Source organism: Martes martes (assembly GCF_963455335.1).
Source record: "Martes martes genome assembly, chromosome: 14".
In the NCBI taxonomy this organism is placed as follows: domain Eukaryota; kingdom Metazoa; phylum Chordata; class Mammalia; order Carnivora; family Mustelidae; genus Martes; species Martes martes.
This window is the reverse complement of record NC_137902.1, coordinates 47,467,967-47,528,914: the sequence shown is the minus strand read 5'-3', so window position 1 is coordinate 47,528,914 and position 60,948 is coordinate 47,467,967. Positions and strand designations below refer to the sequence as shown.

At 45.1% G+C, this 60,948-nt stretch overlaps 2 protein-coding genes across 3 annotated transcripts; both read right to left on the bottom strand.

Annotated features, from left to right (window-relative positions):
* Nucleotides 1-12,586: 12,586 nt before the first annotated feature.
* On the bottom strand, nucleotides 12,587-25,813 carry PLAC9 (placenta associated 9). The gene is made up of 4 exons (XM_080823508.1): nucleotides 25,549-25,813; nucleotides 15,310-15,407; nucleotides 14,043-14,166; nucleotides 12,587-13,565 (listed from the first exon to the last, which is right to left on the bottom strand). The coding sequence occupies exons 1-4, from the start codon at nucleotides 25,598-25,600 to the stop codon at nucleotides 13,519-13,521; spliced, it is 321 nt and encodes a 106-aa protein (XP_080679634.1). The 5' UTR covers nucleotides 25,601-25,813; the 3' UTR covers nucleotides 12,587-13,518.
* Nucleotides 25,814-50,160: 24,347 nt separating this feature from the next.
* On the bottom strand, nucleotides 50,161-57,134 carry TMEM254 (transmembrane protein 254). Of its 2 annotated transcripts, none has more exons than XM_080822369.1 (4): nucleotides 57,003-57,134; nucleotides 55,363-55,466; nucleotides 55,116-55,175; nucleotides 50,161-52,098 (listed from the first exon to the last, which is right to left on the bottom strand). In XM_080822369.1, the coding sequence occupies exons 1-4, from the start codon at nucleotides 57,090-57,092 to the stop codon at nucleotides 51,978-51,980; spliced, it is 375 nt and encodes a 124-aa protein (XP_080678495.1). In that variant the 5' UTR covers nucleotides 57,093-57,134; the 3' UTR covers nucleotides 50,161-51,977. The 2 variants fall into 2 exon arrangements, with proteins under 2 accessions (XP_080678495.1, XP_080678494.1); XM_080822368.1 differs by lacking the exon at nucleotides 57,003-57,134 and adding an exon at nucleotides 56,619-56,788.
* Between the last annotated feature and the right edge of the window lie 3,814 nt (nucleotides 57,135-60,948).

The following is a 60,948-nucleotide window of genomic DNA, read 5'->3' as shown; positions in this document are numbered from 1 at the left end:
AACATCCCACAGTCCCTGCATGGGTTCTTAGCACTGGAGGGAATAAAATGGATCTTGTTCTCAAGAACTTTGGGTATTTTGATCTGTCTGGTTGCTCCCTGAAAGACTGGCTCAGATGACTTGCTTTCATTTCACCTAATTTGGAACTCTCCTCAGGTGGAGGTGGCAGCATTGGTGGACATTTGAAGGCAAATATATTAGCCACTGATGCCTGGAGGAGGGGATAACAGTTGGGGCAAACAGGAGATAAATTGAAAAGTTTGGGGAAGAGAGGCTGGCAATAAGATACTTTGGGGAATAATGGTTTTGGAGAGGTCCCACAAATCCTGGCGATCTAGAAGGCCACCACACGCATGCCCAGGGTTGAGTGCATGCTTAGAAAAGACCTGAGAAGGCTCTTGAGTGCTCACCTCTGGCTGACCGGCTCCACACCACTGGGAAGTGAAGGCTAAGGCAGAGTCAGAGACTGCTTGGCTCCAACACACACAAAACACATCGGCAAGGGCTGGGAGATTTTGGGGTGGAGGGCGGGGAGTTGGTTCCAGGTTCTTAAGGAAATTTGTTGAATTACCAGTGACCACTAAGCTAACTGAACGTAGAGACTTCAATGGCCGCATCTCACAAAGAAAATAAACTTCAAAAAACTAATCCCAAAATTAATAATAAAAAAATAAAACTTAACTCAGAAAACTCACTAAACTACAACTAATACAGCAAGCAGCAACAATAAATTCTGGGGAAGGAGAAGACTGTGGTTTCCAGAATTGTCACATTATAATGTACAAAGTGCCCAGTTTTCAACAAAAATTATGAGGCATGCGGGGAGGAGTCAAGATGGCAGAGAAGTAGCAGGCTGAGATGAGGAGATCAGCTAGATAGCTCATCAAACAATTCCGAATACCTACAAATCCAACAGGAGTTCAAAGAGAAGAAGAGCAGCAATTCTAGAAACAGAAAATCGACCACTTTCTGAAAGGTAGGACCGGGAGAGAAGTGAATCCAAAGCGACCGGAAGACAGACTGCAGGGGTAGGGGCCGGCTCCCGGCAAGCGGCAGAGCAACGGAGCACAAAGTCAGAACTTTTAAAAGTCTGCTCCACTGAGAGACATCACTCCAGAGGCTAAGCCGCGGTGAAGCCCACGTGGGGACAGTGTGGTCTCAGGTCCCACGGGGTCACAGAAGGATCGGGGGTGTCTGAGAGTTGCAGAGCTCACAGGTATTAGAGTGGGGAAGCCGGCTACAGAGACAGAGCCGAGGAGTGAGCTCTCAACTCGGGGCTACCTTAAATTGTGATCCATGGCACAGGCCACTGCTCTGTGAGCAGAGACCCCACAAGATCTGGGGGACCTCCCTGGAAGAGCGCAGAGATCTGCGAGGTTTGGAGACTCCAGGCGGGGCTGTGTGCCAGAGACAGAGATGCTTGGTCACAGGCTGGGTGAGCTCAGAGCGCAGCCAGAGGCCAGGGAGATGGGAGTGATTGAGCGCTTTTCTCCGAGGGTGCACTGAGGAGTGGGGCCCCGAGCTCTCGGCAACTCCAGGCCAGAGATTGGGAGGCCGCCATTATCATTCCCATCCTCCGGAACTCTATGGAAAGCGTTCAGGGAACAAAAGCTCCCGAAAGTGAACCCAAGCCCCTGCCCCTGGTAAGGGCGGTGCAATTCTACCTCGGGAAAAGACACTTGAGACTCACTACAACAGGCGCCTCCCCCAGAAGATCAACAGGAAATCCAACCAAGACCAAGTTCATGTACCAAGGAGAACAGCAGAATTCCAGAGGAGTAGAAAGCAAAGCATGGAATTCATGGCTTTCTCCCCATGATTCTCTGGTCTTGCAAAGTTAATTTTATTTTATTTTATTTTATTCCGCTAAATTTATTTTTTATTTTTTACTTTTACCCTTTCCTCTTTTAACATTTTTAACTAGTTTATCTTAATATCTTTCATTTTAAAAAAAAGAATCTTTTTTGAACCTTCATTATTATAGTCATATTTTATCCTTCATTGTCTCTAACTTTATTTTTTGTATACACATAGGGTTTTTTCTTCTAAAAAGTTTGGGGCACAACTTCTTCTTATAGATCAAAATACACCCTAAATCTAACACCAGCCCTGTTCTAGTCTCCAGCCCAAGCAAACTCTCTCCATTTTCTTTTTCTTTATTCTCCCAACCAACTTATCAACTCCTTTTTTAGAAGTTAAAAAAAATTTTCATCTTTATAGTCATATTCCATCCCTTTGTTGTGTTTACCCTTATATATATTTTTCATTCTTAAAATTTGGGGAGGTAGTTTCTTCTAAGAGACCAAAATACTCCCAAAACTAAGTGGGTGACCCTGTTCTATTCACCAGTCTAATATATATTTTTTTTCTTTAAAAAAAATTTTTTTTTCTGAACTTCTTTTTACCCCCCTTCTCCCTCCCACGATTTGGGGTCTCTTCTGAATTGGTTAAAGCACATTTTACTGGGGTCTTTGCCACCCTTTTAGTATTGTATTGGCTCCTTCATATATTCTTATGTGGAGAAAATGACATGGTGGAAAAACTCGCCACAACAAAAAGGACAAGAGACAGTACCGAAGGCTAGGGACTTCATCAATACGGACATTGGTAATATGTCAGATCTAGAGTTCAGAATGATGATTCTCAAGGTGCTAGCTGGGCTCAAAAAAGGCATGGAAGATATTAGAGAAACCCTGTCTGCAGAAATAAAAGCCTTTTCGGGAGAAATAAAAGAACTAAAATCTAACCAAGTTGAAATCAAAAAAGCTATTAATGAGGTGCAATTAAAAATGGAGGCTTTTACTGCTAGGATAAATGAAGCAGAAGAGAGAATTAGTGATATAGAAGACCAAATGACAGAGAATAAAGAAGCTGAGCAAAGGAGAGACAACTACTGGACCATGAGGGGAGAATTTGAGAGAAGTGATACCATAAAATGAAACAACATTAGAATAATTGGGATTCCAGAAGAAGAAGAAAGAGAGAGGGGAGCAGAAGGTATATTGGAGAGAATTATTGTAGAGAATTTCCCTAATATGGCAAAGGGAACAAGCATCAAAATCCAGGAGGCACAAAGAACCCCCCTCAAAATCAATAACAATAGGTCCACACCCCATCATCTAATAGTAAAATTTACAAGTCTTAATGACAAAGAGAAAATCCTGAAAGCAACCCGGGACAAGAAGTCTGTAACATACAATGGTAAAAATATTAGATTGGCACCAGAATTACCCACAGAGACCTGGCAGGCCAGGAAGAACTGGCATGATATATTCAGAGCACTAAATGAGAAAAACATGCAGCCAAGAATACTATATCCAGCTAGGCTATCATAGAAAATAGAAGGAGAGATAAAAAGCTTCCAGGACAAACAAAAACAAAGAATTTGTAAACACCAAACCAGATCTACAGGAAATATTGAAAGGGGTCCTCTAAGCAAAGAGAGAGCCTAAAAGTAGTAGATCAGAAAGAAACAGAGACAATATACAGTAACAACAGTCACCTTACTGGCAATACAATGGCACTAAATTCATATCTCTCAATAGTTACCCTGAATGTAAATGAGCTAAATGCCCCAATCAAAAGACACGGGGTACCAGAATGGATAAAAAAACAAAACCCATCAATATGCTGTCTACAAGAAACTCATTTTAGACCCAAAGACACCTTCAGATTTAAAGTGAGGGGGTGAAAAACAATTTACCATGCTAATGGACATCAGAAGAAAGCTGGGGTGGCAATCCTTATATCAGATCAATTAGATTTTAAGCCAAAGACTATAATAAGAGATGAGGAAGGATACTATATCATACTCAAAGGGACTGTCCAACAAGAAGATCTAACAATTTTAAATATCTATGCCCCTAACATGGGAGCGCCCAACTATATAAACCAATTAATAACAAAAAGAAACACATTGACAATAATACAATAATAGTAGGGGACTTTAACACTCCCCTCACTGAAAGGGACAGATGATCCAAGCAAAAGATCAACAAGGAAATAAAGGCCTTAAATGACACACTGGACCAGATGGACATCACAGATATATTCAGAACATTCCATCCCAAAGCAACAGAATCCACATTCTTCTCTAGTGCACACGGAATATTCTCCAGAATAGATCACATCCTGAGTCATAAATCAGGTCTCAACCGGTATCAAAGGCTGGGATCATTCCCTGCATATTTTCAGACCACAATGCTCTGAAGCTAGAACTCAATCACAAGAGGAAATTTGGAAAGAACCCAAATACATGGAGACTAAAGAGCATCCTTCTAAAGAATGAATGGGTCAACCAGGAAATTAAAGAAGAATTGAAAAAATTCATGGAAACAATAATGAAAACACAACGGTTCAAAATCTGTGGGACACAGCAAAGGCAGTCCTGAGAGGAAAATATATAGTGATACAAGCCTTTCTCAAGAAACAAGAAAGGTCTCAAATACACAACCTAACCCTACACCTAAAGGAGCTGGAGAAAGAACAACAAAGAAAGCCTAAACCCAGCAGGAGAAGAGAAATAATAAAGATCAGAGCAGAAATCAATGAAATAGAAACCAAAAAAACAATAGAACAAATCAACAAAACTAGGAGCTGGTTCTTTGAAAGAATTAATAAGATTGATAAGCCCCTGGCCAGACTGATCAAAAAGAAAAGAGGAAGGACCCAAATAAGTAAAATCATGAATGAAAGAGGAAAGCTCACAACCAACACCAAAGAAATATAATTATAAGAACATATTATGAGCAACTATACGCCAGCAAATTTGACAATCTGGAAGAAATGGATGCATTTCTAGAGACATATAAACTACCACAACTGAACCGGGAAGAGATAGAAAACCTGAACAGACCCATAACCAGTAAGGAAATTGAAGCAGTCATCAAAAATCTCCCATCAAAAAAGAGTCCAGGGCCAGACGGCTTTCCAGGGGAATTCTACCAAATATTTAAAGAAGAATTAATTCCTATTCTCCTGAAACTGTTCCAAAAAATAGAAGTGGAAGGAAAACTTCCAAACTTATTTTATGAGGCCAACATTACCTTGATCCCCAAACCAGACAAGGATCCCATCAAAAAAGAGAATTACAGACCAATATCCTTGATGAACACAGATGTGAAAATTCTCACCAAAATACTAGCCAATAGGATCCAACAGTACATTAAAAGGATTATTTCCCACGACCAAGTGGGATTTATTCCAGGACTGCAAGTTTGGTTCAACATCCGCAAATCAATCAATGTGATACAATACAGTAATAAAAGAAAGAACAAGAACCATATGATATTCTCAATAGATGCTGAAAAAGCATTTGACAAAGTACAGAATCGTTTCCTGATCAAAACTCTTCAAAGTGTAGGGATAGAGGACACATACCTCAATATCATCAAAGCCATCTCTGAAAAACCCACCACAAATATCATTCTCAATGGAGAAAAACAGAGCTTTTCCGCTAAGGTCAGGAACACGGCAGGAATGTCCATTATCACCACTGCTATTCAGCATAGTTCTAGAAGTCCTAGCGTCAGCAATCAGACAACAAAAAGAAATTAAAGGCATCCAAATCAGCAAAGAAGAAGACAAACTATTACTCTTGCAGATGATATGATACTATATGTGGAAAACCCAAAAGACTCCACTCCAAATCTGCTAGAACTTGTACAGGAATTCAGTAAAGTGTAAGGATATAAAATCAGTGCACAGAAATCAGTTGCATTTCTTTACACCAACAACAAGACAGAAGAAAGAGAAATTAAGGAGTCAGTCCCATTTACAATTGAACCCAAAACCATAAGATACCTAGGAATAAACCTAACCAGAGAGACAAAGAATCTATACGCAGAAAACTATAAAGTACTCATGAAAAACTGAAGAAGAAACAAAGAAATGGAAAAATGTTCCATGCTCATGGATTGGAAGAACGAATATTGTGAAAATGTCTATGCTACCTAAAGCAATCTACACATTTAATGCAATCCTTATCAAAATCCCACCCATTTTTTCCAAAGAAATGGAACAAATAATCCTAAAATTTATATGGAACAAGAAAAGACCTCGAATAGTCAAAGGAATATTGAAAAAGAAAGCCAAAGTTGGTGGCATCACGATTCCAGACTTCAAGCTCTATTACAAAGTTGTCATCATCAAGACAGTATGGTACTGGCACAAAAACAGACACAGAGATCAGTGGAACAGAATAGAGAGCCCAGAAATAGACCCTCAACTCTATGGTCAACTAATCTTCGACAAAGCAGGAAAGAATGTCCAATGGAAAAAAAACAGTTTCTTCAACAAATGGTGTTGGGAAAATTGGACAGCCACAAGGAGAAAAATGAAACTCGACCATTTCCTTACACCACATATAAAAATAGACTCCAAATGGATGAAGGACCTCAATGTGAGAAAGGAATCCATCAAAATACTTGAGGAGAACACAGGCAGCAACCTCTTCGACCTCAGCCACAGCAACTCCTTCCTAGGAACATCGCCAAAGGCAAGGGAAGCAAGGGCAAAATGAACTATTGGGACTTCAAGATCAAAAGCTTTTGCACAGCAAAAGAAACAGTTAACAAAACGAAAAGACAACTGACAGAATGGGAGAAAATATTTGCAAATGACATATCAGATAAAGGACTAGTATCCAAAATCTATAAAGAGCTTGTCAAACTCAACACCCAAAGAACAAATAATCCAATCAAGAAATGGGAAGAGGACATGAACAGACATTTCTGCAAAGAAGACATCCAGATGGCTAACAGACACATGAAAAATTGCTCCACATCACTCAGCATCAGGGAAATACAAATCAAAACCATAATGAGATACCACCTCACACCAGTCAGAATGGCTAAAATTAACAAGTCAGGAAATGACAGATGCTGGTGAGGACGTGGAGAAAGGGGAACTGCCCTACACTGTTGGTGGGAATGCAAGCTGGTGCAACCACTCTGGAAAACAGCATGGCGGTTCCTCAAAAAGTTGAAAATAGAGCTACCCTACAACCCAGCAATCACACTACTGGGTATTTACCCTAAAGATACAAATGTAGTGATCTGAAGGGGCACGTGCACCTGAATGTTTATAGCAGCAATGTCCACAATAGCCAAACTATGGAAAGAACCAAGATGTCCATCAACAGATGAATGGCTAAAGAAGAAGTGGTATATATATACAATGGAATACCATGCAGCCATCAAAAGAAATGAAATCTTGCCATTTGCGATGACGTGGACGGAACTAGAGGGTGTTATGCTTAACGAAATAAGTCAATCGGAGAAACACAGCTATCATATGATCTCCCTGATATGAGGAGGGGGAGATGTGAGGAGGGGGAGATGCAACGTGGGAGGTTTGGGGGTAGGAAAAGAATAAGTGAAACAAGATGGGATAGGGAGGGAGACAAACCATAAGAGACTCTTAATCTCACAAAACAAACTGATGGTTGCTGGGGGAGGTAGGGAGAGGGTGGTGGGGTTATGGACATTGGGGAGGGTATGTGCTATGGTGAGCACTGTGAAGTGTGTAAACCTGGCGAACCACAGACCTGTACCCCTGGGGCTAATACTACATTATATGTTAATAAAAAGTTAAAAAATTAAAAAAAATAAGGGAGCTTAGAGCAGACTTCAAAAAAAAATTATGAGGCATGCAAACAAGAAAGTATGATTCATACAGAGGAACACAAGAAATCTATGAATAGAAACAGGAAAACCCAGATATTGGACTTACAGATGAAGACTTTTTAAACGAAATGTCTTTAAAATGCAAATTTCCATTTAGCTCCTTTTTGTAATTCCACAAAAGAAATAAAATCTATAAGAACAGAAGAGATAAAAATTTCTGTTACTATAAAAAGGAACCAGATAGAAAATTCTGGAGTTGAAAAGTAAAATAAAATTCACTAGAGGGGTTCAAGAGGAAATTGGAGAAGGCGGAAAACATCAACAAACTTCAAGATAGACCAGTTGATATTTCCCAATCTGAGAAGCAAAAGAAAAACAATGAAGCAAAATTAACAGAACCTAAGAGACCTGTGAGACACCATGAAGTATGCCCACATGCATGTAATGGGAGTCAGGGAGAAGAGAGATAGCAGAAATATCAGAAGGAACAATGGCTGAAAACTTAAAAATTTGATGGACGAATTTAATCTACACATCCATGAATCAAATTGTCAAAAGACAAAGAATTCTGAAACCAATAGAGAACCAACTTGTCACATATAAAGGATCTTCAATAAAATTAACATTCTGACTTCCTGTCAGAAACCACACAGGACAGAAGGCAGTGGGATGATGTATTCGTTTTGCTGAAAGAAAAAAAAATAGTGTCAACCAGAATCCTACATCTGGCAAAATATTCTTGAAGGATGAAGGAGACATGAGGACATTTCTGGATAAAAAAGGTAAATGGTTTGCTACTAGTAGACCTGCCCTATAAGAAACACTAAAGAAAGTCCTTCAAGCTGAAATGAAAGATACCCAGCAATAACTCAAATCCACATGAAGAAAGAAAAGATGTGGGTAAAGGTAACTATATATGTAAACATAAACATTAATATTAATATGTTTTTTTGATTTGTAGCTCTTTTTTTTTCCTGTATGACAACATACAGGACAACACCAAACAGTAATTAAAGACAACACCGAACAATAATTATAACTGTTGATGGGCACAAAATATATAAATATGTAATTTGTGATAATAACAACGTAAAGGAAGGTGGTAGAGCTATGTAGGAGCAAAGTTGCTATATGCTCCTGAAATTTGGTATTAATTTATAATGGATTGTTTTAAATTAAGATGTTATGGACACCTGGGTGGCTCAGTCAGTTAAGCATCCAACTCCTGACTTTGGCTCAGGTCATGATCTCAGGGTCATGGGATTGAGCCCCGTATCCGGCTCCATGCTTAATGCAGAGTCTGCTTAAGATTCTCTGCCCCTCCCTCTGCCCATGCTTGCTCTGTAAATAAATAAGTTAATAAATAAAATCTTTTAAAAAATTGAGATGTTAATTTAATCCAAGGAGATAACTAAAACAGTAAAAGAACTGAGAAGGAAATCAAAATGGTACAGTTGAAACCATCTGCCTCACACAAAATATGGCAATAATGGAATTAAGGAGCCAAAAAGTAAATAGCATAGAATACAAAAAGCAAAATGGCACAAGCCTTTACTTATCAGTAATTGCTTTAAATATAAATGGCATAAACTCTCACAGACAAATGACGTTATATCCTGATAAAAAGGTTAATCCATCAAGATACAACAATTATAAACATATATGCACCTAGCAGTAGAGTCCCAGAAAATTTGAAACAAAACCTCAGAGATTTGAAGGGAGAATAGTTACTATTAGTTGGAGACTTCCAACATCTCACTTTCCTGTTGGATAGAAAAAAATTGATAAAACAGGGAAGGAGAACACTCCAACAACACTGTTAACCAGCAAGACCTAACAGACATAAATAGAACAGTCAGCCCAACAACAGAATATATATTCTTCTCAATTGTGCATGGAAGATTCTCCCCATAGACAAATTTTAGAGTACTGAAATTATACAGACTATTTTCAATGACTATAGTGGGATGTAATTAGAAATAAATAACTGGAGGAAATCTGGAATATTTACAAATATGTGAAAACTGAACAACATACTTTTAAAAAAAAGTGCTCAGGGGGAAGTATATGGCTATAAATGAGTACATTAAAAAAGAAAAAAGATTTTAGATCAATAGCCTAACCTTCCACTTTAAGGAATTAGAAAAAGAAGAACAAGGAAAACCCAAAGCAACCAGAGAGAGGAAATAATAAAGGTTAGAACAGCGAAACAATAAGATCAAGAACACAAAAAAGTAGTTCTTTGGAAAGATGAACAAAATTGACAGACCTTTGGACTGATGATTGACTGACAGAAAGAGGAGACTCAGTTTCTGAAATGCAAATGGGAACATGACTGACAACCTTACAGAACTAAAATTTTATTTAAATTTATCTATTATAAAATTATAAGAAAATACTGTTAACAGTTGTATGTCAACATATTAGATAACCTAGATAAAATGGGAAAATTCCTAGAAACACACAAATTACCAAATCTGACTCAAGAAGAAATAGAAAATCTGAATAGACCTGTGACAAGAAATTAAATCAGTAATAAAAACTTCTCGACAAAGAAAAAGCCAGGGCCAGGAGGCTTCATGGTGAATTCAGTCAAGCCTTTAAAGAAATAACAATCCTGCTCAAATTCTTCCCAAAACACAGAGGAGAGAATACTTCCTAACTCACTGTATGAGACCAGTGTTACCCTGACACCAAAGCAAAGAGATCACAGAAATGTGCAGAAATCCTTAATGAAATAGCAGCAAAATGAATCTAGCAGTGTATTTAAAGGATTAACCACCATGACCAGGTGAGATTTGTCAAAGGAACACAAGGATCATTCAATATGCAAAAATCAATCCATGTAATAAACCCTATTAATAGAATGAAGGGGGGTTTCTGGTTGGCTCAGTTGGTTAAGCATCTGCCTTCAGCTCAGGTCATGATCCCAGTTTCCTGGGATCAAGTCCTGCATCGGGCTCCCTGCTCACAAGGAGCCTGCTTCTCCCTCTCCCTCTGCCTGCCGCTCCCCCTGCTTGTGCTCTCTCTCCATCAAATAAGTAAATAAAACCTTTTTTAATTAAACAAAAATAGAATGAAGAGGGATTAAAAACCAATTGATGCAGAAAAAGCATCTGAGAAACCCCAACACCTTTGGATGATCAAAAACAAACAAAAATGAAAGAAACTAAGAAGGAATAGTTATCACCCTATATAAAGGGCAGCTTTGAAAAGCCACAGCTGACATACTTAATGGTGAAAAAGTAAAAGCTTTCACCTACAATCAGAAATCCAACAAAGATGTTTGCTCTTGCCACTACTAGTCAACATTGTTTTGAAAACTCTAGCCAGAGCAATTAGGCAAGAAAAGGAAAAAGCATCCAGATTGGAAGTAAGTAAAACTTTCGTTCACAGATGACATGATCTTATGTAGAAAATTATAAATCATATCCACACAAAAACTAGTAGAGCTAATAAATGAATTTGGCAGAGTTGCAGGATATAGGATACATGATCAAAATACAGAAATCAGTTGTGTTTCTATAGTGGCAGTGAACAATCTGAAAGTGAAATTAAGATTCTATTTATAGGGCGCCTGGGTGGCTCAGTTGGTTAAGTGTCTGCCTTGGGCTCAGGTCATGATCTCAGGGTCCTGGGATCAAGCCCCACATTAGGCTCCCTACTCAGTGGGGAGTCTGCTTCTCTCTCTCCCCCTCCCTTCCCACTCCTGCTTATGCTCTCTTTCTCTTTCAAACAAATAAAATCTTTTAAAAAGAGCCTATTTATAATAATTTCAAAAAGAACAAAAGAATTAAGGATAAATTTAAGTTGGTATAAGACTTGTACACTGAGAGAAAATACAAACAGCCTGTGCTCACAGATTAGAAGACTCAGTATTATTGATGTGGCATATACTCTACAAACTGATCTACAGATTCAGTTTAATCCCTATAAAAATTCTAGCTACCTTTTTGCAGACTTGGGAAATCTGGTCCTAAAATGCATATGGAATTGCAAGGGACTGGTCCCCAAATAGACAAAGAAAAAAAGGTCTTGGAAAAGAAGAACAAAGTCAGGGATCTCAGACTTCTTAATTTCAAAACTTAAGCCACAATACAAAGCTATAGTAATTCAAACTGTGATGCTGTCATAAAGATAGACATATGGATAGGATAGAATTAGACATCTAAACATCTGTGCTTAATTGATGTTTGACAAGGGTGCCAGAACCATTTCATGGCAAAGGAATATTCTCTTCAACAAATTATGCGGGGACAACTGAATATCCACGAGCCTAAGATTGAAGTTGGAACCCCACCTCACACCATATACAAAAAGTAATTCAACATAGATCATAGAACTAAATGGAACAGCTAATGCTATAAAATCTTAGAAGAAAAATATTCATGACCTTGGATTTGACAAATGGAGTCTTAGATATGACACTAAAAGCATAAGCAACAACAAAAAAAATAGGTAAATTGGACTTCATCAAAATTACACCTTTCATATTTCAGGAGATACTCAATAAAATAAAAAGACAACCTACAGAATGAGAGAATATTTGTAAATCACGTATCTGATAAAAGCTTAATATCCACAATATGTATAGAACTCTTACCACTCAGTGACAGAAAGAATGCAATTTTAAAAAATGGGCAAAGGACTTGAATAGACATTTCTCTAAAAAAGACAAATGGCCAAGAAACACAGAAACGCTGCTCCTCCTCATTAGGCAAATGCCACTTAAAACCACGATGAGTTACCACTTCATACCTAGTACGATGGTTATAATAACAATGTGGAAAAATTGAAACCTTCATATACACACTGTTAGTGGGAGTAAAAAATGGTACAGCTGCTGTGCAAAAACCGTTTGGTGGTTCTTCAGAAATTTAAACAAAGAGTCACTATTTGACTCAGCAATTCCATCCCTAGTCAGAGACCCAAGAGAAATGAAAGCGTCTATACAAAAATTTGTACATAAATATTCATAGCATTATTCATAATAGCCAGAACGTGCAAACAATCCAGACGTCCATCAACTGATGCATGAGTAAGAGGGGGGCACCCATACAATGGAGTGTTACTCAGCGGTGAGAGGGAACGGAGTACTGATACAGGCTACAGTCTGGACGAAACCTGAAAACACGGTGCTCAGTGGGAAAAAACTTGGACACAAAGGCTACACATAGAATGATTCCATTTATGTGAAATGTCCAGAATAGGCAAGTCCATAGAGAGAGAAATATGAGTGGCTTCCGAGGGATGGTAGGAGGAGGAATGGGAAGTGACTGCTTACAGGTACGGGGTTTCTTTGGGGGATGATGAAAATCTTCTGGAATTAGCATAGAGCCGTGTGAAGCCACTGAATTTGTACAATTCAAAAATGATTAAAAATTTGTAATTTATGTTGTGCACATTTTACCTCAGTAGAAAACTTTTTAAAATCGCACACAAATTTGCACACATATCCTCTGGGGATCTTTCGCTGACATGTAGATTCTGATGTGGGAGGTCTGGCTGGGCCCCAAATCCTGCATTTCTGACAGGCTCCCAGGTGATCTCACTGCTCCTCGTCTCTGTCCGCGTTTTGAGTGGGGAGGCTGCTCGGAGGGCCCCTGCACTATTCTGGGCCTCCGGTGCTTCATCTCTGAACCAATTCCTGCCCTGTCTGGCCCTATAAGTAAGGAGGGCAGGAGCACTGACCGCCCAAGGTCTCCCCGGTCTGAGTCCGCAGGAGAACATGGGCCCTAGGGCCTGGGAGTAGATGGAGAAGGGGCCGTGGCTATAGGGGTCACTCTCAGCAGACACAGGGGAGACCAAGGGAGGAGCTTTTATTTTGCACCAAGCTGACAAAGGCAGGCCAGTGGCACAGCTCTGTTCTCAGAGGAGAGCTGCCACACACGTGTCACTTCCAGCTGCTGGGCAGCTCAGGCTCAGGGGCTCCAAAGTGATCTGAAAGAGAGGGGGCAGCTGAGGAGTGCTGCAGGCCCCCTGCCCTGCCCTCCCCTCCCCTCCCTTCCCAGTCCCCGGAACTCCTATGCCAGGGAACACAGGGCACAGGGAAGGAGCAGGGGGCAACCCCCTCTGACACCCCATCGGAGGGGTCTGTGGTGACCCAGGATGGGGGCCTTGCATGGCACCTGAGAGGAGTGCAGGAACTTTGAGCCCAGCGAATGGCCCGGGGAGGAGGGAGGAACTCTGCGTCCAGGGCAGTGCTCCGTGGGCCCCACGTGAACTGCGCCAGCTCTTCCAAAAGCCCTGACCAAGGTGCCAGGCTGCAATGCCCCCAGGCAGGACTGAGGGCAGAGAACAGGCAGGGAGAGTTGGGGGATACCTCCCCACTCCGCTGCAGAAGGCGCCAAGCCCTCTCCCAGCTTGTCGAGGTGGCATCCCCAGCCCAAGCTGTCCTCTGCCACCCCAGCCACTCACCATCTCCGAGGAGGTCGGGGGTAGGGCCAGAGGGCCCCGGGGGAAGGTTCCAGGCCAGCTCCTCCAGCTGGCCCAGCAAGCCTTTCAGTTCTGTCTCCAGGTGCTCCACCGTCTTCTCCACCGTCTAGAACAAGAGAGATGGCAGCGGGGCGTGCAGGGAGCACAAGAGTGGTGCCAAGCCTTTCTTCTTTGGCCACATCCTAAGGGACACCTGGCAGCCTAGTGGGGCACAGCAGGGAGAGAACTGAGTGCCAGGGGGACCTAAGTCTTCCTTGTTCAGGCTCTGGCCCTGGGGGCCTCTCAGTTCCCCAGATGTTAGAATCCTAGGGCTTCACTCTCTAAGGCGGCTCCTGGCCCTGGCAGGAGTCAATGCACTCAATCACACAGGTTTGGCGCGGAGCAACCCTGGGATTCCTCTTTCCCTTTCTGGACTTTACGGGGAGAGCACATTCTTTTTGTCGCCCCGCCCTCTGGTGGCCACTCTGCCAAATGACAGGTTTGGGATTTTGAAACGTTCTTTAGTCAGGGTTCCTAACTTCTTCCTGAATGAACCCCATTAGCAGTCTGGTGAAACCTACAGACCCCTTCTCAGAAAAACACTTTAATTGAAAAAAATAAAGCATGTAGGATTTCCAAGGACACCAATTGCATTAAAACCTTATTCAAGTACTAAAAGTTAAATCTTTGATGTAAAAATATATGTATTTATTAACTCATGAAATAACATCTAACATCAGGTCTCACAACTACTGTAATTTTGACATACAGACTAGGATGAATAATAAATACGTTGATATATTCACAACTATAATGGGATGAAATTATCTGTGATTTCTATTGAGAACAAAGTCACCGTGCTGGTAAATACATTTACGGTTTGTTGTCTGCTCTTATAATGAATGGAATGCTAAATTTCAGTTAAAGGTTTGTGAAAATAAAGTGTAGATCTTTTCCCACACAAGTTATAGACCCGGTGTTACAGACCATGGCTGAGTGACAAAACACGGTGACTGAATGTCCACCAGCTCATTGTGTAAGAACATGATCTTGAGCTTGGTGGAAGCAAGACCCGTGGGGAGGCAGGGTCTGTAAAGGGCTGGTGAGCCAACAGCCCAGGGAGGGAGGGAGTTGCTTTACATGGAGGCCAGGGAGCAGGACTGGCCTGGATTTCCCCCATTTTCCAAAACAAGATTCTCCGAGCCCTAGAAAGCTACCAGTCTGGCAGGCAGTCCCGAAACTGCCAGTCCTCCCGAACCACCCTGGTTACCTCCTCTATGACGTCTAAACGGTCGTGGACAGCCATGTGTCTGTCACACCCTGTGTTCCAGGCCGGTTCTCCACGGGAGGGCACAAAGGGCTCAGCAGCTGTGGGAAAACAAGCCTCATCACCATATCCTAGAACACCAGAGACCCCTGCCAAGCACTGGGCCCCACGAGGTGGGTCCTGAAAACAGTCACAAAGAGAAGCAAAGGAAGCCTGAGTGTGGGTCAGGGTATGTGGATGGGGTGCCCCAATCACTTACTTGTCTCTATGGCCCTGGTCCCCTCCCACCCCCAGGTGGGCTTCTTGAAGGAGGTGCTGCCTGGACTCTGTAGGGAAGGGAGGGAGGAAAGGTCCCAGCCACACAGAATGGCTTGTGCAAAGAGAGAAAGTCATAAAATGGCACAGTTTCGTGCCCAAACCCTCAGGGGGCTGGAGTGGCTGGAAAGTACAGGGTGAACGGGAGGAGAGAGAGAGCATGGACACAAAGCCAGATGATGATGATGATGATGATGATGATGATGATTGTTTATGCCCCAATAAACAAACCATGATGCTTATTTGGGGTTTATTTCAACAGAAGAGTCACACGGTCATATATGAATTTTATAAATACAGAGAATGGATGGGAAGGATTTGCCTTTGAAGGCAGAGAGTTACTGCAGTAGTCAGTGTGAGAAGTGAGGAAGCGAGACAGGGCAGTAGGAATAGAGAGGATGAGGGATATTTTAGCCATCGCCTTAACATTGGTGATTAGTCAGTCACATTGAACATTTGATGAGTAGTTACCGTGGACCGCATAGTACGCTAAACCAATGTGCGAACTCAACCGAACTTCACAACAACCTAGTTATGATCCCCAGCTGATGCACAGAGGGGTGCAACGCCATGGGCAACGTCACACAGCAAGTCTGGAAAACCTGAGGTTCATCCTGTTCGCCTCTTGGTTCATCCCTTTTCTCCCCTACATTGGTTCCTCCTTGGTTCTTCTGGCACCAACGAGCCCTCACACCAGAAGTCTCAGGGTCTGGGTTCTGGGCTCAGGTTTCAGTGTTGGTGGCCCCAAGATGGCTATGGGGCATCAGAGTTGGCTGGAACCTTGGAGAACCCTGACGCTCTGGAAGGAGGCCACTGTCTCCAAAACGTAGCGAAGCGAAGAGTTTCACTGAGGACGAGGTGGTCAGCCAGGGCGGAAGCAGCAGGGAAGTCTAGTGAGGTAAGGATGGAAAGACAGAGCGAGGAGATAATCACTGCTAAATCCCACCCCGGCATTGTTCACAGAGCAGCGGAGGCAAAGCAAAGTCTAGATGCCGTAGGATCGGGAGGGAAAGAGAGGTCCAAGGGCAGAAACTTGGATCCTGGGAAACGTTTCCCTGAAGCTTTTCTGTGAAGGAAGGGAGATCAGATCACACGGTGTACAGAATGTTTCTTGCTGTTTCTGTTCTTTGAAGAAACCACCACGCTGATAGCCTGAAGGGCGGGAGCGCTGAGGAGCGGACAGGCTGGGAGCCCAGTGGCGGGGGTGGAGGGGGGTCGGTGCTTGGAGGGGGTGAGGGGGCCCACAGAAGTGGTAAAGGCAGACCTCAAAGGGCCAAGACGCAGACTGAGTTCTCACCGGTTCCCTTCTCTCTAGTCTGTGAAGTGAGAAGGGAACCGTCTGTTGGAAATTCACGTTGGCTTATGAAAGAGGAAGCTAGTTGTGACGTTTTCAGGAATTCTGTGAGGGGGCTATTAAACACAGCCGTGAAAATGGGAGGCACGGTGAGAGGATTTACATCATGGAAACCGGCAAATGACTTCTTTTTGTCTTTGTCTTTGTTTCCACGAGCCACTTTATCAGCAGACCACTGGGGAGGGGGCTCGAACACAGAGAGGGCTTCAAAAGGAGGCGAGGAGGAGGAGGAAGCCCGTGCCAAAGGACCCCACTCCAGGGGGATATTTGGAAAGACCAAACCCCCAGCGGGCCGCCCTGGGTACAGAGTGGCCGGGACGGGGGGTGCTGGATGGAGCAGGAGCCAGGGGTCTGCAGAGATAATGTGGGGAGATCGAGGGAGCAAAGGATTGAGGATTTTGCCAGCAAGGAGTTAAGGGGATGAGCTCTGGAGTCTAGCTTGGATCATGAAGGAAAGGGGGCCAACAAGAAGGCCCATAAACTGAGAGAAATGGAGCAGCTGACAGGACTGGAGGTCTTGGTAGGATGATGGAGTAACAGAGGGAATGAGTGGTGACAGACGTTGCAGTTTCAGCTCTGAGAAGTGGAACACCTTCCTAGTGACAATACGAAGGTTGTGGTCATGGATGTGGGCATCTGAGGCAGAGTGGGGGCAAGGGTTATTGGACTTAATCTATCTAAGTGCAAAACTGTTGTAACTGTAAGACCCTGGTGTTGGCTGGGCTGCCCAAGGGGACATACAGAATCACCCAGAAGGCTAGCAGTTCTTGAGGGAGGGACAATGACGGTGAGCCATTTTGCTGGTGATGAACACGTAACTCTGGGAGGTTGAATGAACTGTCCAAGGCCACACGGTCAGCAAATGACTGGACCCCAAGCTCCCTGGCCCTGTCCTGACCCCACCTCAGCAAGCTGGCCTCCAGAGCTCTGCCATGCCACCCCCATGCCATCCTGAGATGTTCCAACTCTATCTGGATCCCAGGTCTTCCACGAAGGGGAGTGAACCAAGAGCAGAGACCAAACGTCCTCCCACTCTGAGCATCTTTGATGGAGATCAATTTGTTTCTACAGTTTCCTTTTCATTATTTCCTTCCACTAAATTTCAAAAAGCCTCTTCAAAAAGACAAATGATCTTGTTGACTTTGGGGAGGGGGATGGACATGATATGGTACTTTGGTTATTTTTTTCATCTATGTGTGGCTGGAGTGAGCACTGATGGTTTTTTGTTTTTTTTTTTAAAGGAGTCTTTTAGATATCCATACAGAAGTTTCTAGAGATGAAATCCTAGCATATCTTGGAGTCACTTCAAAGTACTCCAGCCTGGGAGTGGGAGGAGACATGGGTGGCCACACAAGATTGGCCAAGATTGATAACTGTTGAAACTGAGTGATAGGGACATAAGAGTTCACTCCACTCCTCTCTCTACTCTTGTATATCTGGATTGAAATGTTCCATAATAAAAGCCAGTTGTCTGGTGGGGTTGTTAGCAAAAAGCACAAGCCATCGTGGGCTGCATGCGTGGATGGGAAAGTTCAGGATGAGGGCGGGGGTGGCCTGAGGGGCCCCACCTGGAGGGTTGTGCTCCGTTCTGGGCCTTGGAGAGGCCGAAGCAGGGCTAGAGGCAGCCGTGATGAAGGCACAAAGAAGCTTGACTCATGTGTCTCAGCTGGAGAACCGGGGAGCCCAGCCAAGAGAGGAGGGACTTCCTAGGGGCTAGAGGAGCTGCTCTCGCCCACAAGGAGGGCTGTCCGTGAAAAGGGGGTCTGCCCATTGGGGGTCTGGGTCCACAGACGCCCTCCACAGGCTCTGCCCATGGGCCCCTGGCCACATCTATCCCCGGAGCCTCGCCTGCCCTCTCCCAGACCCAGCTCAGGCCGGGAGGAAGCAGTCTGACCTGGCTGGCCAAGTGCGAGGCTCTGCCAGCCCTGTAAGTCATGGACAACATGAGTCTACTCCCCTCCGTTGGCCTAAAACATCCTGTTTTCTACATGTCGGCAATGAGGTCTAACTTGGCTCCAACACCCCTCCAGGGAGAAGGATTGGCCGAGGCTTCTCTCCACATCACACAGCGCTAATCCCTCACATCTGGACAGAGCTGCGGCCTGGGCCCCGCCGCACAAGTGTCCGTGAGCTCATCGGTGAGAGAAAGCTGGACCGGGGCCCTCCCTGCAAGGCCGCGCTGTGGCTCCCTCAGCCATGCCGGCCCTCACCCCACCACTGACCTCACTGTGCGAGGGCCGCAAACTCCCTGGGGGACCCTGTTCTCACCCTGCTCGGCCCGAATTGGCGTGGGCCTGTGGGAAACTTTCCTCTCCTCCCGGAGCCTTTGCTGCCTCCTTCCTAACCCGGGGTGGGGAGGCCCAAGGCCCTCCCTCCTGCCCCCTGTGGTTCACTCGGGCTGTGGTTCTATCTTTCAGGGTCTGCTGAGAGGCCTCATAAATTAGCTACAAGGACAGAACGGGCGTGAGTCAAGGACAAGTTCTTTCTTGGACCAGAAGTTCCCACAAGTCATGAGCTGGATGTTCCATGTCTTTGAGAGCCTCAGTGGGAAGGGGCCCCGGGGAATGCCTGCTTCACGGGGTTGTTGGATGCTCATGAGCAGGGAAGGCTGCAGGGTGGCGGTGATCCTGCTTGAACAGCCAAGCTGTGGTTCCCCGTGTTCCCTTCCTTCCTGGGCTCCCGCCGGCCCTGCCCCGGCCCGTCGGGAAAGGGACCTTCTTGGAGGCCGGGTTGTTTTCCCTGGCCTGGCTCCCACTCGAGGCCTATGTGCACCCTGGATGGTGGCCATGGGTGGAACACAGAGCTCTGGTGAGAGCAGGCTGCGGTGGAGGCCAGAGGCCCCGCGAGGCGCCGGGTTCACTTCGCCAGTTAAAGAGACACGGCCACCGGGTCCCCATCCTCTGAGGCGGGAAGTATGGCCTCTTCCACACACAGCGTAGGAGACCTTTTGTGTCCAGGACTTAAACACAAAGAAAGCACGTACAACTCAGATGACTTCTGTGATGACACGTAATTTCTCAGAAGCAACCCCGAACGTTGCCGTAGCTCCTGAGTCATTGAAGACATACTCTGCTTTGACCAGCAATGTTTGTCACTCAGGGTTAACTGTATTTGGCCACATTCAATGTAATAGAATAATAAAATTCACCACATCAATATTTGTATCAAAATTTATGATTCATTTAAAACCATTGGTGGTTTTTAAACTTTTTTTTTTTTTTTTTTTTTAAGCAGAATACTACTTGCAAACAATTACATGAAGAACTCCAGCAATGTGCAACTGCTCTGGCTAAGCCAAGAGAGAGAACCTCGAGCCCCCCAGCAAAGAGCTCAGATTCTGGGGCACATCTGGGTTTGGTTTGGGGAGAGACACGTCCTCCTGTCCTCCTTGGATCTGAGTCTTGCTGGTCCCTTTGAGAGCACATCAGTGTCATTCCAGTACATTTAGTATCTGATTACGGCAGGCAAGCTGGGCTACTATCCCAAAGGGCCCCCTGAACTTTACATGAGTTTTTTTTTTTTTTTTCTCATGTACAAGTTCAGAGGTAAACTGCAAAAGCCCACAAGGCAGAGAAGGTCTAAGAAGCCATCCAGAATAAAGCTCTCTCTGCACACTGTGAAAAGCGCACCAAGGCTGGGTGTCAGAGACACAGTCCAACTCTGGGCTTACTGACAGGTCTCTTTGCCTCCCCTGCAGAGAGCGAGGGATCTGCCCTGCCAGGTCTACTTTGCAGGATTGCTGTGTTGATTCAAGGGAATCGTGCACTTAAGATGCCTTGCAATTGCCAAGTGACATGCAAAGGCCCTGGGGGGCATCCACCAGGGTAGCAGAAGATGGAGCAAGGCAGGGATTTGTTCCCTAGGACTCTGCCTCTCCACATGCAGCCAACGCTCTGCTGGATCACTTCGACCAGCTCTCATGATGGAAAGGCATCTATTCTAGGACTAAACCTCTACAAGGATCCCAGGGATGTTTGGGAGGAATTCTCCAACAAGGACGCAGAGGGCTCAGCGCTGACCTGGCTCTCTGAGCTCTGTTAGAAGCCAGTCCCACTCACCGGACTCTGTTTCTTCACCTTTACAACGGGCAGAACCATACTTCATACTGAAAGTTACTCTGGATTAGTGATCGCTCATGATGCACCAAGCTTTCTGCTGAGTGCTTATGTACATTATCTCATCGGATTCTGTCAAGAGCTTCGAACTCTTACCTCCCTTTTTCACAGATTAGAAAACCAAAGATCAACGAGACTGAATAACATGCTGGAGGTTACATAGCTAGTAAGCAGGAGGGACAGGATTTGTATCTTACCTGCCTGGCTCGGTCTATACTGTGCACTGGCAGTGATGTGAGCTTTTGTAAGTTAAGGGCCTCCTATCTTGGGGTCTCAGCTGCCTCCTCCGCAACAGGGAGAAACTGAGCATGTCTGACTCCACATTGCGTCTATTTCCCTGCCGCTGTGACCTACAGCTTGGAAACTTCTGCTTCGCCCTGTTAGTCATTAAAAGAATTTTGCTACAACCGAGATTTACAAAAGTTGCTTTCTTACCCGAAACCTATCTCGCTGGAGGAGGTACAGAAGTGCATACAGAGTTGACTATGTTAAGATTTACAGGAAGGACACAACCAGATTCCTACACGCAAAGATCAACTGAGCAGGGACAAAGAAGTTACACGACCTTTTCCTTTTCTTTTCTTTTTTTCTTTTTTTGGGGGGTGGGGTGGGTAAGGTTTATTTATTTATTTTAGATAGAGGGAGAGAGTTGGTGGGGAGGGGCAGAGGGCGTGAGAGAAAGAATCTCAAGCAAATTCCCTGCTGAGTGCAGAGCTCAACCCCAGGACCCCGAGATCACTACCTGAGTCGAAATCAAGAGTCAGACGCTAAACCGACTGAGCCACCCACGCGCCCCAACATGACCTTTTCCAGTGTCTATAGACATCAGTCATCTTATGACTCCAATCCCCTCCCACTTCCCCCTGTTCCTAACATAAAAGAAGCTCGACTCGGGTGCTCGGAGAGGTGGTTCTCCGGGACAATCGATAGTCCACTGTCTCCTCGGCTTGCTGGCTTTCCAAATAAAGTCGCTTTCCTACCCCAACTTCTTGCCTCTCAACTTACTGGCCTGTCATTCAGCGAGCAAACAAACTTGGACACTGTTACAAACTTGGACACTGCACAGGTATGGGGCAAAGGGGACCTGTTCATATGACACCTTTGCAGCTGCCTTGGGGCCCCACCAGAGCCCAAATGCGTGCCTCTGACCGAACTGTCTTTGAGTGGTTTGCTCCCACAATATCCATTTGTGTAAAAAGAAATGCTACGATTCTCACAACAGCCCTTTAGCATCTTCCTCTTTTGCTCAAAGCAGAAAGCAGAATTCCAATGGAAGACAGATGGCCATGGGGGCTTGGGGCAGGGGTGGACAGTGAGAGCGTGCCCAAAGGGCCTCAAGGCATGGGTGACAATTAGTGAAAGGACCAGGCTCTAGGACCTTAGATTCCTCTGATGGGAAAACAAGAAAGGAACTCAGCAGAAACCTTAAAAGGGCTCTATAAGTATCACAAGCAATGTGTTTCCATCAGTACAGAAAGAGTTTTTACAGATCAATATGAAAAACCCCAGTACCACAACTGAGAAGCCTAAGACAATTCACAAGAATTATAGAAATGACCAATGCATTTAAAGAAAAAGTCCAACCTCAGTAGTAATCAAAGAAGTGCAAGTTAAAGCAATAAACCATCTTAATATATTCTTGCATAACAGCAGATGTTTCTAGATCTAACTACCATTTTATAGACAATACAGGGGAAAGAAGAACATTTAGAGGACTCCTGGCAGATACACTCAGCTGAAATCTAATGTGGAGAACTTTATAGGACAAACAACCCAGTTGTTTCCATAAATACATTTTGAGGAAAAGAGGGGGAAGAGAACTTACCTATTAAAAGAAACTAACTGACATATCAGCCAAAAGCAATGTGTGTACCTTATTTGGATAAAACAAAACCAAATGTAACAACATGACACAATTAGGGACATTTAAACACGGATCAGATATTTGATGATATAAGAAATTATTGTCCAGGGGAACCTGGTGGCTTAGTCAGTTGAGCGTCTGACTCTTAATTTCGGTTTAGGTCGTGGTCTCAGGGTCGCAGGATCGAGCCCTGCATCAGGCTCTGTGCTCAGTGCACATCTGCTTGAGATTCTCTCCCTCTCCCTCTGCCCCCCCCCCCGCTCGCTCTCAAATAAATGAATAAATCTTTAAAAAAAGAAATTATCGGGGCGCCTGGGTGGGGTCAGTCTTTAAGCCTCTGTCTTCAGCTCAGGTCATGATTCCAGGGTCCTGGGATCAAGCCCCGCATCGGGCTCTCTGCTCAGCAGGGAGCCTGCTTCCTCCCCTCTCACTCCCCCTGCTTGTGTTCCCTCTCTTGCCATGTCTCTCTCACTGTCAAATAAATAAATCTCGGGGAAAAAAAGAAATTATCGTCCATTTTTTAGGGTGTGATAATGGTATTGCAGTTATGTTTGTGAAAAGATTACTTATCTTTGGGATGCCTGGCAGAGTCGGTTTGGAGAGCATCTGACTCTCGATCTTGGGGTTGTGAGTTTGAGCCCCACACAGGTATACAGATTACTTAAATAAATAAAACTTAGAAGAAAAAGATTACTCAAGGAAATATTTAAAAGATAACTTAAGGAAAGAGATACTTAAGGAAATATTTATGGATGAAAATATATGATGCCTGGAATTTCCTTTAAGATTACTGGAGGAAGGAGAGAGAATGCGAGTGACAAAGGAAACAGGACCGTCCATGAAACAATATTGCTGACGTGGGGCAGTCGGTACATGGGGGGTTCACCGTGCTGTCCTGTCTTTACCTCCGGGGATTTCATAATCAAAAGTTAAGAGAAACAATAGTAAGTTGTCCAAAGTCTGAAAGATTCCACACAAAAATGTGTGAACTCAGGCTGAGATTACATTAATACTTTCCCCCTTTTAAAAAAAATTGGTAGCAAGGAGCGTGCTTCATCAGAAAGGAAGTCATGTTTGAAAAGGGTTTTAAATTGAAGTGTATATACCGGTCACGACTAAGGAGGCCCCAGAAAGTCCGCCACTTGTGGGTGGCAGCCAGCTCCTCCCTCTCGGGGAGCACAGACTGGGCTTTGTGCCTTGGGCTCCTGGAGATGGGGACTCTGGGAGGAGGGGCCGGGGGAGGAAAGGGGGGAGAAGGACCTGCACTGTGTCCTCTGTGCTGAGCACAGTCCCAGCCACTCTTTGCACAGGAGGAGGCTGTAGGTCCTCCGTAATTAACAGGTGGGGAAACTGAGGCTCAGAGAGATCAGTGAAGCTGAGGGGACAAGAACGGGAGCCAACATGTGCTGAATTCCGTGCTGGGGACTTCTTTCTTTCCATTCCTGCAGCCCCCTCTGCAGGGGGGGTACCATTTTCCCCAACTTACAGAGAAGGAGACAGCATCCCAGAGGGAAGTCACCTTCCCTCACCCAAGAAACTCAGCCAGGGGCTGCCCAGGATCTGCACTGGCCTCCACCCTGCCCCTGGGTGCTGACTCCCACAGAGGGCCGTGTCCAGAAAGGACAGGGACAGGAGGCTTCCGTCCTAGCACGGGGCACTTCACCTGTGTGACTCACATCCTCTGGCTCCGGGCTGATGGGTGAGCTGATGGGCAAGGGCCCCCCTGAGTGTTTAGCAGGCCTGGATGCCTGGTGAGGCCTCTGGCTTGGCTCTGCCAGGAGACCTGAGCCTTCCTCTCACCCGTATTGCTGGGAGGAGCCCCAGTCCCGCTGGCTGAGGGCTGCATGAATGAGACTCTGGGTAAATGGGAGTGTGGCTTGTAAACTGTGAAGTACCAGTCATGTGCAGGGTCTTGGGGTGGAGCGTGAGCATTTGGCTGTAAGAAGTCTCTCTCCAGCCGCCCATCTGGGCCTCACCTAAGAAGGGGCAGCACCGAGGCTGCTGTCCGGAGAGGGGAGAGCTGATGGTGCCAGGCCAGGCCCCCGACGGGGGTAGCGCCAGAGGACCTCTCCCTCCTGCACCCTAAGCTCCCCAGCCCCCTATCACTCAAGGCAGCTCAGGCCCTCAGGGAAGAGCTCCGGAAACAGGAAGACTGACCCGCTTACCCAGACCGCAGAGCCCTCGCGGGCCAGAGGGCAGGTGAAGCCGTGGCCCTTCTCCCGGGGCCGCCTGCCCGCCCGCGGGCCGTGCTGGGCCAGGCCTGGGTCATCGCCTGCCGGAACTCCGCTCCAAGGCAGTGCCCATAACCCAGGCCTAGGCGCCTCTGCAGGCTCTCGGGAGGCAGCTGGCCCCGGGAGTGCTGGGGGGATGTGTGCCCACCCTGCAGACCTAACCTTCCTCCCTGCGATCCTTGCCTCCTCTCTCTCCTCGGGCCTCGGGTCTCTCCACTCATTCTCTACCTTTCGGTCGCTCTCACGTCTGTTTTCAACCCTCCCTCCCGGGCCCGTCCCCGCTTCTCCAGCTCTCTGCTCTCCCGCCGGCTCGGTGCCACCCCTGCCCCCCTACCCCGGGCCCCGGCCCCCCACCCCACTCACCGGCAGCGCGGAGCAGGGCGAGCCCGGCCAGTGCGCAGAGCAGGGGCCGCATGCTGCCGGCCGGCCGAGCGCAGCGCAGCGTCTCCCCACCGCGCCCCCGGGCCCGCGCCGACCCGCCCGCAGGAAATGCTCGCCTCCCGAGCCAAGATTCCTGGGCGGCTCCGGGCTCTCCGGCTCGCGCGATCCGCCCCCTCCGGAGACCCCGCGGGGCGGAGGGGCCGGCGTGCCAGCCTGGGCGCCTCCCCTGCCGGGCCCCCTCCTGGGCGCGGGAGAGCGGGAGGGGACGAGGGCTGGGCTCCGGGCCACCGCTCCCAGCCCCAGGGGTTCAGGAGTCCATTTCACAGACCCGCACACTGAAGTCCTCCACCCGCAGCGCCGGCCCACGAACCTGCACCCCGAGGGCACGGAGTGTGGAAACTTTTCTCTGTCCACCGACGAACAGGTCATTAATTCCATCGGACGGTGTCTGGCCCTGAGAGAGGGACGCTGGGGTGGTGTCTGCCTTTTACAGAAACTTCTTTTCTGCTAATGGGGTCCCAGCAATGTTAAAAGATACTAAAAAAAAAAAAAAAAAAAAAGGGAAAATCGTGACTTTTATTCAGATATAAAATGAGTATATGCTCAAGATTTTCTTTAGCTCACTGGTCACGAGGGAACCAGAAAGAGGTGACAACCAGTCGGAAGAACAGACACACATCTGGAACATTGGCAAGGAAGGACAGGCGGAGGTGAAGCTGGCTTCTTACACAGACACACATACACACACACACACACACACACACACACCCCGTAACTGAACCTGTAACAGGAATCATTTGAATATCTGTACATGAGAATTATTTTAATTGCTCTCTACAATTTACAGACTTGTAAAATGGCTTGAAGGCTAGGAAAGACCCAGAGCCCTAATCCGAATCATGGGGTGCCTGGGTGGCTCAGTCAGCTAAGCCTCTGCCTTCCACTCAGGTCATGACCCTGGAGGAGAGCCTGCTTCTTGCTCTCCCTCTGCCCGCAGCTCCCCTTGCTTGTGCTCTCCCTCTCTCTCTCTGTCAAATAAATAAATTTTTAAAAAATCTTTTAAAAAGTCAGAATCACAGTGTTCAGCAAATACTTAAGCTCTGTACTAGATAGTGTTAGATAAAGCCTGGAGAAGGAAGGAGAGAAGTAATTCTCAACATCGCATACGTCTGCCTCCAGGAGTTCATGGTCTAGAAGTGCGGTCAGATTAATAAACCGCAGCTCAGCTTTGATGATTTTCTTCTACACAGACAACCTCTCTGGTCTTCATTGCGACTCCATGAAGGGTGCCTCCTATGTCCCTCCTGCAGATCAGGACACGGAAGCTCTGAGATGTTAAGAACCTTGCCCATAGTCACGTGGCTGGTAAGTGCGGAGACAGGATTTGAATCCAGTTCTCCCACCTCTGCGTGCCAGCCCTTCCATAAGGGTAGATTTACACTTGGTCCCTGAGGGCCAGATTTTCTTTCCGCATCTAAGCAAACCCAAATAAGAGGTGGGTGAGTTTTTCAGTGAACTTCAAATCTCCATGTCCCCTCCGGTTTAGAACACAATTGTTGAACACTACCCCACGCAAAAAGTGCAAAAAGAAATAATAATAAGTTAACTGTTAGTGAAAACAAAAACCAAAAGCTACAGCAATACCTTCTGCACTGCAGAGTTCTGAGTGGCTGGCCTCACCCCTCTCGTCCACTAGTGCAGACCCTTATCCACCAGGCATCCCCAACCGGGGCTCCCTGGAACCCTTGTAGGTGCAGGCCACCTCGTTGCCCTCTCGGTTCCCACCTGTGGCTGTGCAGTTGCCCTCTACAGCCACCACCCTAGCCAGGGACCGTCACTCCTCACTTCCTTCTCCAGAGAATAGCCAAAGGCACCGAGATTCCTGGGCTGACTCAAGAGACTTGGATCTAAAACTCTCCTGGGGATAAGGAGGCCCAGAGGAGCTAGCTCAGAAAGACATTTTTTAGAATGGCAACAATTTCTCACACTTAGTAGGACATTCCTCAGTAGCTCAGCCAGGTGGGAAGTTGTCAAAGAAAAACTGAACCCACAGGGATTCTTAATATTTTTTATCTGCAAAGAAAACTACACATACGCTATACTTTCTCGTGGTGGTAGAGTCACGAAGTAATAAAGCATGCAGAGTAAAGCCTGAAACTCCTCCCTGTCACCAATCCCCCAGCGCCGGGCCCGGCCAGTCCAGTCCCGCTCCCCCAGCGTGGCGGACTTCCAGTTCCTGGTCTATGCATTTTTGCCCACTAACATATATACGTGGGATTGAATAATAGGTATTTTGGGGATTCGCTTTCGCATTCATATTCATCTTAATCGTGACATTTAATGTTGAAGGTCATTCTGTTAGTACACATAAATCCACGTCATTCCTTTGAGGAGTTGCCACATATCTCATGAACGGACGCACCATTATCTGTCCAGACAATCCTCTGTTGATGGTTTGCTTCCTTCTCCCCCCAATATAGAGCGGCTTCAATGGACATCCTTTCGTATATATCTCTATGTACACGTTGCACACTCATGTGTTTCTGAAAGCCTGGATTTCCTAAAAAGAATCGTTGAGTCAGAGGGACTTTGACGTTTTGGTGGATATGCCAAAAACTCTTACTGACCTCCAAGAGAGGAGGCAGGCACTGAGTTCTGCTCCGGGGCGGGGGAGGCGGGGAGGCACCCAATTCCCTCCTAGTTAATGTCGGAGCCGTGCTGCAGGGGGCGCCGTTGACATAAAATACTTCTGGAGTGAGGCGCCAAAGCCCCAGAGGTACCAGCCAGGCACATTCTCCAATGCTGGATGTTTATCTCTTTTTAAAATTTGAAAATTTGAAGACGAAAAATGTGACCTTGTTTTCATTACATCCTATATATTATGAGTGAAGTTGAGCTTTATTTGCCTAGTCAAATACTTTTTTCTCTTTTCCCTTCTTTTACATATTCTGATTATTAATCCAGCGCCTGTGATGTGTGTTGGCAATGTTTCCTTCCATTCTTCGTCTGCCTTTAACTTTCTTTGCAGTGTCTTTCATTATAAAGACGTTTTAGATATTGAGGTAACCAAGTCTCTTAGTCTGTTCTTTTATGGCTTCTGGGTTTTACAACTTGTTTATGATTCTCACATCAAGACTACAAAAATATTTTCCAATATTTTTGCCAACGAGCATAAAGCATTTCTTACGGTATAATCTCTGACCCATCTAGAATTTTTATGTGGTTGCAAAGAAAGATTCAAACTTAGATTTTTTTTTCCCAAATGGGCATCTAAATATCCTAACACTCCTTCTTGCATAGCCACTAATCTGGCTATAAAATAAAAGAGCTATTCATTCCCCAGTAGAGTTCTGGAAAAATCTCTTGCCATCATGTCTGTCATAAGGTCAAAGAAGGAAAAATAAAAGAACCTTATCATTTCAACAAGTACTGAAACTATTATTTGATGAAATTAAACAGCTATCCCAGACTAAAACACAACAACAAATTCTGAGAGGTAGAAACAAAGGAAGTAAAGGGACATTTCCTTAACAAGGTAGCCGTGTTTGCTTCACACGAGCAGTTCACACATACACAAGGGAGGGGAGAGGAGTTCCCTGTTAGGCTAGGGATAAGGTAAAGACAAAACCATGGGGCACCTGGGTGGCTCAGTCGGTTTAGCGTTGGACTCTTGGTCTCAGCTCAGGTCTTGATCTCAGGGCTGTGAGTTCAAGCCCTGTGCTGAGCTCCATGCAATGGGGGGAAAAAAAAAGACACAACTGTAGTCACTATTTATGCACAGTGTGATCCATGCAATGAAGCACAAATGAAGAGGCATTCTGAAGGCAACAAAATGTGCTAATAGAAGAAGGGTCCATTGCTTTCTTAGAAAATCCATTAGAAGCAGGACGACATGAGTTACTGCATGAACAGACTGGACCGAGATGAGTGTCTGGAAATCAGTTTAGTTCCACATACCAACAGAAATCAGCCGAAACATGCACAGGAAAACTTCTGGGCTAGATGACATTAAACAGTTTGTTAATATCCTCCTTCCAACATCCTCTGGAAATGACCAAAAAAATTAAAAATGGGGTAAATTGGCATCAGTGCCAGGAACTAGAGAAACACGTGGACTCTATCCCAGACCTCAAGCAAGTTGGAGGCCAGCTGGGCGAATGACAATGAGTGTCATTGTGTCTTCTTACTCTGTTACTTGCTGACCTCCTTGGAACCTGGTCTTAGGCAAAGGCTATCCATGGGTTTTCTCATTTAATCCTTGTGACAATAAACCTATATGGTGGGTATGCTTACCTCCATTTTTCTAATAAGATATGCTTGGTCAAGGTCAGAGTGGGGCCGACCCCGGGTGAGAAGCCAGGTAGATCTGATTCTAAAATCCATGTTTTTAAGTCATATCAGGCCTCTTGACTCTCAGGCCCCACGCCAGTAAGTAGGTAGTTAGAAGTCTAGGTGGAGGTGAGTAAAGGGCAAATGGGGTATTTGGGGGTTCAGAGGGGCGAGTTCTTGGTAGTTGGGGGGAAACACCCATAGCATCCTGCGTAAGTGAAGGGCTCTAACTTGCAGAGCCTTTTCATTCAAGATTTCCCGTCAACCTGGCCCTTTGTGTCAAGATCCGTAAAGTGAGGAGGGAAGTTAAGAGGTGGCCCAGGGTCACACAGGTCCCATGTAGAAAGGTGGGCATTTGCTCCCAGGGAGCCCACACTTCCACTGACCACGCTGCAGAATGCATGGGCCTCCTACTGTGGCTGTGCTGCCCGGGACGAAGGGAGGGGAGCTGGGCAGACGCTTGATCTCCTAGCCCGCACCCAAGGCAAGGGGCCAAGGGACACAGGAAATGGGGGCTGGCCATCTCTCAGCCCAGTGGAAAGGGCCTCAGTGGCTACAAGTGTTGGAGCTGGGTTACACAAAGCCTCCTTGTCTTCCTGTCTCCGCACAGGCAAGGTGTGGTCTAGGAGAGCGCTCAGGGCTGGGTGAGCCAGGCCACATCCTCTCCACATAGTTGGAGGGGGCTGCTAGCCCAGCGCCACGCAAGCCGTGGTGAGAGGAATCGAAGCAATGAGGTAGGGACGTGGATGTCTCCGTTGCAGGGCAGAAAGCTGTTGGGGGGGGGGTGTAGGGGTAGGTGGGAACTGACAAATGGAAATATAAGAACTTTTGTTGGGGGTCTGGGTGGCTCAGTGGATTAAACCGCTGCCTTCGGCTTGGGTCATGATCTCGGGGTCCTGGGATCAAGCCCCGTGTCAGGCTCTCTGCTCAGCAGGGAGCCTGCTTCCCTCTCTCTCTCTGCCTGCCTCTCTGCCTACTTGTGATCTCTCAGTCAAATAAATAAAATCTTTTTAAAAAAAAAAGAATTTTTGTTTTTAGTTCTGATCCCTTTCTTGCATGCAGTCCTGAATCTTCCCAGATAGGAGATGTAAGGACATGGGAAAATCTGCTGAGTATAGGGAGACAAATGGGGGAGGGAAGAAGTTGAATATTAACAATGATAATATCAATAATCACAGCCCGAGAGCTGACCTGCACTGACTCCAACTGTATCAAGCAGAGTTGGAAGCACCGTGAGCTCCGTTTCTTGGTGACCTTCAGCTGCTGCTGTAGGGGGTGGGTTCTGCCGTCATCCCAGAGCTTGGCGAGGGCAGCTTGCCAGCCCATGTTTTCTAAAGCCCTGAATCTGGCTTTTCTGAAGCCTAAGGGGGTCTGGCAAGGTGTCCCACCTGCTCAACTCTGAGATATTTTTGCACATTCACATTGCTCCGTGTCCATTCAGGTCATCGTAAAAGGCATTGACACTCTCCGAGAATGCGTTGACAATGCACCATTCCAGCATTCTCCATGGCTCAGTGGGTGGGGGTCAGCAGGCATCTCCCCCAGCTCTTTGAGAATCTTTTCTGCAGAGCTTCCTCTCTTTCTTTTTTTAAAAATTATTTATTTTATTTATTTATTTATTTATTTATTTAAATCATCTCTACACCCCACGTGGGACCTGAGCCCACCACCCCGAGATCAAGAGTCACACACTCCTCTGACCCAGCCAGCCAGGCGCCCCGCTGCTTTCTCGGGAGATCTCATTTTGCTGCTCGAGGCTGGAGCTGTCTCAGGACCCTGCTCGGCTGACTACTCAGAGCATTTCAGTTAGAATCCATCAGTAGGGGAGGGAAGGAAGTGGGTTTCAATCCTGACTCTGTCCTCACTGGCTGTGTAGCCTTAGGAAGAGGACCTCCTTTCTCTAAGCTCCAATTTCCTCACCAGCAAAGAGAGGGTAACAGGAACACCCCCTCCCAGCAGAGACTGTGAATTCCCCTGCCTGCCTCTCGTATGCTTTCCCGAGCGCTCCCGAGCCTGCCACTGCTGTTGCCACGCCTTCTTTGCAGGTTTCCTGAGGATAGAAAGGGTGCGAGCACTGCCTGACAGGCCTGCAGGGGTTGTCGGAGGGAGTTCAAGGCTTCCGGGGAGTTGGGAAAGTCAACTGCTGACCAAGTAAGAGCCAGCCGCAGAGGCTGCTTCCAGGAAAAGGTTCGGAGTCCTGAAGTATCGCCCGAAGGATCGCTCCATGAAGGCAATCTTTAAACATGAGGACTTTTCTAAGCAGTGTTAGTACAGGCCTTTGAGATCAGTAGGGGGAAGGTTTGGCCTGATTGTGGAGGGCCTTGAACGTCACCCTCTGGAGATTCTGCCTTTATGCTCTGGGCAGAGGTGCGGGAAGGGGTTTTGGCTGGACCATGACACAATCACACGCAATCTCCTTCTTCTTTTAAAAATTTCTTCTTTTTGAAATAATTTAAGACTTAGGAAAATAATACAGCAAGTTCCCACAGAGCTTTTGAGAGCTTCCCCAACATCTTGAATAACTACAGAAGAATTAGGAAAGCCAGGAAATTAACATTAATGTAATAGAATTAAAGAATTTAGAGTTCACTCAAATGTTGCCAACTCTTCCCCTACTGTTCTCATTCTGGTCCAGGGTGCCCTCCGAGATCCCCCAGTGCATTCGGTTGTCATGAGTCTTTGGGCTCCTTTAATCTAAAACAGCTGCTCTTTTTGTGTGTCTCTGAACTTTGAGGTTTTATCTTAAGAGCCCATGTCAGTTATTTTTTCCCTCACAACCTTGACATTTTTGAAGAGTATTGGCCAATTGTTTTATAGGATGTTTTTCACCTTGAGTCTGTCTGATGTTTTCTCATGCTGAGGTTGAGATTGTGCGTTGTTGGTTGAGAGTCCCACAGAAGTGATGTCGTGTCCTTCCCAGTTCATCGGATCAGGAGGCAAATGGGCTATTGTTGTGCTTCATTACTAGTAATGCTAACATGGAAGGATGATGAGGTAAAGGTGATATCTGCCAGGTTTCTTTCTCCACTCTAAATTATTGCATTTCCTTTTGTAATTAACAAGTATCTTATATGGGGAGATACTGAGACTATACAATTGTCCTATTTAACATCATACTTTCAACCTACTAAATTTAGCATTCATTGCTGATTATTACCTGCAATATTTATTACCATTGGCTTTCCAAAGGTGATTTTCTATCTCCATAATTCTTTCTGCATTTATTAATTGAAATTCAATTGTAAGGAAGAGCTGTCTCTTCTCTCCCATGTATGTATTTGTTCAATTATTTCAGTGTGGACTCACGGATATTTTATTTTATTCTATGGGTTATAATCCATTACTAACATTTGTTTTGTTGCACAAATTGTCCCAGATATGGCCACTAGGAACATCTTCAAATGGGCTCCCGTGTCCTTTTGAAATATTCCCATTCTATTCTGAGTACTTCCTTACTTCCTAACAATGACGGGAAGTTTCGGGCTCATCTCATATTCCCATTGCTCCCAACCTGAACTCAGTCACTTCTCCAAGGAAGCCAGGTTTCTTGTCTTGGAGAATGGTGTTTAGAAACTAGGATCTGGCTGCTGGGTGTGCTCCCTGCTACCAGGGTATCATTGCTTCTAGGGTCTCTCAGAGAGCTGACAGACCTAAAGAATGTGGGCTAGCAGTTCTGAAGCTATTTTATGGGTATTCTAGGATTGAGCAAGTAAGTAAATGTATTTACTGGGAGCTAGGTTTCTCACTGTCAAAGAAAGGTACTGCAAATAAGGAAAGGGTTCCCCCTGTTGTGCTCGATCAGAATTGGAAATACCAGCATGAACCCACAGCTTTGTATACGTGGGCAGACTGATAGACATAGAAATAAATATGATCTAGCACTTCCACTCCCCGGTGTACACTGAACGGAAACGCATGGGCACCAAAAGACACGGACAGGAATAGAGACCTGCGCGATCACCCCAGTCTAGAAGCAGAAACTACCCAAATCCGCATCGACAGCTGCCCAGGTCGTGGACAGATCGGCCCCTGCATGTGATGACACAGATGAATCTTGCCAAAACAAAATTCACGAAAGAAATTTTCACCAAAAAAATTCTGTATGGTTCACTTTACGTGAACTACAAGAACAGGCCAACCTAAGCCACGCTGCGAGAACTCGGTGCGGAGTCCCTTCATGTGCACCCCGGTTGGCAGGTGACAGCAAAGACCAGAGAGGCTCCCCAGGGACCTGCAGTGCTCTGCAGTGCCATTGGGATGCTGAGCACACAGGTGGGTTCCAGTTTTAAAATGACCACAGGCATACTTTGGTAAAGTTTGAGGGGCCCCCAGGGGGCACAGTCGGTTGAGCGGTGGAGGCAGCGCTTTGGTTTCAGCTCATGTCCTGATCTCAGGGTCGTGAGAGTGAGCCTTGCATCGGGCCCCTCACTGAGCAGAGTCCGCTTGAGATTCTCTCTCCCTCTGCCCCTTCTGCTCGGGCTTGCACTCTCTCTCTCAAAAACAAGCAAACAAATAAATATAAAATAAAATAATTTTTAAAAATCTTAAAACCAAAAAAAAAAGTTTTTAAAAAACTTCATGTTGTCTCCATTTCAGCTCAGCTGCTGGAGCAACCCCCATTAACTGAACAGAATAAGAGCCATCTCTAAACTCCAGCCTGGGTGACCCAGTGGGTTAATCATTTGCCCTTGGCTCAGGTCATGACCCAGGGTCCTGGGATTGAGTCCCACATAGGGCTCCCTGCTTAGCGGGGAGACTGCTTCCTTCTCTGCCTGCTGCTCTCTCTCTCTGATAAATAAAGAAATAAAATCGTTAAGCAAAAAAAAAGAAAGAAAAAAAAAACTTAAGGCATTAGATTTTAATTCTTTCTCTTAATCCTAGTGGAGAAAGCCTGTGAGCCGTAACTGAAAGATCATGCAAATTGGTATTGACCTTTATCAACTCTATTCTGCCCCTGCCCAAGCTGCATGCTGAGGTCTAGACTTACACGTATTCCAGGGCTAGGACTCTTGATCCAGGTCCAGCTGGGGGTGTAGGGTGGGAAGGGATTATTTTAGGCCCACCCAACTAGAAGGGTGGGGAGGTGTAGGGAAAGGAAGTGACTTGCCCAAGGCTACCCCATGCTGGGATGGGCCAGGTTACCTCAGTAAAGGTCAATGTCAGCTACTGATCTTTCAGGTGCCTTGTAGATGTTCTCAAGGTGGACTAGGGAGAGAACTAAACTCTAATGCCTCAGGCTACCATTTTTGTAATGAATTGTAATGAGCAGGGCTTCTGTCTTATGCATTATTAAAAGATACTTTTTAAAAAAGATTTTACTTATTTATTTGACAGACAGAGATCACAAGTAGGCAGAGAGGCAGGCAGAGAGAGAGGGGGAAGCAGGCTCCCCGTTGAGCAGAGAACCCGATGCAGGGCTCGATCCCAGGACCCTGAGATCATGACCTGAGCCGAAAGCAGAGGCTTTAACCCACTGAGCCACCCAGGCCCCCCTAAAAGATACTTTTTTACAAAAGATTTTATTTATTTGACAGAGAGAGACAGTGAGAGCAGGAACACAAGCAGGGGGAGTGGGAGAGGGAGAAGCAGGCTTCCCGAGGAGCAGGAAGCTCAACGCAGGGCTCGATCCCAGCACCCTGGGACCATGACCTGAGCCAAAGGCAGATGCTTAATGACTGAGCCACCCAGGCGCCCCTACATTGTTTTCTTAAAGGGGGAAACGGTGTCTCACAAACACAAACGTGTTCAAGATTTTATTTCACTGATTCAATAAGGGAACAAGGCTGATTATAATTGGTTCAAAGGAGACGTTTAAAAGCACAAGTGTATAGAAGTAAAAGAATACGGAAACAAATGCATGAATGAAAGCAAAACCAGCTTCGTCCAGAGTGGGAACTTCGACTCGTCAGGATAGAATGTGAACATCTAGGGACAAGAATTACATTTCATCGCTATCAGTCACCTCCATTTTATAGAACTGCAAAACAGCAATTTTTGGAGTCAAAACCAACATGCAGAACAGGGTGTTACAGGCAATGCACAGTTTTCCACTGAAAGAAAATTTCCTATGGCTTCCTCCCCTTCTGATAAAAAATAATTTCATCTCTTCCCACGCAACCCATCGATAGTATCACATCGAACGCATCCTGCTTTTTCTGGCACCTCTCTTTTTATAAGGCGAAGTAACAAATCTCTCGTGATCTCCCTTGGGCTTTCTGGGAGGTCTCGGATATCCTTACAATTTCACTTTGTTTTACATTTAGGATTGATTTGAGGAAGGCCAGAACCCACGAGGAGTTTGAAACACTACTAAGGTAGGCTCACCGGCACCTGAGAAGTAATACTTGTCTACCTACTTGAAAGTGACACTAAAGAAAATGACATGACTGTAAAGCACTTTAGCTCTCTCCTAAGCAAGAAACCTGGTTGTCTTAAATAATGAAAGTTATAATAAAATCGACGTAAAAGTCATATAATTATTCTGATAGGACTTGGAGTCTTTGCTCTTTAGGCAGATCACATGGGGAAAAGAGTAACCCTTTATATCATGGGCAACAATAAAACAGGAAACCAAGAAAACGGGGCCATCAACATTAAGCAAATTTTTCTAATATTTTAAACACATTTCATAGAGTCTCCGACTCAGGTGTTTTAAACCAAGGCAAACAAAATTCATTTTAAGTCTTTCATTACACTCTTTCATATTTTACAGCACGCTGATGTGTGTTGATCTCAGAGGACCCATGAGGTCAGAACTAATTTTGTAACACTGCCAAGATGCTATTAACTTGCAACACGTTCATTTTTGCTATTTTCAAATGAATTACTAAGTAAGCATTAACCTTTTTTTTTTCGGTTTCAGTTTCCAAGACAGTAAATATCACTAGCTATAAGCCACAAAAAAAGCCTGTTGGTGTCCTCAGTATGCTTGAAGAATATAAGGGAGTTTCACCAAACAAGCAAACCAAAAACAAACAAACAACCCCCCCAAACCAATGTAAATACTGCTTTTTTAGGAAAAAACTACTCTTTTCCTGGTAAAACAGAAGCACACACAATTGCATTCCTCTGAAACTATTGCTCTTAAGCATAGAGTCAATCATGCTCATTGATTATAACTTTTAAGCAAAGCAGCTTCTGCTTCGCAGAGAAAACCAGAGGTTGGAATACTTGTGAAGGTCCACCATCCCCCATTAGCATTTTAGCAAACAAACGAAATTCACGAGGACATGAATACAATTTTCTGCCACCACATGCATGGCCTATAGTACAGCTTTTCCAAGTGGCAAAAATGAATACATTCACTAAAAGACCCAAAGATATAGGCTATCTGTAGCATATAGAAAAAGAAGCAAAAGTATATAAACTTAAATTATGCTTAGGATGCACGTCTCGGTATCCCATTTTGCTTAGAAATAATCTACATACCCAGTGAACAGACACTAATCAAATCGATCAGTGCAAGGTTTTAAGTTGCCTAAAGATCCTAGAAATTATTTTCTAGCCAATAAACTACAAAATGTAACTCTGAATATAAAATTCATCAGCATAACAGTATAATTTTTGTTAAACACGGATTTGCACTTACAAATTTAAACATGTAAGACAGTGCTCGCTTATTTGATGAGTAAATATGTGTAAGTTTAAGAAAAAACACACACAAGCAGAATAAAAATGCATGCTCCTGTATATATTTCAAGAGTTATTTTATTCATATATAAGCAAATAAACATGCATACATTGTTTCATTACCAATATTAGCATATTTGTACGCTTTGTTTATCTCCACTTATTTTTTAGAGATCTTCTATTTCAGCGCATAAAAGAACTTTTCTCTTTTACAGCTGCATAAGATTTTATTATATCCTATCACAAATAATGCTGCAGTGAAAAACCTTGTCCACGCATTATTTGCATGCATCAGAATATATCTGTATTTCGGGTTCTGAGACTATATGCATTGCCATTTTGTTTGAAAATGCCAAATTGACTTACAGAAGTGACTCCAGCATACACTCACATCAGCAGTGTGTAAAAGTGCCTTTTTCCTCACACAAGCTCCCATGAGTATATTATAAAACTCTTAGATATCTTCCTCAACATCATAGATAGGAAACTATTTTCTGAGGATAATTTTAACCTGAATTTCTTTTATTATGAGTGAGGTTGAGTATCTTTTAAAATATCCAGAACTGTAGTGCCTGGGTGGCTCAGTTGGTTGAACATCTGACTCTTGGTTTTGGCTCAGGTCATGACCTTAGGGTACAGAGATCAAGATCCACGACGGGCTCTGAGCTCAGTGCAGAGTTTGCTTGTCCCTTTCCCTCTGCTCCTCCCCCAACCCATGCATGCTCTCTTTCTTTCTCTGTCTCAAATAAATAAATAGTCCTTTAAAAAAAATCCAGAGCTATTTGTATTTCCTTTTCTGTGACCTAGGTAGCCATATCATTTACTCCTTTTTCTATTGTGTTGTAAAGCTTTTTCTTATTGAATTGTGGGAGTTCTTTACATATTAAGGAATTTCACCTTTGTCTATGATATGAACTGCACATGTTTATCCCAGTTTCATGATCGTTTTTCCAGTCTGCTTATGGTAATTTTAACATAGAATTTAGAAATTCTACATAATACAATTTACCACTATTTCTATTTAATACATTTTTATGACTTTTGTGGGGTTTTTTAAAAGATTTTTATTTATTTATTTATTTATTTATTTGACAGAGAGAGATCACAAGTAGGCAGAGAGGTAGGCAGAGAGAGAGAGAGAGAAGCAGGCTCCCTGCTGAGCAGAAAGCCCGATGCGGGACTCAATCCCAGGACCCTGAGATCATGACCTGAGCCGAAGGCAGCGGCTTAACCCACTGAGCCACCCAGGCGCCCTGTGTTGTGTTTTTTTTTTTAAGTTCCCATTTATTTATTTGACAGACAGAGATCACAAGTAGGCAGAGAGGCAGGCAGAGAGAGAGGGAGAAGCAGGCTCCCTGAGAAGCAGAGAGCCCGATTCGGGGCTCGATCCCAGGATGCTGGGATCATGACCTGAGCTGAAGGCAGAGGCTTTAACCCACTGAGCCACCCAGGCCCCCGGCTTTTGTGTTTTATATCATAGTTAGACAAACCTTTCCCACTCTAAGCCTTTAAAAAACTACACAGAGTGTGCTCTTTGTCAGGTTTCCCCACAGCATACCATGGCTGGGCCCATAAAGAGTGGAAGGTGAGGTGCAGCCCATCAACCTCATCTTCAGATACTTGCAAAATAGATCTTGGATTCAGATGTGGCTTTACAAGCAAGTAAACGTTCAGATAGAGGACCATACCATTGGTTTTGATGAATATATGAATATATGAATTTCATATTAGATGATGCAGAAAAGATTCATTCCAAAAACGAAGTCGAGAAAACAACTGGGTCGGATCATGCTAAAAGAGATAATGCTACCCTGCTTGAAAGTATCTCCAGCTAGAAATGATGGATGAAGTGAGAGATTCTCAAGAAGGCAAACAGGGTTTGGTTTTTTTTTTGGGTGTCCTTAGTTGGGAGTATAGTTCGAAAACACTCGTTCATATTGTTTTGATTACCTTTGTGTTATTATCAGATGACAGCAAATGTTGTGGGGTTGTTTTTATTTAAAAAAAAAAACACGCACATAGATTCTTTTTTTCTGATTCTTCATGGTTTCTTTCTTTCTTTTTTTTTTTTTTACATTGGAATCTTGAGGTAAATGTGATTACCTAATTTTGTATTTTTTCAGATGACTATCTAGTTTCCCCAGTGACATTAATTGAACAACACTTGTTTCCTTTACTGATTTAAAAGGTCACCTTAAGGATATATCAAACTCCTCTATAAACTTCTATATGTTTCTGGATTTCCTATTCTGTTTATCTGATATGTTGGTATATTCATGAGCCTGATTTTCATTACTGAAGCTTTGTAATGTGTTGTAATATCTGATAGGGATAGTTACTCTTCCTCTTCTCTTCTAGATTTCCCCCTGATTCTTCTTGACTTTATTTTCTTATAGGAACTTTAGAATCAGCTCTTCTGATTATCAAAAGTTCCCATTTGTGTTTCCTTTGTAGCTTATTAAATGTATAGAATAATTTAGGGGAAATCGACATCTCCATGATCTTGATTCTTCCTACTCAAGAGCATAGAACATCTTTGCATTTGTTCCAGTCTTCTTTTGTGTTCCCCATAGCATTCCCAAGTGTTCTTCATGGAGACTGTGTCAGTTAGCTTTTGCTGTATAATAAACCATCTCCACACTTAATAATGGTTTTAAACATCAAATATTCTTGAGCTCATGATTCTGCAGTTTACCAGTGTAGACTGGGCTCAGCTGAGTGGTTCTTCTGCTGGTCTCTGCTGAGCTCAGGTGGGCTGATTTATGAACCTGTGAGCTGCTGTGGAACAGCTGGCTAGGGCAGGTGATGATGGCCTTGTTTGGGAGAATAGCCAAATAGAATAGCCTTCAGAAGGTCAATTTGGGCTTTCTGCATGGTGTTTCATGCACATTGAGATTTTGGATTAACTCTTTGAAATTATATGCAAAGTTGCATGTACATGTATGGGTGGGAATGTGTGTGTACTCAGGGCACAGCTCCCATGCTTTTATCAAATCCTAAAAGGGGTCCTTGATCCAAAAGGGACCGAGAACCAAAGGCTGTGATCCCCTTGCTGCAGAATTGAGATAAAGGTTTTTGTTCTCCCTTCTCAACAGTGGGAAGCATCCTCCAACCCTGGGTTCCTAAGTCATCCATTCTATGTCACCGTGAGCTGCTGGGGGGGGATGATCCCATTCTGTCCATCCTGAGACTGATGGAGGGAGCCTTTCCTCCCACCGTCTGGGCAGAAGTCTCATCCTTTCCAACTCGGATGGGTCTAGTACTGACCCATCACTCAGATTTAGTTCTCCCGATGGCTCTGCCTTTACATTGGGTTGTTAAGTCTCATATTCTGTTGGTAGGAATGTAGATTTGTACATTTGTGGAGGGCCATGTGCCAATGTCTACAACAATGTTAAATGTGCACACCCTTTGATTCTGCAATTCTACTTCCAGGAATCTAGTCCTTAGATAATGAAACGAATGTCCAAAAATGGTATATGGTATTCTAAGGAAATGTTTCAATGAATGAACTCTATCTACATATGCCAGCATGGAATCACATCCAAGACTTACTATTGCAAAAAGAAAGCATCCTGGGAGAGCACAGGAGGGACTGAGCCCTGTCTCCCTAAACTCCAAGAGTTCCCTGGTCCACTGAGCAACGGAGAACAGGGCTTCAGGCCCCGGCTTTGTGGCACTGGGCACAGTTCCTGGGATTGAAGGGCAGGTGGAGGCAGCCATGACACCAGCTGGGAGTGATGCTGACAAAAGTCTCTAAGTTCATCTGAGGGCGAGGAGGGACATGCAGCAGGTGCCAGAGACCAGGGCACAGAGGCCCAGACTTACTAATGTCCCCTTCATCAAACATTTCCCGTGAGGGAGCCCCGTCATCATCCCCATTTTACAAATGGGATTGAGAAGGGATAAGAAACCTGCCCAAGGTGTCTGTGGACTGCAAAGCCTGCTCTCGACCGTGGATGTGCTCCGGGCTACCGAAGGGCACTTACTAAGGGGCTGGTCCTCAAGCCAGCTTGTGACCTAAAGTTACACAGGCCTTGGACACTCTTTAAATCATACTGAAATTGAAAATTTTGCACCCCAAATTTGAAAACCACTGAACTAAGAGGACATGAAAAGGAAGGAAGGAGGGGAGGAAGGAAGGAAGGAAGGGAGGGAAGGATGGAAGGAGGGAAGGAAAAAAGAAGGAAAAAGAGAGTATAGGCAAGTATCTTTGCCCTGGAATAATTCTGCTTTTAACTCAGTTCCCTAGGACTGAAGGGGTAGATGAGTGGAGAATTTTATACTGTTCCTACCCATCACAGATTTTTTTTTTTATGAACCTTTATGAAACTTTTATTCCCTTATGAACCTAAAATATATTGAGGAGTTTGTGTTGTGAAGCTTAAATGGGAGAGCGGCTCACAGGTTTCCGACTGAGGTATAAATGTAGTTTGTAGATTTAGTGTTCCAGCGATGGCTGTCCCCTCAGGGCTGCCCGTGAGCAGGAAGTCCCAGCCTCAGCAGGTAAGCCCAGAGGACAGGGGAGAATTCTGGTGGCCTGATGGCTGGGGCCAAAGCGCAGTAGGCAGGAATATGTCATTGTGGGTCATTCTTAGTAAGGAAATTTGCCTCAAATCAGAAATGGTGATTCAGGCTCAGTAAGAGCTAAATTTGCTTTTATGGGAGCAAGAGTAGATAAGAATTTTTAGAATAGACAGAAACTGAACTTTAAATAGTTACCAGGCTGGGGTTAAAGCCTCTGCCTTCGGCTCAGGTCGTGATCCCGGGGTCGTGGGATCGAGCCCCGCATCAGGCTCTCTGCTCAGCATGGAGCCTGCTTCCTCCTTTCTCTGCCTGCCTCTCTGCCTACTTGTGATCTCTGTCTGTCAAATAAATAAATAAATAAATAAATAGTTACCAGGCTGGTAAATCCCCAGGTTGCTGTGGTTGATCCGTGTGCCCTCATGAGAAAATACGTCTCTTCGGATCTCAGAACGGAGGGACTGTCAGTGACGTATGTGAGCCCCTGCAGTAACGCGCTTCCCTAAAAACAAAACCAAACAAAACGTCAAGCACTGGCCTGGAAGGCAGGACGCAAGGCAGCTGGTTTCCCAGCTCTGCCCCTTACTTGCTGTGTGAGTCTGGATCGTTAGCTCACCCTCTGGGCATTAGTCTTCCCCTCTGCGAAGGGAGGTGGCGGGTGAGAGGGGCCCAGACCATCTGAGGTTCCCAGCACGATGGCCACTCCTTTCTGCTCTCCGCAGCAAGGCCTGGGAAAGCAGCCTTGTTGGCAAGCCTGCCGTCTGCATTCCACCCCACTCCAGTGGGAGGCACCGCATCACCTCACACTCAGAACCCAGGCCTATCCCAGCAGCCACAGAGGCTGAAGGCAAAATGAGGGGTGGTGGTTAAGATGTGGGGGAGTCAGAGCAACATGTTTTCTCCATCTCAGCTCTACCTCTTTCTAGATGTGAGATCTCTGGGAAGCAATTGCTATCTCTGGTCTGAGTGTCCTCTGCAAAATGGGAATGCTAATAATACCCCAGATAACATGTGTGTAATGCTTGGGACGCCTGGGTGGCTCAGTTGGTTGGACGACTGCCTTCGGCTCAGGTCATGATCCCGGAGTCCCGGAATCGAGTCCCGCATCGGGCTCCCAGCTCCATGGGGAGTCTGCTTCTCCCTCTGACCTTCTCCTTGCTCATGCTCTCTCTCACTGTCTCTCTCTCAAATAAATAAATAAAATCTTAAAAAAAAAAAAAAAAAGATGTGTGTAATGCTTGGAACAGTGCTGGGCACATATGACCTAATCAATAATAATTAACATTACTGTGAGTATTAATAACATTAATAATTAATAATATTATTATTGTTTTTATTATTCAAAGTCAAATCTTAACTTCCTACCTAATGTAGGAATTCTCTCTAGAGCCATACCAGGCAAGGGGCTATTCTCACTCCTCTTGAATACTACCAGTGATGGGGAACTCACTACTTACCCAAGTAAATTGTTTCACTACTGAATAGTGCTTCTGGAATTTTAAGGAATTTTAAAGCTGGAAACTTATAAATCATCTAGTTTAACCACCTCAAGAGGAAACCCAGGTTTGAGAGGTTTGTTGATTTGTTCAGTGTTATTTGGCAGCTGCTATCCTCTTCTGCCTTCTGGTCTTACCAAGTCCATTTTCCTTAGTGCATCTGAGAGCCTTGGTGCCGCATCCACCAGTGTCCCCAACCCTCCCCAAAGAACAACTCCTGTAGGCCCCAGGCTCTCTGTTCATGCGGTCTCTTCGGATCCCAGGCAATATTAAAGGCTCACTGATACATCCGTGGACCCCAGGATAAGAACTATTTTGGAACTTCTAAATGATGAAGGTCAAGTTGTCCTTGCTACATTCTGCAAGACAATCCCTTCCCCCTGCCTCAGTATCACAGGGATGATTCTGCTTTGCTCTATTCCTGGGCCCAGCCCCCTCTAGCCCCAGTGGCCTCTTAATCTCCACCTTAATCCTGCTTAAGGATGCCTGGTCTCTGGCTTACAGGCCACAAGGCCAGTGTCCATTTACCTCCCTGCTCCCCCTGGTCTGGGTGTCCTGATTACAGCTGACCTGCTTGGGGTTGTCTCCCCAGGGGCGTCTAGCCAGTCCTTGGTCAGACTCATGTTCAGATGGAAATGTCTTTTCTACTTGATGCCATTTCAAAGAGATATTTCAAATGGATCCCTTGCTTGAAGTACAGATGGAAAACTTTCCAGCTAAGGAATTAGATGGTGGAGTCCATTTTGAATATGTATTTCATGGAGCCGTGTACTTCACTGTGAACAGATTAACACCAAGGAATGATTTTATGCTACGTTTACATCTGTCATCCAGAAACAAAGGGCCATGAACGCACATTATAAGCATTGGCTTTGGACTCACAGGGATCCAGGCTTGATTCCCGGTTCTGTCACTCCCTTGCTCTGTTAGAGAGCTACACAATTTCATTAGGCCCCAGTTTTTTAACTGGGAAAATGGGAGTAGCGCCTACTTCCTAAGGGTTAGTGAGGTTTAAAGGAAAAAATGCAAGCAAGGCTCTAAACATAATTCCCGGCTCACAGGGAGAGTTCAGTGAACATTTGCTCTTATTATTATCAACATAGAAGCCATTTCTGTGAGACCCCTGCAGCTTCAAAGGATATCGTGGGACCCCTTAAGGAATTCAGGCCTGCGGCCAACAGTGTATTTTGCAACAGGCGTGACAGGCCACCAGGACAACACTAGTGACACACGGAACACTGAATTCCATAATATATTTATTTTCAGTTTCCTAGGAAATGTTCTGTAATACCCAGAGCATAAGCCCAGCATAAGCCCCACCAAGAGTGCAGATGTGAAAGCTTGGTCAATGCTATAAATGCCCCCATTCCGTCCACATATGCAACATATTATTGCTGCATCTTCCATCAATGGCAAGAAAACCCCTAGGTCTGCAGAGTGTTCGCAGTGTTTGTACATTGCTATGGGGACAGTATCAAGGGCAGGCACTCATCCCATGGGCAGTATGTGGGGGTTTAGGGCAGCTAACAGGGATGGAAATATTTCTCACTCTTCATGCACCATTCTTGGACAATATGTGTAAAATATTTGGGCGGTGAGGCATGCTGTTGAGAACAACCTTTCGTCCAACACTGCTGGCAGGCAGCTTCATGAAATACGGAGGAATCAGAGACCTAGGTCTGCCCTCAAATTGTCTGGTTGACATTGGTGGTCACGTGCACTCAGTTTCTCCTTAATGTAAGATAAGTGGGGTGTCCCGCTGAAAATTTCGGCAGCCCGTTCCAGCATTCTGATTACGAGTGGACTACAAGCATAATTTTCGCTCATATCCTGTGTCGTTTAATGCCATTCTAAATTGAGCAAAATTAAGGTAGATTTTTGGAGGCATCCAAGTTGAGCTCTGCTAGTTGGCCAGCTTGGACTTTCTTTTTCTGTTGTTACCTGTCTTACTCACAGACAGATAGGTTCCAGCTGCTTCTCACACTGTATTGGAGACAGATTTTTTCCCCCTCCAAGGGAGCAACGTGGAATGTGAGCAACTTAGCTCTTGTTGGCAAATTGTTAGATAGTAAATGAAAATCAGATTAAGTTACCAAACTCACACTGTCCTTGAAGTCCTTCTCAAGAAGCCAGATTTTAGTGGTAACGGACATACTGCAACATGATTGGGTCTTTAAGGCCTAATATTTCACAATATGATTCATTAACATTAAAGATACTTGCTCACAAAACAATAATGTACATTTTGCAAGAAGGCATGCACGGCAACAGGCTGGAATTGTTGCCTGGGAATGGGAGCAGAGGGGACATGGGGATAAGAGGAAATAAAATAAGGGAGTAGACACAGAGACTCAAAGGGACGATGAAACTCACCCATGGTGACATAGGTAATAAGTACTGGGTAACAATGTGAACAGAGCAGTCACTCAAAAGCCAAGGACCCTACTCCATTCCACTGTGATGCCTTTCACTCTTCGGCAGAAACAACAATAAAGGACTGCAATGTGACTTACTATTTAATTGGTTCTCTCAGAGGGTTGCTGTGTTTTTTACTTTGGAAAGTAAAGTACCTGCAAATTTCCCTCCTTCCCCCCCCCTCCCAGAGAGAGCTCGAGCAGGGGAGGGGCAGAGAGAAAATCTTAAGCAGGCTCCACGTGCAGTGCAGAGCCTGATGTGGGACTCGATCTCACCACCCTCAGATCATGACCTGATGATCTGACTAATGTCAGATGCTTAACCAACTGAGCCACCCAGGCACCCCCACAAGATTACCTCTTATGGAGCTTTTTCATTCATTCATTCATTCATTCATTCATTCATTTGACAGAGATCACAAGTAGGCAGAGAGGCAGGCAGAGAGTGGGGCGGGAAGCAGGCTCTCTGCTCAGCAGGGCTTGATCCCAGGGTCCTGGGATCATGACCTGAGCCAAAGGCAGAGGCTTTAACCCACTGAGCCACCCAGGTGCCCCAAGGAGCATTTTCTTTATTAGATCTTGTCTTTTTTTTGGATGATTTCATTTCCCAGTAGTAAGAAAGTTAATTAATTCAACTTAGGTTTTCTGAAGTTATATCAGGGGAACAGTTTCATTTCATTGAGATTTTAGAGAACTCTAGAGGGTTAGAAAGTGGAAAATTTTTCAAAATTTCGTTCTTAGCTCGATATACCACTTTCCCGGGGATGGGCCCCCCAAATCCTATGTCAGATGTTTTGTGAAAGAGCCTTGGCCCATTTTTGTCTGGAAAATCTACTCCATGGTGGGTATCTATTGGAGGAACTAAGGAAAAGGCAAAATAAAAATATGTATTTGCGGGGCGCCTGGGTGGCTCAGTGGGTTAAAGCCTCTGCCTTCAGCTCAGGTCATGATCCCGGGGTCCTGGGATCGAGCCCCGCATCGGGCTCTCTGCTCAGCAGGGAGCGTGCTTCCTCCCCTCTCTCTCTCTGCCTGCCTCTCTGCCTACTTGTGATCTGTCTGTCAAATAAATAAATTAAAAAAAAATCTAAAAAAAAAAAATATGTATTTGCATTCATTTGCAAAATTACACACAGGAGGGATAAATCAAAATTAATGATATCTGTTATTGGTAAGGGTAAATAAAGGGTAGATAAAAGAATAAATAAGATTGAATTTTCCCTGTTGCCTTCTTTTTTCTTAGAATATCCTTAAAAAGGTGTATTTGTGGATATATAATAATAATATAATAAATATATAACATAATATACTTTTGTATTTTTCAGTGTATTTATGAGTAAACTGTATGAGTCCTTTTCCTGTCTCTTCCATATGCACAGAAACCTTATACAAAAGCTAACTAAGCCTCTTTTTTTCTTCTTAGGGAAGGTTTCATGGTGTAGTGTAGACACGACTAGTGTTGTGGGGGTGGTCCCCACATGCCTGAGGCCTAGGGAATGCTTCTCTATATTATAGATGCCATTACCCTCATTTATAGTAACGTCAAGATTTCAAATTTTAGTGGCAATTTTTATTAACTAATTTCTGTTTACTAGGAACATCTCGTGCAACAGCTTTGTACAAAGAAAAAGTGAGAAGTTCTTTCATTAGAGAAAAGCTAGATCTGAGCAGTGGAAGGAATGCCCCTGAAGCCAAATCCCAAGTCCTTGAAGGGGAATGATAGAGACTAGAGCTGGAGGCAGGGAGGGTGATTAAAAAAATGCTACACATTGTAAGCCCGGGATCTCAATAACCTGACCTTGTGGCTTCCAAGACCTTGGGCTTGATAGATCAGGAGCCACAGGTGCAGAACATGCGCTCTCCTCTTCCATTTCTGCCCCAAGGTAACCCCTAGACTCATTGTAATGCACTTGCATTGCGGGTACAGCCCTGCCCCGCCAGAGAAAGCCTCCCCAGACCATTCTGGAACCAAGCTTGCAGGGTCAAAAACTTCCCCACCCAAACTGTGGGAGGAGTTTCCCAAAACACTGGAAGCAGCCTCCTATAGAGACCACCCCACTGTACTTCACAGCTCTTTGCAGCCCAGATAGACCCAGTAATATCCAATTCCAAAACAACTTCAAGGAACCCGCCTGCTCTCCCACCTTGAGAGCACACTTTGCTGTAATAAACTGCTTTGTGCTTGCTACTATCCGGAACTGGTTGTCTTTATTGGAGCACAGTAACCTACGTAAATCTTTTCATGGGGCATCCAAGGACCAAGACCTCCATGCATACAATGGAGACTCTCCCACCCCTGACACCGTCATGAACATTTCCCTGAATAGTATTAGGGTGCCAAACGCATTTTCCCTAATCCACCTTCATGATTCACTACAAACAAAAAGGAGGCAATGAATATACTCAATCCTATTAAGAAAGTTTAGAAGCCACCTTAAAATGATTATAGAAATTACAAATATGGGGAGGGGGCACATGGATGGCTCAGTCTGTTACACATCTGCCTTCAGCTCAGGTCATGATCCCAGGGTCCTGGAATTGAGTACCACACTGGGCTCCTTGCTCAGCGGGGAGCCTGCCTCTTCCTCTGCCTGCTGCTCCCTCGCTCTGACAAAATTATTTTTAAGAAAGAAGAAATTTCAAATACAATATTTTGGATAGGATTTTCAAGTATCCACTGTGGGATCAGGACAGATTCTTCGTCATAGAGAAGTGTGAAGTAATTATAGCTTTTCACTGTCCAACATTCCTAATTTGATGTGGATACTCCGCCTTGTTGAGAGGTCTCATACATTTACAAATTTATTACCCTGCTGCCCTACTAGCAACTTTTTGCCTGTGCCAATAAGGGAACGAGATAACTGACATGTATGCTGAACTAAGAGCTTTGATTAACAAGGCTCCAGAAAGGGCCCAGGCAGAGATAAAAAATGTGACCGCACTGTGTTCTCTATCAAAGGCAGGTTCTCCAACTTCTCTTTTGTGTTTTCAGACCCTCCGCGTGAATATGTAGGGCTCTCGGATGGCAAGTTGTTTTGCTCAAGAACCTCTTTACATATCTGGAATACGACCTCTTAAGCCCAAGCCTTGTTTTAAAACCTTGGCTTAAAAAACATGTTTAGACATGGCTCGCTTGGGGTCCTGAACAAGCAAGATGTTTACAAAGAAACACTGCACACTGGCCTATTACCTTGAAGTGCTGAGGTCATTAGTCATGGGTTTTTCCATCGGTCTTTTTTGTTCTTCCAAACTATACGTGCTCCTGACATCTTCAGGGTAGGGGCAGAAGGTAAGAAAACAGTTTAATTTGTCTGCCTTCCTGAGTTGCTTCCACTGAGATGCCTCTGGCCTTTTCTCATTGGAACTCAACAAGGATGTTTCTCCCACGTCCCCATTACAGCTTCAGTACGAAGACAGTGTCTCCATTTCTGTTCATTTTTTGCTTCACAAACTTAATGTCTACGCTCCTGGGCTGCAGAGGACAAGAGAAACACAAGCTCCAGCTGGAGTCTGGACTCTGTGTGATGGCTTACTTCACCTCGATGGGATGCAGTTTATGCGCCTATAAAACGACCCTCACCATTTGCTCATTAAGATTCTTTTTTGCTGGGGCGCCTGGGTGGCTCAGTGGGTTAAAGCCTCTGCCTTCGGCTCAGGTCATGATCCCAGGGTCCTGGGATTGAGCCCCGCATCGGGCTCTCTGCTCTGCGGGGAGCCTGCTTCCTCCTCTCGCTCTGCCTGCCTCTCTGCCTAGTTGTGATTTCTGCCTGTCAAATAAATAAAATTTAAAAAATTAAAAAAAAAAAAAGATTCTTTTTTGCTGTAAGTCATGATAATACCCCAAATGAGATGATAGGATTTTATACTTCTGGCATTTAAAAAGCAAAAGTACGCCTCTCACTTGCTGCATGGATTGCATCAGGTGCTAAACAAATAAAAATGAAAACGAAAGGAAGACAAATGCTGCAATGAAAGGAGACACTCATGTCCACCCATGAGACAGTGTGTGCAGAGTGAAGTGGGCTTGGGGCAGCTCTATAAGCATAACGAGGGTCATGTGCTCTACAACGAGGGCATGCTACCTTATCAATGAACAAAGTCTTGATATTTGAACTGTACAAACAGTTCCATAATAGAATCTACTTGGAAAAAAGCAGAATCAAATGACAGTATAACAAAATGGACAAACAAAAAAAGCATTTGAATAGAGAAGACAATTCACAGCATTTATTCAAGTTAATTTCACTCAATAATCTGCCATAGTGTTGCTGTCACCATTCATATTACTGTCATTACTGTTTCTTTTTCAAGAGGACCATGCTTTTAAAAACTCTGTTGGATTTCTATGATGTTTAACTCGATGGTTAAAAATTTTCTTCTTGAGGCACCTGGGTGGCTCAGTGGGTTAAGCGTCTGCCTTTGGCTCAGGTCATGATCCCAGGGTCCTGGGACTGAGCCCCATATTGGGCTCCCTGCTCAGCGGGGAGCCTGCTTCTCCCTCTCCCACTCCCCCTACTTGTGCTCTGTCAAATAACTAAAATCTTAAAAAAATTTTTTTTTCTCTACCAAAAGGCAATACCTTCATGACAAGAAAAATAGGAAAAACTGAAATTTAGTTGTAGAAAGTCATCTCCCCCAAAAGCAATTCATAGTCCAGAATGTTTCAGGGTTGTACTTTTACTTGGGGGTCTCTTTTTGGTGGCAAAGGGCTCTCATAAATGTTTGCTTAAAATAGAAAATGTGCCCTACTGCATCATAGAAGGAAAATACGGTCTAATCCTTAGAGAACTAGGGACCGCCTAGGTGGTCCTCCAAGAAACGAACCCTAGTGGCTCCCAGGTGACAGAGTCATTCTGCCAAGGTCAGGAAACAGAGTCAGTGACCCTCCTGCCCTGACCAGTCAGTAGTTAAAAAGGTCTACTCAGGTGAATGGGAGAGGTAGTCACTAGCTTCCAGTTCGAATTTCTAGCTCAGGAACAGCTGTGTTTGAGTAAGCCGGAGCTGGAGGGAGATGCTACAGAGTCTGGAGAAAATGACTAAGAATAGGCAAGTGTGAAAAAGACACAGGTTTCCTACCAGGGACCCTGAGAAAGGGGGCACCACCAGTCAAGGGCAGTCCTGTGCTTCTCTTTGCGAAGAGAATACACTGAGTAGGTTCTATAGTTTTCATAGAACAACTGGAATGATACTGAGCAAATGGAAAGTTAATACAGTTTTCGGTCTGTGGTTCAGAAAACACTGACAGAACACCTGTGTGTAAGGCAATGGGATGGGTGCTGAAACAAAAAAAATCAAGCTAAGATGTGATCCTGACTGGAAGGAGCCATCTAGCAGTGGCCATCAGACCCCTGCACACCACAGAGTGCTGTGTCCTCGGGGCCATGCGGAGAGAAGGATGGCTTCTGGCCAGCTCGATCAGGGAAGGCATTTCCAATCCTCTCCTCTAGGTACCCAGTGTGTCCTCTGGGCACAGGTTACTGCTGGGCCTGGCCCATTCCATGCACTTGCTTATCTTCCTTATCTTTCTTGGTGTGTGAGAGATGGAAGTTTGAGAGGATAAGATCCTGCTTCCCAGGTGCCTACTGCATGTGGAATTGATGTGCTGTGGAAATGTCACTCTGTTTTGGTTCAGAAAGGTGGAAAACATTGGGAGAAAGGAGAGCTAAGATGGGGCAGTAAGGGTATGGTGTCTTGGTCAGAAGGTGGGAGCAAAGTTATACCAAGAAGCCGTTTTAGTACAAGCTTTAACCAGATAACACAAGGAGCACGAACACGGCCAGGAACCTCAAGAAGGTAGCTGGAAGCCCTTGGCCAAACAGGTGAGTCTACAGAACTGGGAAGTTTAAACCCTTTCCTATCATCTAGTCAAGCTCAACCAGAGCATATGAAAGAATAATGAATAACTAGAGGGTCTTAAATTTCTGGAAAAGTAGAAAGATAAGTACACTCAGCATCCCCCTCCTCACCCCAAAACAGTGCAGCTGAACGTCAAAAGTGTAAAGAAAGCTTTTGGATATCTTCTTTAAGTCTGTTTCTGGCGTTTTGGTCTGTAAGCTATCAAGATGGAGAGAGATGCTATCCCAAAGAGGAAAGTTTGTAGGAACCAGAGTAGTTGAGCCCGACCATCTGTGATGCCTTTAGACCTAAAAAAAAACAAAAAGAAAAACTTAGCCACCAGAATTTTAATGTTGCGGTTTCATAAGAGTTACTGTCTTCCATTAAAAAAAAAAAAAAAAAAGTATTCCTTCTATTTACTTTCATTAGGTTTATTTTGCCATTTTCCTCCAGCTTCTAAACTCGCACGGTTTATTTTCATTTTTCTTGGGCATTTAGGATGGTACACTCTTCCCTCGGATGCAGTGTGGCTAATGCCTAGGGCACGATATTATTAAACCATTTCTCATGAGATTCTGAAGAGCAGATAGGGTTAAAAAGCTCCAGAACCAGGATGGCTTTAGAGGAGGTGTTTTGAAGGTAGAGCCAATGGAAATTCTTTCTTGTCAACAACTGGCTGTGACGCTGGGAAAGTCACTCATTCTCTCTCAGAATCTGTTTCCTCTGAAACACAGGAGTATCAGGGCTCAGTCAGTTAAGTGTCTGCCTTCAGCTCAGATCATGATCCCAGAGCCCTGGGATTGAGTTCCTGGTCAGGCTCCCCATTCAGTTGGGAGTCTGCTTCTCCCTCTCCCCGTCCCTTGTGCTCTCTCTTTCAAATAAATAAATAAAAATCTTTAAAAAAAAGAAAAAGAAAAATAGGAAGATCAGTATTTATCTCAGCAAGTTTTGAGATGATTTATGAAATAACATACACAAAGTACATAGTAAAAGGCTGGCACGTAGTAATAATAAACACCTTGTTGCAGTCATTCAAGCTAAACCACTTAAAACAAAGCTCAAAAGAAAATGACCCAACTACAGTGAATGGCTTGCTAGTCTCATTTGTATATAAAGTCTTACGTGGATGACTTCTAATTTAAAACAAAATTTAAAAACAATATATGCAGAAATGACACAATTTTCTGTACTAACAGATTAAAGGAGAAAAATCATATGATCATCCTGATAAATGCAGAAGCATTTGAAAAATGCTTCCGTTCTGAATATAAGTTCTCAGCAAACTCAGAAATAGGATGGAACTTCTTTATTCTGACAGAGGTGGTCTGCATGACCCTAGAAAAAACACGAGGCAAAATGTTGAAAGCTTTTCCTTTAATCAGCAATAACGGAAGGGCCACGATGTATGAGAAATTCATGTTCTTGCAGTATTACTTATAATAATAAAAATGAGAGACTTAAAAGTCTACGGGGGAGGGGGGGATTTGTGAAATACACTAAGGCACATCCACATCATAGAATACTGTGCACCAAGAAAATGAATGAGGTAAATTCACTGGCCCAGACATGGAAAAAGAGGGCTTCCTGCTCAGCAGGGAGCCTGCTTCCCCCTCTCCCTCTGCTGCTCCCCATGCTTGTGCTCTCTCGCTCTGAGGAAAGAAGGAAGGGAGGGAGGGAGGGAGGAAGGGAAGGAGGGAGGGAGGAAGGAAGGAAGGAAGGAAAGAGAGAGGGAGGGAGGGAAAAACTCCCCCCAATCAGAGATCCTAAGAGGAAACAGCCCGTGGCAGGCTGGAGGAAGCATCTGAAGGAACCATCAAGGGAACTACAGAAGGGGGATCTCTAATGATGGCTGGCTTCTCAAAACTCCACCAGGACGCCTGGAGAAAAAAAAAGCCACCACCCGGTGTGCAACATCCATAGCTCCCAGCCGCCTGACCCTGTTTCCCCTAACTGCTCCCACCCCAACGGGCCACAAGCTGCTGTTGCTAGCAAATAGGAAAAAGAGAGGGGGCCTGAGAGAGAAGCCACCAACTATACTCTCTTCCCCATAGCAGGCTCCTGAGCCCCAGCTGGATGAGAAAAGACACTGTGACTTAGGTACCAGTTTATGCTTTTAATAAATAGACTGGACTAGACTGGAGGGTATCCAATAGTGACTGGCAATATCAGTAACCGGGGTAGGGTGGGAGGCAGACAACAACCCACAGGGTGAGAGGACCTGGAGAGGCCTGAGAGGGAGCAAAGCTGCTTTCTGTTCCTCTCCTAGGGAGATAAACGGGAAGACAGAGAACGGGAAGACAGAGTAACATCATTTCTTAAAAGCACTTAGCAAGTGTCTGGCATAGTGTGCACTCAATAAATATTACTTTTATTACTAAAACATGGTTGGTCTGAAGTATCTTTTTTTTAAATTTATTTGAGAGAGAGAGAGGGCATGAGAGGGGAGAAGGTCAGAGGGTGAAGCAGACTCCCCGTGGAGCTGGGAGCCCAATGTGGGACTCGATCCCGGGACTCTGGGATCACCACCAGAGCCAAAGGCAGTCGCTCAACCAACTGAGCCACCCAGGCCAGGCGCTCCGTTCTGAAGTATCTTATCTCTTCCTTTTAGAAGCAATACAACCGTAATACAGGTCATAGTTCATCTTGACCAGAAGTTAACTGCAAAGTAATCTGGCATTACTATAACCACCTCTTCACGTCACTAGACTGTCTGCACAGGCTTACATGAAGTACTCATGTCAAGAGAATCTTTCCTAGGACCCTCACATAGTATTAACTTACACTGGCACCTGCAAACAGGGTTGAGCTGGGAGGCTTTTCTAACTTGCAATGCATCCCAGAGTTATTTGTGAAGCTGGGAAAAAATGACAGATTCCCGTTTCAGACGCAAGGCCTCCCCAGTCAGGATCTCTGGGTCTGGACACCTGACATGTATATTTCAAAAACTGACTCACCTACTCAGGTGAGTCAGTTGTGAAACTAGGACTGAGAATCACTGGCCTACGTCAATACACTGGCTCTTTTTCAAACTAGAAGGCAACCTCCAAATCTTTTGCTACAGGTGGAGAATATACAGAGAATTTTTTTAATGAGAAAAAATAGTCTAAATTAAGTAGTTAATTAACTAACACAAACAAAATGAATCCATTCATTAAACAGTTACTGAGTACTCCTTCCGGGCTAGGCTCAGTATTAGGTGTGGAGATTCAACTCTACCCTGAGAACGCTCTTGGCCTACAAACGCATGAATTATTTAAATGTGGCTACTCTCAACTTATACTAGATACCAAGAGAAAAACGATAAAGCGCTATTAAAAACACCTACTTGCACAAAACCATGGCGTACAGGGACTCTCCCACGTGAATCAGCCAGGCAAGCCAATACCTGAAACAAAGTCAGCCTAGTTTAAGGTGATGGTTATCTGCTGATGAAATCTAACACAGAAACCTCAAAAAGGTGCCTTCATGTGAACCAGCAACACTCTTACATAGCTTAAGGCAACTGTAGGCCTTCTAGATCTTTAGCAGGACTGAGCTGCGGGGTCCACATCCCATTTCCAGAGCCCTCTTACCCATTGTGCAGGAAGGTATGATGATGGTCCACCAAGTACTGAGTGAAGAGCCCCAAGGGCCCGAGGCTCTGATAAGGGATACTCTGGGGCCAGAAAACAACCCACTGCAAGAGAATCAGAGACACAAAATACCTATTAAGTCACCTAAATCGGCAAATGTTTATTTTTGAGAGACTATGAAACAATCCCGATTCTACAAGAAAAAACTAGTGACGAAACAATCTCCGAACTAAGTCATCTGTGCTTCCATTCTCCACTTCTGCTGTTTTCTAAAAGCTATTCCAGGGGGAGTATCTTATCTCTCCCTTAGACTGTCCCATTCAGATCTCAGCCAAGAGCTGTACTCCTTCTCCCATTATGTCTTATGCATCTCAAATTTAAAGAAAGCATAAAATATCACTGCACCCTCCAAAACCAAAAGGAAGGGGCAGCACCTGCTAGCTCCCTAATAACCTAAATTGCATACTACCCAGTTCCATAATATCCCAATAATGCCAGCTCCATGGTATCCCAATTTGCAGTCCCCAAAGCTTTCCTCCATCTATTTACTAGTCAGGAACACAGAACCGTAGAACAGAAACGCACCTTTGAAACATTTCAGTCCAACACCATTTTACGTGTCAGGAAATCAGAGCCAAGGAGAGCAGATTTGACAGCAAACACCACTGTGGACTCAGACAACACATTTCTAATCCCCAGTGTCCAGGATCTCCTGGTCAAGATCTAAACAGAGGAGCCTCTCTTCACTTAGCTCACTCCCCAACTTAGTTCCCAACCTACTTTTCCAGGTGTCTTCCCTATCATCCTTTAAACGAACTCTGTCGGCCGGACAAAAGTCGCTTCTCCTCTCAGCAGAGATCCTGTCTTCTTAATTCCACGTCTACGCCATGACATTGACAAACGCCCTATCCCTCCTTTAGGTCTAACCCCGTTTTCCAAACGATCCCAACTGCCTCGAGCACTCTGCTTCGGAAGCCCTATCCTGCCCGACCCGGCCCACGGCAGCCTGTCAGCGTGACTTCCCCCTCGGTGAACTCCGCTCTCTCTCGGCTGAGTCGTAGTGACCGTGAGAGACGAGGACGCAAGGAAAGAACGCTAGAGCAGAAACCATCCCGCGAGCCCACCGACCTCCCGCTCACGCTAGTAACTTAGGCAACCGCCGGGGGCGCAGGCGCAAGACCTCGCTACTAGGGCGCCTCGCCCTACGAGGGCCCGGCGGGCCAAAAGAGATGCGCCGCGCCAGCCGCACGCCTCACCGCGAAATAGCCCAGTGCCAGGACGGTGACCAGAGAAGGCAAACGTCTGGCCGGACGGAAGTAGGCGGCAGCAGGCCTGCCGACCTCGGACTTCGTCACCACCATCTTGAAAGACCTACTTAGTCTTGGATGGGGAGCAGTGCCCGCCCCCACTCCCATACCGAGAAAGCCTGAACAACTGGTTTCGCGGGATGGCGGCAAGAGGCGGAAGGCGCGGACAAGTGCGCCGGTGTCTTCTTCCCGGGCCTGGTCCCCTCTCCCCCTGGGCTCTGGGCGCGCAGAGCCGGATTGCGCCTGCGCGACCCCTCGGCCGGCTGACGCGGGTCCCGCGCTCGGGGGACCGCCCGCTGCTCTCGGGCTGCGCTCCGCTGGAGCTGCCCTTACCGTGTAATACCCGAAGGAGAGGGTGATGACGGTGAACCAGAACAGACTGCCTCTCTGGAAGTACGCCTTACCGCCCGCCGCCGTCCCCATTGTTGCGGCACATCCCCGAGAACGCGAGACTGGGCGCTCCGCGGCGCGGGGGTGGGGCAGGCGGGGCGGGGCTTGGGCGGGCGCTCCTCCCCGCTCCCCGCTCCCACCTCCTTCCCGGGACCCTAAGACCCCTGCGGGTTCGGGAAGGCCGGCAACGGGGCTCGCTGGGCTCTGGCCGGCCGGGCTGGGAGACCCCCATCTGAGTGGCACTTTCCCGGGTTTAGGAGAAAGGTGTTAGAATAGGTGATGCTTCCGCCTCCGATAACCGCGAGTCCGAGAGAAGTGATGCTCTGCCTCTCCGTTAATGAAGATGTGTGGAACCGCACTGCGCAGGACTTAGGAGCGCGGGCTGTGGGATAGACGACCTGGGTCTAAGTCCTAGCTCTGCTACGCATTTTGGGCCTAAGCGTACACTAGTCGCTGTTAATAAAAATTAAACTGAGTAATTTGAAAGATCGGATTGACTTTAGAGAAGGATTCATGAATGGGGCAGTAACCATTTAGCAGGTAGAAAGGAGCTCTGCTGAGCTGCGGAAAGGGAAAGTGTTTTGTTTTGTTTTTTAATAAAGGCAGAGTGAGGGTATAAGAAAAGGAATTTATTAGCAAAGATTGCGTTGTTTTAGGGAATATCGCCCAGCTAAAGGGTAAGAGGGATTACCTCCTGGTGTTGCCCAAGAAATTCCCTTGATTGATTAAAGGTTACATAAGGGGAGGGAAGTGGAGGGGAGAATGAAACTTCAGTTCGATTAAGTATTAAGTCTTGATATGGGGCCTTAGTTTCTCCAGCTGTAAAATGGGGATATATCCTATCCGTTCCTACCTCAGCGCTTTTGGTGGATTAAACAAGTCAATACCTATAATAACAGCACTCACAAAAGTGTCTGGCCTATAGTATTTTCTGAGTTTTGGTTATAATTACTGAACCTTTCTGTCAGGCCCTGTGCTAAATACTGTAGCATCTATGTGAGCCGGGAGGCATATCAAACCCAAGTGTGCTCTGATTAGGCTTCATGAAAAAAATGCTATTTCTCTTGGACCTTAAAAGCGGGTAGAAACAATAGCTGATTAAAAAAACAACAACAACAGTATTTACTGAGTGCTTACTATGCTGGAAAAATTGTTCTAAGTACTATATTTAGAAGGATTAGCTCGTTTAGGCCGCCTGGGTGGCTCAGTGAGTTAAGCCTCTGCCTTCGGCGTGGGTCATGATCTCAGGGTCCTGGAATAGAGCCCTGCATTGGGCTCTCTGCTCAGTGGGGAGCCGGCTCCCCCCGCCACCTGCCTGCCTCTCTGCCTACTTGTGATCTCTGTCTATCAAATAAATAAATAAAATCTTAAAAAAAAAAAAGAAGGATTAGCTTGTTTAATTATGAAAACAAGTCTAGGTGGTAGATTATTGCCCTTTATATGAAAGAAGAGGAAACAGCACAGAGAAATGTCAGAAGTCATGTAAGTGGAATACTGGAAATCAAGTGACAGCGGAGTGTTCTGGCACTCTTCAGGATCATGCTGTGGAATGGATCAGGTGTGGAGTATTTCCATAACCTTTTTAAAAAGATTTTATTTATTTATTTGACAGAAATAGACAGCGAGAGAGGGAACACAAGCAGGGGGAGTGGGAGAGGGAGAAGCAGGCCTCCTACTGAGCAGGGAGCCCGACGTGGGTCTCAATCCCAGGACCCTAGATCATGAACTGAGCTGAAGGCAGATGCTTAACGACTGAGACACTGACATGGGAACGTTCTCTTTCCTCATTTTTTTTTTTTTTTACAAGAGTGTGTTGGGTGCTATGTTTTATGGAATGAATTCCAGAATAGGTGAGACAATCCATTTCCCAGATAAACTACAATGCCTGTCAGTATTTGGGTTACCAATCCTCAACAGTTTTTCTTAGTCCTAATTTCTTCCCATCACGCCACCTTCGTGGTTCTCCTCTCTCTCTGAATACCTCTGCTTTCTCAGCTTTTCTTTTACTTCTTGTCCCCTTGATACAGATTTTTCCATATGATCTTCTCCCTGTGTTTATAGAATCTTTGCGATTCAATTTTGGCCTCCATCTGGATGACTAAAACAATGTCTCCAGGCTTAGCCTCCCTCCACTTGCCTGCTGGTCATCTCTACAAGGTGTCACACACAATTCAAAGACAACTCCACTATTATCCTCAGAGTCAGTCCTCACCAAGTCTCCCCTGATCTTATTAATATTGATTTCCTTCTTCCAGGAACCCTGACTGGCCCCCCAACCCACGCCGTTGGCTGCCCTCATATCTAGTCAGCTGCCAAGAGTTCTATTGATTAACATCACTTCTTATCCTTCGGATTAAACCATGGCTTAATTTCTGCCCTCCTTGGGCCATTCCCTCTTATGTTCTACTGATGTGGGAAACAAAGGCAAAAGAGAAATTATTAAATTTCCTCACCTCTTAGAACCCATGGACAAGTGTTTGAAACAGGCAGAGTGACATTCCTCTAGGGACTCAGCTGCCTCCATGTTGATCCTTCACTAAGAGCAAAAGGTAATCTTAGTCCGACCTCCAGGATTCTGTGAGTCTACTTGAACATACAAAAATTCCTTTGGAAACTTTTTAATCTCAGCCCCCCAAGATATAGGTTAACAATCATCCTGTAGGCTGTAAGCTGTAAGATGTACATCTGAAGGGTCTCCTGACAGAGTTTTTACTAAATAGTAATAAACAACCTTTTCCTAACTATAGCTAGCCCCTTCAGGGTCCTTGGAGTCTTGTGCTGTCCCTGACCCCCTCCCAGCTTGAAATTATATAATGAGCCACCCTCTTGACCCCACTGCAGCTCTTTCTGCCCAAGGGTCCTGTCCCCATGCTTTAATAAAACTGCATTTTGCAACAAACATGTCTTAAGAATTCTTTCTTGGCCATCAGCTCCAGACTCCAGCCATTTTCTACACCACTACCACTTCTACCCACATGCAATCTCTATCAAATTCGACCTACAGTTCTCTACAAAGTACAGTTCTCACCATCATGTGCACAAAAGGAATCCAGATGAAGGAACCAGGAGACTGGCAGTCAGATGCGAGTTGTTTATGTCAATCCGTAAAGAACCCTCAGTCAACTGGAGATGTCAGCTGGAGATTCAAAAGGATTTTTGTCCTCAGGTGCCTGGGTGGCTGAGTGGGCTAAAGCCTCTGCCTTCAGCTCAGGTCGTGATCCTGGGATCGAACCCCGCATCTGGCTCTCCACTCAGTAAGCTTGCTTCCCCCCCCCCCCCGCCCCCGCCTGCCTCTCTGACTGCTTGTGATCTCTGCCTGTCAAATAAATAAATTAAAAAACTAAAAAACTATGAAACTATGAAAAAGACAAATATTTCTTTAAAAAAAAAAGGATTTCGTCTTTTCTAATTCACCTTCTTCACATGAGACACAAGTAGCTAAAGTTTTCATCCTCCATTTGTCCTATGTTGCCATCGCCTCTGGGTTGGCAAAGAAATCTCTCACCCTTTACATTGTCTCTCTCTCCTTTGGATGGATTAGTACTACACATTGAAGACAAGGAAGAAAATATGGGGAAAGAAACTTCTTAGCAAAATACTAAAATTAAAAACTATTAAAGGGAAAGATAGAAATTTTAACTGCATATAAATTAAAAACTTCATTCTTATGAATGGCATCATAAAGTTGAAAGACTTGGAAGAAGGAATGCTTCAATATATATCATCAATAAATGAGTCAAGGGCATGAATCAGATGTCCTTAAAAGAGAAAACTTGACTGGCCAAGAAACATGAAAAGATGCTCAACTTTGGGGCAATTGGGATGTGCAAAATAAAGCCCAAATAAGATACTATTTTTTTCCCATAAGATTGGCCTACCATGTATTAAG

What these genes read in the sequence shown, in the direction of transcription:
- PLAC9 (XM_080823508.1), bottom strand. Translation starts at nt 25,600, where the DNA reads ATGCGGCCCCTGCTCTGCGCACTGGCCGGGCTCGCCCTGCTCCGCGCT. An exon ending in CGCCCTGCTCCGCGCTGCCG is followed by an intron (nt 15,408 to 25,548) that starts GTGAGTGGGGTG and finishes GTTTTCCCACAG; the next exon opens with CTGCTGAGCCCTTTGTGCCC. An exon ending in GTTTAGACGTCATAGAGGAG is followed by an intron (nt 14,167 to 15,309) that starts GTAACCAGGGTG and finishes CTCTTGTTCTAG; the next exon opens with ACGGTGGAGAAGACGGTGGA.
- TMEM254 (XM_080822368.1), bottom strand. Translation starts at nt 56,777, where the DNA reads ATGGGAGTGGGGGCGGGCACTGCTCCCCATCCAAGACTAAGTAGGTCT. An exon ending in CATACCTTCCTGCACAATGG is followed by an intron (nt 55,176 to 55,362) that starts GTAAGAGGGCTC and finishes ACTTTGTTTCAG; the next exon opens with GTATTGGCTTGCCTGGCTGA. An exon ending in TACGCCATGGTTTTGTGCAA is followed by an intron (nt 52,099 to 55,115) that starts GTAGGTGTTTTT and finishes GTTTTTTTTTAG; the next exon opens with GTCTAAAGGCATCACAGATG.